The 72,089-nt window shown below is 38.0% G+C and overlaps 1 protein-coding gene across 3 annotated transcripts; it reads right to left on the bottom strand.

Annotated features, from left to right (window-relative positions):
* Positions 1-13,058: 13,058 nt before the first annotated feature.
* On the bottom strand, positions 13,059-59,037 carry CTSC (cathepsin C). 3 transcript variants are annotated; one of them, XM_027848212.1, is made up of 8 exons: positions 55,041-55,130; positions 50,447-50,530; positions 43,149-43,192; positions 40,418-40,584; positions 31,019-31,174; positions 22,725-22,840; positions 18,726-18,857; positions 13,059-14,838 (listed from the first exon to the last, which is right to left on the bottom strand). In XM_027848212.1, exons 2-8 carry the CDS (start codon positions 50,448-50,450, stop codon positions 14,339-14,341), a joined length of 1,119 nt encoding a protein of 372 aa, XP_027704013.1. In that variant the 5' UTR covers positions 50,451-50,530; positions 55,041-55,130; the 3' UTR covers positions 13,059-14,338. The 3 variants fall into 3 exon arrangements, with proteins under 3 accessions (XP_027704013.1, XP_027704014.1, XP_027704012.1); XM_027848213.1 differs by lacking the exons at positions 43,149-43,192; positions 50,447-50,530 and adding an exon at positions 58,770-59,037 and having other exon boundaries at positions 55,041-55,186; XM_027848211.1 differs by lacking the exons at positions 50,447-50,530; positions 55,041-55,130 and adding an exon at positions 43,352-43,406.
* Positions 59,038-72,089: the final 13,052 nt, after the last annotated feature.

Here is a 72,089-nt window from a genome sequence, read left to right as displayed (position 1 = left end):
GGACACCCTATGGATTTCTACTTTTCATGTAACTATAGAGAGAAGTGTATGACTACCAAAGACCATTAGGGAGAGGGAGGAAGAAAACATGTAAATCATTGCACATAATCACCCCAAATGACTATGTCTATGCTATGTCTATGGCATTCACACAGCAGACATGATTTCATTCGATGATTTTTAAAAGATTCAGCCTGAGGCACCAGACTGAGGCAAAACTCCTGCCTGTCCTTTGTGTAACTGAGGCCGTCCTTTCTTTCTTGATCTACAGCTCTGATCTCACTGAATGGCAGGAGAAAGAGAATTGATCTAAGGTGCAGGTACCAGGATCAAACAGGCTTCCTCTCATGAAGAAATCAGTCATGTCATTAGCATCCCCAGCACCAGGCAAGGCAGGAGGTGGAGAGTGATAAATGAAGGATCTCAGTGATAAATGGTGGTTGGGCTCTCAAATGCTTCTAAAAGCATAGAGATTCTCTCAGAAGAAGTGTCTGTATTCTACAGTTCTTACATTTTAATAATTGTCTACTGGATGAAATGCTAATCTCCAGGTAATTTTTCATCTCCAAACAAAATCACCTTTACATGTCCATAAGGAAAAAGTACCCATTTCTTCTGTAAGCCTTGTATTCCCATGTGTTAAGACAATAATATCTTCCATGCTTATAGCCCCTTACTCCTCAGATAACATTTTCCTGCACTCTTTCACTGGATCTCCCACAACAACCATATGAAATAGTCAGGGCTCCTATAATCTTCATTTTGCAGAAGGGGAAACTGAGACACCGGACTTGGAGTCAGAAGGCCTAGATTTTTGTTCTTTTTCCATGAGAGGTTAACTCTCCTTGTCTGTAGACAGTCAAAGGTGATTTGGGGTCATATATTAAAAACTGTAAGGGACCACTGGATGAAAAGTTAGAAGTTAGAAGGAAGTTAGAAGTTAGAGCTAGTTAAGTTAGAAGGAAGAGGATACCACTTTCTGCTCTGCTTTTCTTATTACTAGCTCTCCTAGAATCCCTAAGGAAAGTAGCACAAAGTTAGTCAGTTGGTCAACTGCATTTATTAAGCACCTATTATGTGCCAGACACTCTTATAAACATGGAGGATACAAAGAAAGGCAAAAAATCGTGGAGGAGACCAAAACACACACACACACACACACACACACTCACATGCACAAAGAACCCTGGAAACTGTGTACAAACAAGATATAGATACAATAAATTGGGGGAAATCTCAGAACAAAGATTAAAGAGGACTAGGTAAAATCCAAGTCCAATTTCTACAGGTAAAAGATAGGTTATATAAGATGTTGGCTTGCTTCTGTTTAATTTTTAGAACACTTCAAATATTCAGCTTTTTGAAACTAATCCCAAGAATTCAAGGTAAGGTAATGCCTGTGGCACAAAAGATTAAGAGAAGAGCAATGAGTCCCCAAAGTAGGTATCTGTCTACCTCTGAGGTCTCCAACCAGTAGTTAGAGGTACCAGGAGATGTGCCAAGATATAAAGACGTACCAAGGCTCTTAAAGCCTTCAGGGGTAGATCTTTCAGAGGTAATTGGTTGCTGTGCCTTCTTTCTGGCTACCCTCTTCTCCTCAGAAGACCTTAAGAAGACCTTATGAGGCTGAGTATGGTGTTGAATATCTGTAATCCTTGGTACTAGGAAGGCTAAGGTGGGTGGGTCATGGGAACTTGGAAGTCCTGAGCTGCAGTGCTCTAAGCCCATCAGGTGGCCACACTAAGACAAGCACCAATATGGTGAGCAACATTAAGTTCAGCCCCAAGATGGTAAGGGGTGCGGTGGGGCACCAGGCTACCTGAAAAGGAGTAAGGTAGCCCAGGCTATAAACAGAGTGGGTCTATAGTGGGATCAGACCATTCCTTGACTTGCTATGCTTCCAAAGTGAGAGTCTCAAAATAAAATGAAATAAAATAAAATAAAATAAAAAGCCATATGAAATACAGGGTCATTGATTTTTCCATTCAAAAACTTGGCAAATTGTAGTTTTGATCTTTATGAGAGCTTCATATTTGTTTGTTTGTTTTCATATGAAGAGCCTTGGCTTCCCAATCCCTTCATTTTTTTGAGTAAATGGTAGCTAACATTTATATAATGCTTTGCCTAGATGGGTAAATGATAGCTGACATTTATAAAGCACAAGGTTTGCAAAGTACTTTACATATATCATCTCATTTGATCCTCACAACAATCCTGTGAGGTACAGATAAGGAAACTGAGGCTGACAGAAGTTGAATGAGTAGGTCACATAGCTAGTAAGCATCTAAAGTCAAATTTGAACTCAGGTCTTTTGGATACCAAGTTAAGCATTGTATTGAATGGTGCCAAACTCAACTAGAAACGGATCCCTGCTTATGGCACATTGACTTAGAAAACCACAATTTAATGTTATCTATTTTATTTTGTTAAACATTCCCCAACTACATTATAATCTGGTTCTGGCAATACTGGGGATCCCCAAGAATAACTAATATGCCCAAGGTCACTCTACTAGTTAGTGGTAGAATCAAGATTTCCTAGAACTCACATCTCCTATTGCACTGTTATTTTCACTGCATCTTTCAAGTGTCAAATCCTATGTTATAATATACATGGTAAATCCTACAAGAATTCAGAGAATTCCTATAGGACCTATAGATTCTTATAAAACACCCATGTGGATAATGAGATGACAGTACCTCTGGTCTCTGACTTTATCTGACCACATCTGAAGTATTATGTTCATTTCTGAGTATTACGAGGAGGTAGCCATGGCATTGTAGATAGAGGGTTGTCCTTGGAACCTATATAAGCTGGCTTCAAGTTACCCCTCTAGCCTATACTGGCTGTGTAACCCTGGGCAAGTCACTTAACTTCTCACTGCTCCAAGTCACTCTGTAAGATCATAAGTTACAAAGATGATATCACCCTGTATTTGGTATAGTGAGTTTTCTCATCCACAAGTTACCTATACTGAGGAAATGAGGTCCAGTCACTCTTCCTAGCAGGGTTTTATATTTTAGAAAGAACAGAAACAGAGACAGAGAGATGAGAGATAATGTTGGATAGAGATAGAGATAAATAGATAATAGATGAGAGAAGGGAGAGAGAGAGACAGAGAGAGAGAGAGTGTGAGAGAGAGAGACAGAGAGAGAGTTGCTAGTGATAATACGGATGAAGGTGATCACAAGATGGAGATAGTTTTGAAATTATTCCGTATGAACAACACATGAAGGTACTGAGGCCATTTTACCCAGAGAAGACTTAGCTGGGGGTAACATAGAAGCAGATTTCAAATGTTTGGATGGCTGTCATGTGGTTGAGGAATCAGACTTCTCTAGCTTACCATCAAAGAGCAGAATTAGAAGTAATAGACAGGGGTGCAGCTACATTGCACAGTAGATAGAGCTCTGGCCTTGGAGTCAGGAGGACCTGAGCTCAAATCCAACCTTAGACACATGACACTTACTACCTGTGTGACTGTGGGCAAGTTGCTTAACCCCAATTGCCTCACCAAAAAGAAAAAAAAAAGTAATGGGCAGAAGTGACAGAGGTATACATTTAGGTTTGAAGTACAGATTCACTTTTTAATCATTAAAACTACCCAAAAATGAAATGGGCTGCCTCAGTAGGGAATAGAGTCCTTCTTACTGGAGACCTTTAAGCAAAGGCTAGATAATCATTTCCTGAGTATTTGAAGATCCTTTCCCAAGTTTGGGTCGGCCTAGAGAGCCATGTAGCTCCCTTCCAACTCTGAACATTGGTGATTCTTAATCAGGTAAGACATTTTGGACTAGTGTTGGGAAAGGAAGTTGGAGTCTTTAGTTTCCATCAACTTTTTCCATATCTCCATTCAAACTCTTCAAGAGGGTCCATTCTTCATTAAAGTGAAAGAAGAAATAGTGAAAGGTTACATGCTGTCCCAGAATTAAAGTGCCAAGTTACCACTGGCTCTCAAGCCCTCAGGAAAAACAACAAAGTATATTCCCTAACATTACAGGTGAAAGACATGAGCCTAGCAGATGGCCTGTTACAGTCCTGCATGAAGCCTGGCACATTGAGGACTGTCCTTGAATAGTAGCAATGAAGAAGCCGTGGGAGAAGATGTTAAAGCTATATAACTGAAGAATGCTAGATATCTTAATTTTTCAAGGAAAAAAGTGGACCAATTCACCACATGGGTGGTACTAATGTATGGGACCATCAGGAGATATTTACTAATGTATGTGTTTTCATCTAGCAAACCTCATACCTACTTCACAGTAAAAGATTTTATAGAGTAATTCCCTAAGAAATGATCCTAAAAGTAATAGACCTGAGCATGGCATAAATATTTCTCTTTGAGACAATTCACTAAAAATGTAGGATAATTTGCTGCCAGGAATGATTAGAGTAAAGTTTATTAATTCCACTAATACTGTATCAAGTTTCTGAAGATAACTCACGAATCAGTTCTTGTGGCACTTTGGACAAGCCCAGGCTCTGACCAAGGCCTTCCAGGAAGGAATACCACTTCTTCATACCACTATTCCATTACCATTTCATTATCAAAAACAGTTTTCAGGGTCAATGTGGTAGTCAGAGGCTGTCAACTATCAAATACTACAAGCCAAACAATTTGTTTTTGTAAGAAATATCTGGATAATCACAGCCAATATTTTTATAGCACTACAAGGTTCGCGAAGCACTTTCGTGTGTTATCTCATTTGGTCCAGGAGAGTTCTAGATGCTTTCCACATATAGTTATAAAAGTGACATTTTTTTATCAACTGATTTTGAACAGAACTGACAAGATTCCTGAGATCTTTGAAGCATTGATTTAGAACTGGAAGGAATTTTCATGGTCCTCAATTCCTCTTTTTATAGATAAGGAGACTGAGGCTCAGAAAGACCAAGTAAGACTATGTGGCCTGGAGCCATATAGGGAGTAAATGACAGACCCAGAGTCATAGAATCCTTTAAGTTAGAACTCAAAGGGATTGTGCAGGCCATCAAATCCACTCTTTGCTTGATGCTTCAATGTCCTCTACAAATACCCCTGAAAAGTAGCCATTGAGACCATGTTCAAACACCTGAAGAGACAGATCTCTCTCACAAGGCTTAATTGATTTCTGAACAGCCCTAATTTTTAGTGGCACAGTGGATATAATGCTAGGCCTAGAGTCAAGAACACCTAAATTCAAATCTGGCCTCAGGCGCTAGCAGTGTGAACTTGGGACAAGTCAGTTAACCTCCATTTACTCAGTTTCCTCAGCTGTAAAATGGGAATAATAATGGCACCTACCTCCCAAGAGTGTGATTGTTAAATATGTATAGAGCACTTAGCATAGTGCTTGGCACATAGTAGGTGCTATATAAATGTTAGTTATTATTATTATGTCAACTCATTTAGTTTTCTAACTTCCAGTACCATTATATAGCAATCCTTTGTTTTCATGCAAAGAGTCATTAGGATGGTAGAGAGACACTACTTATTTCCTCATTCACAAGCTGCAGAGCAGTTACCTTAAATCTTTAAAGACCACAGGTGAGGCTTCCCTCTGTCTTTGTAAAAGATACATTCCTAATTGAATTATCCATTATCCATCACTTAAAACTCTCCCAAGATCCAAGACATGCATGACAAATGTTGTAGGAGTGTTTTGTTTTTTTTTTATGAGGGAATAAGACACCCTTCTTTGTTCATCATTATTTAGTGGTGAAGTTTCATAATTCAGAGCCAACAAACATTTTTTTTCCTTCTGCCCACATCTGCCTTTATAGTGGGATAAAATACCACAAGTATGATGCTGGGTTCTCTTTTCTCATTCAAAAAAAACCATTCCCTTCTGCTCTCCATGTGGTTCTTAAGAGTTGGCAGTTACAGACCCAGCCTAACACTGGATGGATAAGCTGATCGTATACTCTGATAGCTTTTTAGAATTCACAGCTGAAAGAGATCTAATAGGCCATCTAGTCCACTATTTCCTTTTTTCCCTTTGCCAGATGAGGAAACTGAGGCCCCAAAAGGTGTTGACTTACCCATGGCCACAAATCACACAGCTAGTAAGTAGAAGACCTGGCATTCAAACCAATGTCTCCTGTGTCTCTAAATTCAATGTTTTTTTCTTTTTCCATCAATGGGTCATTCTGATAAGAAAACCAAGACATTGTATTGTCATCTTCCTGAACACAGAGGTCTGGGACAGGGCCTGTTTTTCTATATGAGGCCATAATAATAGATTTTCACAAGCTAATAGCATTTCTGAAGCACTTTGAATAATTACTGCTCACATTTCAATTGCACTCTATAATTTAAAAAGCACTTACTTAACAACAACCCTATGAGGGAGGTAATACAAGGATTGTCATCCTCTCTTTACAGGCAAGAAAGGTGCATGGTGCAGTCAGTGCCTCATGCACAACAACACTTAGGAACAGAGATCTAGAGCTGATAAGGCTCATGTTGTCATTCAGCCTTTTTTCAGTTGTGTTCAGCTCTTCATGACCCCATTTGGGGTTTTATTGGCAGAGATAATGAAATGGTTTGCCATTTCATTCTCAAGCTCGTTTTACACATGAGGAAACTGAGGCAGACAGGGTTAAGTGACTTGCCCAGGGTCACACAGCTAGTAAGTGTCTGAGGCCAGATTGAAACTCAGGAAGATGAGTCTTCCCGATTCCAGGCCAGCACTCTATCCACTGTGCCACCTAGCTCCCTGATATGAACCATGGGAGTCATCTAGCCCAACCTTCTCATTTTGTAGATGAGGAAACTATGGACCAAGAAGGTTAAATAACTTCCTAATAGACATATTGATTATAAATAGCAAATCCAGGATTCAAACCCAGGTCTTCTGGCTCAAAATTTGAGTTCTTCTCCACTATATTATGTACCTTTAACTTGAAGCGACTTGCCTAAGAGATGGAGTTAGAACTTGGCCTTAGATCTTTTGACTCCAAATCTAGCACTCTTTATATAATTGCAAACTTTCATAAATATATATATACATTTGTCATGTTTGTATGACATGAATTTTTTATGTATATATGTATAAATAGATATGCTTATATATATACAAAAACACATATATGTATATATACTTACAGTATGATATATATATGTATATGCATACACATATATTTACAGTATGATATTCATATACCATCCAGTAAAGGACTGAGTGGTTAGATGGATAGAAGGAGCAGTGAAAATGAAGAATTGAAGATAACTTTAAAGTTGTGAACCTGGACAACTAGAAGGATTAAAGCTGAGACTGCTGAGAAATTAGAGAAAAAAGAGATAATCTAGAATAGAATACAGAACTTAAAGTCTAAAGTACCAGATCTTGTAATTTTCTGGAATAGTCTTTGAAAACCCAGGGTTACGAGACTTCCTCAAAAGGACAGAATACATGGGAGCATAACAGTCCATCTTTCTCATACAATTAGACCAGCAAGACAAAAAGATAAGCACTAGACATGATAATAATCAAGAAATCCAAGGAAAATCTACAGTAAGCTAATTTTTCAACACTGAGTCTGCATGAAGAGATAGAAAAAAGCCTGTAGGTACTAAGGAAGGGGTTCTGCCAGAGTAACCTATCCCATGATTGCAGCACATGTAAGCCTTCTAGCAAACAGAATGGGAGCAAGTCAGGAACACTGGGAGCCTTTATCCCAAACCTGGGACCAAAGGTGAAGAGTTAGCTCTAGATCAGACTGAACTGGTACAGCATGCTAGCCTGATGTGCTTGAAAACCCAAAGTACCATGTCCTGAGTAGTTCACAGAAGCAGCAGTGGCAAGACTGCAGATAATTCAGATCAGCACCAAACAAAGCCTCACTGTTCCTTTCAGAAGTATGGAAAACCAGGTTCTCACATGTAACTCCCAATTTGGGAAATAAGGCTGGGGAAATGAGTAAACAAAAGAAAACATCAATGATAAAAAAAAAAATGCCATGAGCAGTACTGCCTCATAAATCAGAAAGAAGAAATGGGAGGTAAAAATCAGTTTACATCTTAAGCTTTTTATTGTGGACCTATTTGGCAGTTTTGTAAAACCCATGTATTCCCTCTCAGAATAATAGTTTTAAATGCATAAGCTATATGGCATTGTAAAGGAAAAAAATATTAAAATATCACTATCAAAGTATCTTAAAATCAAGTTTGTGACCCCAGGTTAATATTTCTGGTTTAAATAAATCTTGGTGATAAACTTAACTAAGCAAAATCAATCTGAGGGCAGTTAAAGATGAGAATAGGAGTACAACAAACAGAAAAATGGAAAAGGTTTGTAGAGATTTTTATAACAAGCTTTTCACCATCAATAATGGCAAGGAGAGAGAGAGAGAGAGAGAGAGAGAGAGAGAGAGAGAGAGAGAGAGAGAGAGAGAGAGAGAGAGCCAAAAGTCCAAGGCACAGCCTTATGTACAGCCATGAGTGAGGTTGGATGATTCAAGTGAGTCAAGGATAGGAGGCCAAACTGAAAGTAAAGATGCATTTGCATGCTAAAGAAACTGCTGAGAGCAGCTTCAGCTTCCTAGAGTACAGATGAGAATTTTCATAACTTTTCTGCCCATTCAGATTACAGTCAATCAGCAGCATTTTGTGGCAACTTAGATTAGTCAGATAAGTAACACTTCTCCCAGTAGAGGGAAAGGTAGAGAAAAGGAGAATCATTCAAGAGAGAAAAAGGGGGGCTTCTGGAAAGAACTTTTGCCATGTGGCTGAGAGAGTTTGTTACAGTTATTGGCATGAGAAGACATTCACTTTCAAGGGTAAGAGAAAAAGGGATGTGACCAAATATTTTTACAACTATGAAAAAAGTCCTTTTAGACAAAACTATAGGATTGAGGTAACCATTTAGACGTGACTGCAGGTATCTCTAATCCAACAACAACAAACAGTTGTTGCAACAGCGGATAAGACTACTCACTTTACATAGTTTGTTGTGTTTTATTTTTCCTTTCTTTCCACTATTAGGCCACCAGGCAGTTGGGGAATTTCTATAGTGTTAGTCCATCAAAATGTCAAGAAATGATTTTGGTTCCTATTTTCCCCCCATAACACTTTGAAAGTAGTCCAAATTTATTTATAGTAGTAGCCCAAATATCAATTTGACTTCAGACTTAAGCAGAACAACAAAATGAACCTAGAAAATACTAGTAAAGATGCTAGGCAGCAGGATGGTATAGTAGATAGAGCTCTGGGCCTGGAATCAGGAAGGCCAGGGTACAAATCCAGTCTCAGACACTTTACTAGCTTTATGACCTAGGGTAAGTCCCTTAACGTGTTTGCCTCAGTTTCTTCAATGGTAAAATGAAGACAGTAGCAGCTATTTACCTTACATAGTTGTCTCAAGGATTGAATGTGGAAATATTTGTAAAGTGCTTAGCATGGTATCTAACTTACAGAAGGCACTATATAAATGCATATTTCCTTCCCATCCACTCCTACCCTCTTTATGTATAAGCTATTAGAGAACATTCCTTTGAAAATTTTAAAACTACTTTAACAATAGGACCTAAGGCTTGTTTATTCAGATTAGCCAAGTGAGTGCTAAATCCCTAAAACTTTTGAATAAACCTAAGTAGAAGAGGAAATAAACTTGTTCTGCATAGCCCAGGACAGAACTGGGAGGTGATTCATGTAAGGAATGATCCATTACAAAGAAGAGCTCTGTAACAATTAGAACTGTCATAGAGAATCATACACTATGACCAGGTAAGATTTATACCAGGAATGCAGGGCTGGTTAAATATTAGGCAAACTATAGGGATAATTCATATCAATAATAAAAACAACAAAAATCCTACGATCATATCAATAGAAGACAAACAGGCTTTTGAAAAAATGTAACACTCATTCCTTTTAAAAATCACCTGAAAGCAAAGGAATAAACGGAACCTTTTCTAAAATGATAAGTAATATGTATCTGAAGATAAGAGGAAGCATTATCTATAATGGGGATAAGCTCGAAGCCTTCCCAATAAAATTAGGAGTGAAGCAAGGATGTCCATTACCATTAATATTATTCAATATTGTACTGAAAATGCTAGCTATAGCAATAAGACAAGAAAAAGAAATTGAAAGAATAAAAATAGGCACAGAAGAAACAAAATTATCACTCTTTGAAAATGATATATTGATATGTATACTTAGAGAACCTTAGATAATCAACTAAAATATAGTCAAAACAATTAATAACTTTAACAAAATTTCAAGATAGATAATAAACTCACATAAATCATTAGCATTTCTATATACTGCCAACAAAGCCCAACAGGAAGAGATAGAAAAAGAAATTCCACTTAAAATAACTGCAGACAATATAAAACATTTGGGCTTCTACCAGCCAAGACAAACCTAGGGACTATATGAACACAATTACAAAACATTTTTCACAGAAATAAAGTCAAATCTAAATAACTGGAAAAATATTAATTGATCATGGGTAGGCCAAGCCAATATACTAAAAATGACAATTCTATAAAATTCAATAAAAATGACAATTTATTCAGTGCCATATCAATCAAACCATCAAAGAATTATTTTATAGAGCTAGAAAAAATAACGAAATTCATCTGGGAAAACAAAAGATCAAGCATATTAAGGGAATCAATTAAAAAAAGTGAAGGAAGGCACTTAGCAATACCATATTCCAAACTATATTACAAAGTAACCATAATCAAAACAATCTGGTACTGGCTGAAAAAGAGCGTAGTGGAGTAGTGCAATAGAGTAGGCACTTTATACAGAGTAATAAATGACCAAAGCAATCTAGTGTTTGATAAACACAAAGAACCAAGCTTTTGGGGCAAGAACTCATCATTTCACAAAAATTGCTGGGAAAAGTGGAAAGCAGTTTAGCAGAAACTAGACAAAGACCAACATCTCACACTGTACCAAGATAAGATCAAAATGGGTAAATGATTTAAAAAGAAAGGGTGATATCATAAGTAATTAGGGGAACATGGAAAAAATGTATCAGTCAGATCTATGGATAAGGGAAGAGTTTATGACCAAACAAAACATAGAGAGGATCATATGAAGCAAAATGGATCATTTTGATTACATGAAATCAAAAAGGTTTTGCACAAACTAAAGTAATGCAGCCAAATTAAAAAGAAAACAGGAAAATGGGGATGGGAGTGGAGGAATGTACAGAGAGTTTCTCTGTTTATTTCTCAAATATATAGGGAACTGAGCTAAATTTATAAAAAATGAGTCATTTCCCAATTGATTAGTGGTCAAAGGATATGAACAGGATATTTTCAGAAGACATCAAATCTATCAATAGTCACATGAAAAATATTCTCAATCACTATTGATTACAGAAATGCAAATTAAAACACCTCTAAGGTACCACCTCACACCTATCAGATTTGGCTAACATGACAGAAAAGTAAAATGACAAATGCTGGAGAGGATGTAGAAATATTGGGACACTAATGCATTGTTGGTGGAGTTGTGAACTGGTTCAACCATTGTGGAGAACAATTTGGAACTCCACTGAAAGGGCTATAAAACTACATACTCCTTAACTTAGCAATGCCAATACTAGGTGTGTACCCCAAAGAGATGAAAGAAAAGGGAAAAAAAGACCTATATATACAAAGATATCTATAACAGCTTTTTATGGTGGCAAAGAATTAGAAATTGAGAGAATACCCATCAATTGAGGAATGGTTGAACAAGTTGTGGTATATAATTATGATTGGATGCTATTGTGCTATAAGAAATAATGAGCAGAATGCTTTCAAGAAAAACCTGGGAAATCTTATGTGAACTGATACAAAGTCAAGTGAGCAGAACCAGGTGAATATTGTACACAGTAACAGCAACTATGCAAGACTTAACTACTCTGGTCAAGACAATGATCAAAGATAATTCTAAAGGACCTATAATGAAAAATGCTCTCCACCTCCAGAAAGACAACTGAACTCTGCATGCAAATTGAGACATACTTTTAAAAAATTTTTCTTTATTTTTCTTGGGTTGGCGAGTGTTTGTTTTCTTTTGCAACTTGGTCAGTATGGAAATATGTTTTGCATGACTTCACAAGTATAATCATTATCATATTGCTTGCCTTCTTGATTGGTGGGGAGAAAATTTCAAAAACAAATGTTAAAAATGTTTTTTAATGTGATTGTGAAATATTTAACAAAATAAATAAAAGTGTTAAAAAAAAAGACAATTAAAGCTGTCCCAAAGTGGAATGAACTGTCTCCAGAACTTCCAATTATTATGCATCTGATATGTGGCAGGAACAGTGCTAAGCACCAAAGATACAAAGAAAGGTGAAAGACAGACCCTGCCTTCAAAGATCTTATAATCTAATGATGGGACAACCAGTTGTAAGAGATGGATGGTGTAGAGACTGGATGCTCTTCTAAGATTCTGTAAATAGTTGCGAATGTAAATTTTGACAATGTGATAATTCACCTTTATTTTTTTCCCTGGAAATGCCCTTGCCCATGTTACCTTCTCCACGTCAAAGGTATTCCTCTCAGTTCTTTCAGGTGTCTATCTTTTATCTACTAGCTGGACTAAAGCCACAATCTAATGAATTCTGCTTAGGGGCAAATTGTTCTTCCCATTGAACAAAACTGAAATGAAGGGACAAATATAAAAAAATGGCACACTAAATTCCCACGTTAAATAAGCATGCTTTACAACAGTACCCTCTCTGTGCAGTGATATCATCATAGAATACTTTACTCCATTTGAGGGACTTCTATATGCTGAATCTTGCCAGGTCACTGTGGGATTTAAACTTTATAGGTATAAACCCTTTTCCAATTACATAATTTATGCAGTCATTCCTTGTACTCTTAAGAAACAAAGCTGTTAGTTCATACTCAGCTGGTACCCGTAACGAAGCAGGGCAGTAATATGTCTTATAAAGTGGTGTGATTGAGAATATTATGCGTGTGGTTGGCTAATGACCTAGAGAACATAATGAACAGATTTATTATTTGTATTTAGATTTCAAATCTACCTACCTATTATATATGTGTATATATATTATTGACCATCAGTGACTATTAACAAATGAAATTGCCATACACAGTTAAAAAATGTCTGAATTTCATATATTTTCTCTTGTACATACCAGGGAGTAAAGATCAGCATGACTTTTCACATAGAAAAATCCAGACAAAAAGATGAGATTAATTATTATTTAAACTTTGGCATGTAATTCAAGTTTCCTAATCACTTACTGAGCATGAAACACTATGCTAAGAGCTGAGGCATAAAGATGAAAGAACACACAAAGCATTAAAAAAAAGCCCAATTCATGAATTTTCTTCTTGTTCTTCCCGGAAAGCCACCAAGGGAGTGAAACTAGTGCTACTAGTCTTTCTACTCTTAGCTGTATCCTTCACCCTGAATGCTTCTATAGAATTTGCTCTGGCAGTGGTGGTAGAGGAGGGGAAGGGAAGGATAGTTTTCACTGCTGCATCCCACCTGGGGTGGGGGAGAGGGGAGACATGCTAATGCTAATATATGGATAGTAGCATCTTCTTTCTGTTACTGATACTTTCAAGTAGTTAGATTTCATTATTTAAAAAAAAATCACGTTGTTTCGGCTCTCCTAGCTTGGCAAATGGTACACCAGATGAGTCTTTAAGACAGCCCCTTCTAAACACTTGGTATACATTACCAAAATTCACCCATACCCCTCTTCCCCATGTCCATACTCCCTCCAACCCTAGCCTCTGGACCCACAAAGAAAGACAATCAGTCTGCAATCACTCCAGGCATTGTTCAATACTATGAAGGAAGGGACAAAGAAGAGGACAGATATCCATCATACAGATTCAGTAAATAACTCAGTGCTTCGATTGTGAAAATGAATTATACAAGAGTCCCTTTGCTTCCAATAATTTTTAAAGTTCCATGTATAAAAATTCTCTGAAATATACAAGCCATAACACGTCTGAGGTTTCACTTGAACATTTGTTAAGCAAAAAAATCCCTTTTAATGAACACAATCACTCCCCTCTTGATTAATACAACAAAATCCATTTTTGTACAATCTGGCGGTTTTGCAAACATAAGGCACAATTTTTTTTTAAACATCTCTTTAAATTACAAATGACCATTAGCATTCATTTCTCCACTGTTCTCTATAACCCTGTAAACATAATTTAACAGTGTTCTTGATAAAAAAAATTCTTTTGATAGAGACTCATACCCAAAGTGGGGTTGGAGCTTAGTGGGCACCCTTGAGTTTTAAGAGGAAATAATTCATCATGCTCTACACAGAAGCTTTCAAAAAAGCTCTAGTGAAATCTTACATTGTTCCTGAGTTAATCTATGGAGATGGACTGAGATGGATGAAGAAATGCCTCACAATTTGGGAATTGGCATAGCAGCCACAGCTATGCTCTCAATGGCACATTCATCAGTGCCTCGGCGGATTCTGAAGTAGCCACTCTCACCCCAACTTGTCCCCCAACTATTTTTAACTATCCAGTAATCCTCACCACTCTTTTCATCAGTGCCATAGCCTACGAGAAGAACAGCATGATTGGTCAATTCAAAGGGATTAAAAATGTCCCTCAGCCCTGTGTGGTGATAGATGCCTGCTTTGTAGTGAATGAAGTCATCATATACTTCAAAAGCAACGGCCATGGGTCCTTTCTGAATCAGCTCATGTTTCATCAGGGCTTCGTTGCAGCCTCCATAGAAGCCTCCCACATAGTGGTACTCCGAGGTGTAATAGCGAGTGCAGTTTTTTGGGGTACATGGAGAATCACTGGCCTCGTACGGAAAGCATTCCTCTTCCACCAGCCCAAAATCTTGGGCATACTTTCCCCCAATGAGATATGGGAAGCCCCCATCACAGCCTAAGGAGGGTAGTAAAAAAAGCACATTAAGTTATGATCATCTACTGAAAAGATGCCTACTTCTCACTATTCTTCCTTCCTTCCTTCCTGCTGCCCATGAATTAATTAATTTCTCTACATTTCTTAGAAACAGAAAAAGTATGTCTGGCAGGTTTTACCATTTTCCCAGAACTGTCTCCCAGCTAAGCTGGAACAAATTCATAGCAGCAGCATGTGAATTGGGGAACTTTTTATGTTGGGCAATATTCCATCATCGTTAAGTCCCCATGGGGATTTGTACTTATAACCTAGGTTTGGCCTGTTCAAAAAGCTAAAAGGAGAATAAAAAGCAAACTTGTGCTTACAAGTCAAAATTTGGGGGAAGACAAATTTTGACATGTCACAGAGACATAGAATTTAGTGCTTTGAAGGAACCTTACAGGTCATTTAATCTGACTCTCTAATTTTACAAATGAGAAAAATGAGACCAGCAAAGTTAAATGGCTTGCTCCAGAGTACACAGCTAACAAGCAAAAAATTAAATTGAATGAGATAGTATAGCAACAACCAACATTTATAAAGTGGTTTAGGTTTACAAATAACTTAATCTGGCCACAAAGCTAATATTGTCAGATCTGAGATTCGAATTCAGTTTCTCCTGACTCCAGGTCAAAAGATCTTTCTATAATATCAGAACATTAGATCCTTGCTTCTGTGACATGAGCAAAATTCCCCAGGGAAGAACACCTGGGGTGGAGAATCATAAGGATGGTCCCAGACCTTGAATACTTTAGTCACCTGCCTTAGATAGCTTATCTGCTCCTATTTACTCTGCTTATACTCACTGCCCAATCCTCAGCAAACTCCCATAGTCTTACATTCCCAATCCCTGTGATACTGAATCCCTCACTGTCAAAGATCAAACTCCTTCTACCAATGAGGGATGTCCACTTTCTCATCCCCATCAAACTCAACCTTGCCCCCACCATGTTCTATTTCCTACCAGCCAGCTGCTTCCACCATATGCCTTCAGGAACTCCTGCTCTATCATTAATAAATTTTCTTTCATTTTAGACCTTGTCCTTTCACCTTCCTTTCAATTCTTGCTTTCAATGAGGACTAGTTCCTTTCAAATGATGATTCAACCTTGGCTATCCTTTCTCTTACTGGTTGAACCTTACCACGTACTAGTCATGACAGTCAGAATCCTCCTCCCTTTCCATTGTCATTTCCAGACTTCCATTCGACAGCCATTACTTAGCAACCTTCCCTTCTTCCTGCTTCACTCTTTCCAAATTTATCATCCTGGTAACTGATATTTATCGACCCTCAGATATTCTCCCTCCTTTCTCAATGAATTTCTCTTCATGTAGCCTAAAATTGCACTGGCTTTCTTGGCTGTCCCATCCCACTGCTGACCCATAGTCTTACAGTCTTATTATACAAACATACATACAACACCTACATACAGCTTATAGTCCAGTAACCTGGGGTCACAACCCACAATTTAAGAAGTACTGAAGGGGTGGTGAGTGGAAAAGTTTTAGAAGTTCTGCACTAAGGGGCAGCTAGGTGGTGCAGTGGATAGAGCTCCAGCCTTGGAGTCAGGAGGACCTGAGTTCAAATGCGGCCTCAGACACTTGACACGTATTAGCTGTGTGACCCTGGGCAAGTCACTTAACCCTGATTGCCTCACCAAAAAAAACAAAACAAACCAAAAAAAAAAAGAAGTCCTGCACTAAAACACCAAGATTTGTTTTTCAAAGCAATTGTCTATCCATCCATGCCTCTGCCATCTTGTACTTGTGAAAGGGATTTTTGGTCCCCAAATGGAAAACTTTATATTCATCCCTACTGAATTTCATCTTTTTGGATTCAATCCAATGCTCTCACTCTGTCAAGATCCTTTTGGATCCTAACTCTCATCCAGTTGTCCCTTCCTGTTTTGTGTCACCTACAAATCTGATGAGTAAATCATCTATGCCTTTATCCTAATTACTGATGAAAATATCAAATAGCACAGACCCCAGAAATACTCTATTGGAGACCTTTGCCACAATGACATTAAACCATTAATAATAATAACAACAACAATAGCAGAGAACATTTATATAGCACTTACTATGTTCCATCACTGTGTTATGGCACTTTACAACTGTTATCTCACTTGATCCTGACAACTACCCTGGGAAGTGGGTGCTATTACTCCTGACATTTTATAGTTGAAGAAATGGAAGCAAATAGAGGTTAAGTGAATTGCAAATAAGTGCAAGAGGCCGATTCCAGTTAGGTACCTGAGGTCAATTTGAACTCAGGTCTTCCTGACCCCAGGCCTGGTCCTCTATGCAGTGCACCACCTATCTGGCATTAAAAATTACTCTTTGAGTCAGTCTGTCCAATTAGTTCTGAATCCTCTACTATATCATCATCTAATCCATACCTCTTCATCTCTCCATGAGAATAATATGAGAAACTTTATCCAAAACTTTGCTAAAATCTAGGTAGACTATATTCAAAGATGTTCCTTCATCTACCAGTTTAGTATTTCTGTCAAAAAAGAAAATAAATAGATATGACCTATTTCTGAAGAAGCCGTGCTGGGTCTTTGTAATCACCGCTTGCTTTTCTAGAATTTTCCCAGAAATCAAAGTAAATCCCACTGACCTACAGTTTGCAGACTCTTCTATTCCATTTTTTGAAAATCTGGACAAAATTTGCCCTTCTCCAACTTTGTGGTGCCCTCTCTCATTTTCCATGAACTATTGCAACAACTTATTATTCAGTCTCCCCTCCTTGAATCTCTCTCCACCCCATTCTATCCTCCACATAGCTGCCAAAGAGCTAAGGCATATTTCTGAACATGTCACCCCACTGCTCAATGATCTTCAATGTTTCCTCCATTTTAAGGCTAGAATCAATTATGAAGTCTTCCATTTGGTATTTAAAGTCTTGTGCAAACTGACCCTTCTTATCTTTGCTACTTATAAAATCCATTCCTCTATGCATATACTCTATGGTTCTTCCAAATTCAGTTACTCTCCCTTCCTCATACATTATACTTCATTTTTTTTCCTACCATGTCATTCCATTGACTGTTCTCCAACCCTGGAATGTGCTCCTTCCTGACCTGTACCTCCTGCAAGTCAGAGTTTCCTTCAAATTTCAATTCAATTACCATTTTCAGCATAAAGTCTATCCTGACACCCCCCCCCCCACAAGCAGTTGGAGCACTCCCTCTCCAAACTACACTGTGTTCACTTTTAAAAAAATATTATAGATATAGTTATATCTGTATATGCTGCACCCCTTTTCCTTGCTAGGATATAAGTTCCTGGGATGCAGGAATTGTTTTCCCTTTTGTGTCTATATGCCTAGCATTTAGCACAGGGCTTGGTATATACTAGTTGCTTAATAATTGCTTGCTGATTTACTCATCTGTAAAATGAAGAGTTTGGACCAGATAACCTCTAGAGTCCTTTCTAGATCTAAATCTATTCTTCTATCCTCCCCTGACTGATTAATTCACCATGTTGTCTCTTAGTGGTTATGTAAAGTGCTTTGCAAATCAAAGAGCATACAAATATGAGTTATCATTTTGTTTTTATTAAGTATCATATTCAAGTTCTAAAGTCAGTCATTGTTCCACTACACCATGCCTGTAGCTTTCAGGCAAAGCTTAATGGGCCTCATGGGAATATTTCTGGTTCATCTCATGGATGCCCACAGAAAAGGAAAGGGCCCCTTTCCTATGTGGCTCATGCAGTATTCAACAAATCTTAGTGATCAATTATAATGGGCCCTTTATCACATTACATTTTCTTAGCTGCAATTTAGCCAGAGGCATTTAACATGCTACATAAATGTTATTAATAATTATTAATTGTCATTAATAATTTTTTTATTATTACCTTGAGAATATTCGCTGCAAGACACGATCAGCTGGGGACTTAACACTGGCGACTGGGAATTATTGGTTAGGATACGAATTCTTGACTCCAGCATACCCATGGAAGCAAAAGCATAGCAGCTGCCACACTTTCCTGGAGAAACAGAAAGGGACAGACAAGATATGTGAATCCTTCCAAGTGTCATCCTTCCATGCAGTCACACAGAATCACAACTACATGGCCAAGCAGTATGTAAAACTCATTATCCTGTTAATGTCTTTTTAAAGGCTTAGCACCATACAGAAGACGCAACTGGGACTTCATAATTTTCCTTTAGATTTTCTTTTAATCTTTTCTTCTTTCTCTCAGGAAGTTCAAACTCAAACAAATGTCAGGCAAAAAAGCTTCAGGAGGTACAGAGAGTGTGTTTAGTATCGGGCTACATGGGCTTATGACCAGTCATGAGGGGATGGTTTGGGAGGAGGTGACCCCTTTAAGAGAGCTTGCCGGTGTGTTTGTGAGAGATGGAAAAGGAGAGAATCAGAAAATGAGTATGGAATAAGATTGGTTGGTTGTTGTCTTTCATTCTCAAAGAGGATCAAAATGATATCATATGTAGAGGTCAAAGTACAGTGTGTCCAACTGTGACTCATCAGACCAATATGAGCTCGGAAGGCTCTGCCACAGGTGAGACACAAATGTCCATACGAGCATTTGGAGCAGAGATGTGGTTAGAGATTCAGGGTCGAAAAGGAGTGTGAAATATGGTTAGAGATTCATAACTGGAAGACCTTAGGGACCATCTAGTACAAGCATCTCATTTTATAGATGAAGAAACTGAAGCCCAAAGAGGTTAGAGGCTTTGTCCAAGGTCACCCAGGTAGCAAGTGGCAATATTGGGACTTGAACCAAGGTCACTTGACTCCAAATTTAACATCTTCTTCAATGCACCACCCTGCTTATTTTGCCAGGGCAGATAGGGTTAAATCATAACCAGTTACTCACCAGTAGCAGGAGAAGAAGACAACTAGTAAATACTCCCCTCAACCCTCATCCAATTGCTTCATATCCCTATCAATTTTCAAATGAGTTTCTCCTCTATTCCTCAAAGGGAGATATATTGGGCTCTTAGATCTTTAAATTTACCTCCAATCCTGTGGGAAGACTTTATCTGTCTTTATTGGATAGCTACAAGGTACAGTGATAGAGCACTAGACCTCAGGGAGAACTGAGTTCAAATCTGGCCTCAGACACTTACTAGCTGAGTGACCCTGGGTAAATCACTTAACCTTTGTATTCCTTGGTTTCCTCATTTGTAAAATGGGGATAATAGAATCTACCTCCCAAAGTTATTGTGAAGATAAACTGAGCTACTTGTAAAGCACTTTACAAACTTTGAAGTGCTAAGTAAATACTGGCTATTATCACTGAGCTATAGCCACAGCAGCTGACTGTTCATCCTATCAGGAGATCAGTACTCTAGTCCAAGGGTGGCGAACCTGAGGCCTCGAGGCCACGTGTGGACCTCTTGGTCCTCAAAGGGGCTGCACTTGAGGACCTAGAGGGCTTCACATGTGGCCTCGAGGCCACAGGTTCCCCACCCCTGCTAATCTTTGCTTTAACAGTAACATATTATATTAATTTAAAATTAACATAACAACTTTACATAACTGAGTCACATTTTCCTTATCTGTAAAAAGACCACGTAAGGTTAGATGCTCTCTCACGTCCCTTCCAGCTTTCTAACTATGTAATTCTTAAGAAAAAGCATTCAGAATCAGGACTTCAATGGGACAGAGGAGCTTTCTGCCTATCTCTCCAAAAAATCCCTGGAAGAAAACAAATAGACTGGCCTCTTAGAACTGACTCTATATGGCAAGAACCAACCAAGCAACCAACCTTATTCCATACTCACTTTCTGATGCTCTCCTTGTCTGTCTCTCATAAACACACAGGCAAGCTCTCTTACAGGAGTCTCCTCCCCCTCCCCAACCATCCCCTCCTTCAAGCTGAACAGAGTTCCTAGAGTAAACGTAACATATTAGGAGATAAAGATGTCCATTGCTTTTGCTACTGGTTACTTTTCTTTAATAAATGTAGAATCTCAAAGATGATAACATGAATAGCATACACAAATTATTCCTAGGCTGGGAGAAGCAGAGACTATATTAGCTCCTTTTGATCCGGGGAACTTACCTTTTTTCCTCTTAAATATAGAAAGAACTGAGCTTCAAATGGGTTCAAATGCATGCTGTTCTGATTTAGGGAGAGCCTTTTCTGCCCAACATGAAAAAAAGACTGGGCTGCCTCCACCGTGGGAAAGGGCCCTGCTGTTCTCTGGAAGGAGAAGCTGTGGATTTCCTTGCGCTATGGTTGATTCTACGAATTCTGCTGATTCCTGGGGTTGATAGAATGCTGACATCTTTACAGTTAGCACAAATTTCCAAGTTGCCCAGATGAAGGAAGAGAAAATCAAAAGAATTAGTCCCTGTTTTCCCCCTCTTTAAAACACTAAAAATCAAGAGGAAGTCAAAAGGAGAAGTTGTGGAAGCTCTGTTTTTCCAAGTATCTGTTGGTGTAGGTTATGGGTGAGTCCAGAGTCACATTGTGTCTTTTCTGCAATAAAGGAATGTCCAAAATACCAAAATGAGAATAATGAGGTGACTGGAACAATGCTAACCCGGGCCAGAAGGAAATCATACCAAAGGGCTAGCTTTAGGAGCTTCCTTCTAGTTTTTTGCCTCTTAAATGAGTGCCTCTAGTAACAAGGAATCTCTTCTTTTGTCACTTATATCTCCAGCTAAATCACTCCTATCTCTTTCAGTCCTCCCTCATCTTTATTTCTATCATCCCATAGAGGCCCATTCCCAAAGAAGGTACGGCAGGGAGCACTGAAACTATACAGACTTTCTGACTTGATATAACTGGTATTTACATAATGCTTTCAGGTTTGCAAAGTGTTTTACAAATACTGTCTCATTTTATCCTCACAACAAGTAGGTGATATTGGTGATACGATCGTCCTCATTTTACAGATGATAAAATGGAGGCAGACAGAGATTAAGTGACTTGCCCAAGGTCACACAAGAATTAAGTGTTTGGGCTTGGATCCGAACTTTCTGACTTGAGGTCCAGTGCTCTAACCATGGTACCTCCTAGCTACCTCTAAATGGCAGGGAGGGTTGGCCTTTAGGAAAAGCAGTAAGATAAAGTCTCTGACATTAAAGTTGAAGTCATTGGCCTACAGATCCAGAACCTGGAGGGACCTCAGAATCCACCACGTCCAACCCCTTCATTTTATAATTGAGGAAATTAAGGAACGGGGAAATAGTGATTGCATAAGATCAAGACACTCACTGGGACTCGGGAAGGTGATAAATCTAATTAAATTGGGTATACAATACTAGATATTTAACTATTTGTCCAAGAAAGGTGAAGAACAATTGGCCATATATGTGGAGAATTTATGGGACCCCCAAAAGACATTTACTAAATGTGCTGGTTTTCAGATGACAAACTCCACACCTATTTCATAGTAAAAGATCAGTCACGTGTAGAGTGATTAGCTCCAAAATGATCCTAAAAGTAATAAACCTGAGCATACCATAAATAATTGGTCAAATGACTACTGACTAAAAATAGAGGATAATTTGCTGCCAGAACTGATTGGGGGGAAAATTATTAAGGTCACACCTCTTCTACCAAATTTATACAAATAACTTGTGAAAGTCCAGTTGCTTTGGAGAAGCATGGCTCCAATCAAAGTCCTCCATTTGGAAAGTCAGGTTACAGTTAACTTAGCAATGTGACCTTTAAGTTGGCAAAGCCCCATTGCATGCTCGAATTCTTAAATATTAGCTAAGCGCTCCGGGACAGTGGGTAGATCAGAGATCCAATGACACTCTCCAATATAACAAAACCAGGTTACCTATTTGCAAAGGGAAAAGCAAGTCCTTTTAATCCTAAACTGTCAGCAATCATTCCTTCCCAGATTCAGATCCAAAGGGACATTTTTTTTACCTTGGTTTCGAACAGGGCTAACATAGTTGACACCATTAACATTTCTCCAGTCCCAAGACTTTGGCAGAGTTACAGTTTTTTGAAGTACTTCATGGGTCAATGGTGCAGGTTTTGGTCTGAAAAAGAAATATACATAGATCAGCGTTTAGTCAAGCTTCAGTTATTCATTTTGTAGATTATGCATATCCTCCATCTTTATTACCACAGCTACTCCAATAGCTTGGATCCTAGGCCAACCACAAGGAAGGTGGATGAGTAAATATGTATGTGTGTGTGTGTGTGTGTGTGTGTGAATGAGACTGACCATGTATTTCTAATTACATTATAATAAGAAGTAATTTGGAGATCAGTCATCGTTTTTTGTTTTCTCAGACTTTGTTTTCTTGCATTAATATAGAGAATGGAAAGCTGACACTGTGGTTTGCCATGTGATAAGTCAAAAAACATTCAATTCAACAAACATTTATTTAGTACCGATTACCTAGCACCTGGGTAATCGACATCTTTGACACACCTTTACATCTTACGTTTTCTCACTTTCCTCTAACAAGTTTTAACAAGGGAATGGGGCAGGTAAGATGGCCAATAGCCATGATAGAGAGAGAAGGAAAGATGAATAGTTGGAGACACCCTAATACATTTATATTAAGGCATGACTAAACTGTAGTTAGACTAATCGGGCAAGATATACATGAAAATCAGGGTCATAACTTTAGTCACGGCTCATGTAACATAGCTTAGAGACAGCAGGTCTGTGGACAGACAAATGACTGAACTTGCTGTGTATAATTAAGGAGGTTAGGGGAGGAGAAAGGAAAAAAAAACCCAACCCTAAACAAATATATTAGCAGCTCAGTTGATCCACAGATTGATTTAGACCAGTCGCCAATTCATGCTTTTGACAAGATTTCTACAGGCTAAGGGTTCTTAAGCTGGGGTGCATGAACTTTAAAAAATGTTTTTTGGGGAGCTATATTTCAAAATAATTGATTTCCTTTTAATCTAATGCATTTTTATAAATTTTAAACATTACTCTGTGAAGGGGTCCAATAGGCTTCAAAAGACTGCCACAGAGGTCCATGGCACAAAAAAGGATAAGAAGCATTGCTGTAAGCCTTTATCATCCCCTCTAACCACCCCCCCTTTCTTCCATATACTTCTTTTTGTAAGAGAAATGTGCCAATTTCTAAACAGAAAGGAAGAAAGAAATGAAACACCACAAGATGAATATCATAATATACTTAGAAATTTCCAAAAAATGGTCAACATCACCTATGCAGCTACCCATACAGGAATGCTATTTCCAATGCAAACGCCTTTGTGGTTCATATTTGGATGTGGCCCTTGGGAAGACTAGTGATACTTTCACCATGAACTATATGCTAGTGTTTCCATTTGATACAATTGAATTTGGTACGTTTTACTGCTGCATTGTGCTTGGTGCTGTGAACAATAAAAAGATAACTAAGACATAGTCCCTGTTCTTGTACTAAAATCTAACATGTAAAGTATATAAGCAAAACTGACATGCGAGGGGGTATGGTTGTTGGTAGTTATATATGATTATCTTCCGAGCTTTATAGAATAGGGTTGAATTGCTAAAGAGTTAAACATTAAAATTTCAATGGACGTGATTTTTTTGATGTGGAATTCCTTTCAGTAATGAAAACTACTCATCCACGCTTTCTCATTCTGTTCATATTCTTCCATACATATTCTATCGAGGATCTACCTACCGCGCATCAAGCCCATGGTTTGGGACTTCTTATGTGTCACGGATACCAACAGAGCACATAGGCTACCTCTTATCCATCCTTTGCTCACACCTCCTTTTCCAATCATACATTTCTCTAATAATATCCCCTTTACATCCATTCTGACTATAGCTTATCACTGGATATATGCTACAGCCTACTTCTACCTACCATGTATCTGTTTCTCCATTGCTTTCTGGGTAACCTGCAATTTTAGCTTCTCAAAGACTGTGATGTTTCAAAGTTCACAACCACAGAGAGGAGAAATGGTCATCACTGGGAAAATATTTGTGTTAAAAGGGTAGACATTATACTGGGGAACAGTTTATGACTAGTACAAAGCATTACATAGTGTCTGAAATGCAATCCAACCCACTTTCTTCATTTGTTTCAATTCTGGCCCAATTTATTGCCCACCTGAGGAATCTGTCCCAAACTTATGTACACATATACTGATTCATTTATCTTTTCCTTTACTATCAGGCCAATCACTTTATTATTCATTGTATCGGGTAAGTCTCTTAACATCTCTAAGCCTCAGTTTCTTTGTCTGTAAAATAGGAGGATCAAATTTAATAACATGTAATGCACTTTGCAAACCTTAGAGTACTACATAAACATTAGTTATTATTATCATCTAATTGAGGAAGTCTTATGAAGTTCTGGATCATGATACAATCAATATCATGTCATTAGCAAATAAAATCATCTAGAGAACATCATTATTTACAGGATGCTCTTCTTTAATCAATCAGCAAGTATTTATTAAGTGCCTACTATGTGTCAAGCACTGGCCTAAGTTCTAGAGATTCCATCATTGGGAGACATTCTCCATGGCAATGACAAACTCTTATGGCAAGCGTATGTCTCCCAATTTAAAGCCTCAACTAATATAAATAACCATATGGTTATTGAACAAATTATTTTGTGGCTGAATTTGTCAAGGATTCTTACACGATCTTAATCTATGCATACTAATGCCCTTGAAGCCCTGCCTTTAAAATCAATTTACTCTACAAGGTCAATAGCTTTTTTAAATAAAGAATAAACATAGTAGAATCTTATATTCTTTGCACCTTTCAGTCAAGTGTGTGACTATACAGATTTAATGTACTATAGGATATGTGAAAAACTATATGTCATATATAGACTTGACCTGTTTCATCAGTTTCATAAGAGATCACTTAATCAACAATTATTTAGTGATTACCTATGGTAGAAGTTAGGCAACACACTGGATAGAGCACTACATTGGGAGTCAGGAAGATGTTAGTTCAAATTCAGCCTCAGATTAGTTGTAAATTGTTGGACAAATCACTTAACATCTGCTTAGCTCAATTTCCTCAAGGATAATACTAGCATTTATCTCTCAGAGTTGTTGTGAGGACAAAGTGAGATAATATTTGTAAAGTACTTAGAATAGTGCCTGACACATAGTAGGCGTTATGTAAGTGCTTGCTGTTGCTGCTGCTGTTGTTATTATTTACAGCACTATGCTAGGTACTAGAGAGAGGAGGAGAGGGCAACATGGTCCTGGCCATCAAAGAGTTTACAATCTGTCTTAAAAAGAGAAAGAGGTCACCAAAACACTGGGCATATTTCTGCAGAAGGATTTGGGGTAGAGGAGGGACATGATTGAGTCACACAGGATAAGAATAGGGTAGCTTGCATTATAAAATGATGTAAGAATACCTCAATAAGCAAGTTTTATGTTAGGTTCCATGAACTTTTTTTTTTAATGTTTTGTTAACTGCATTTCAGTGTAAGTGGTTTCCTTTGTAATTCAATGTATTTTATGAGTTCAAAAAGTTTATTCTGAGAAGGGTCCACAAGCTTCACTAGACTGCCAAAGGAGCCCATGTTTAAAAAAAAAAAAAGGCAAAACCCAACAAAACAAAACAAAACAAAACAACAACAACAAAAAATTAAGAACTACTGCCTTAGACTGATGAGATATCATAAGTAAACCAAATAAAATGTCATGTATTTTGCAAACCTTAAAGTGCTATCACCATTATTATCATAATCTCCTGTCTCCATGCCTCTGCACTGACTGTACCCCTTGCCTGAAATGCACTCCTTCCTCAATTCTGTCTCTTTAAATCACTAATTCCCTTCAAAGCTCAGCTCTATCTCCATCCACTATGAGGTTATTCCTTATCCTCCCTATTTCTCCAATCCCTCTGAAATAACTGCATATATTGTGTATATCTTTTATACATCACATATGTATATATTGGTTCCCCAACAAAATAAAAAGCCCCTCAAGGACAGAACTTGTTGCATTTTCATCATCACGACCACAATACCTAGCACAGTGCCTGAGGTTTAATAAATGCTTTTTGATTGATTGATAAAGATCATTGATCCACCAAAAAAAATCAAAGCACATTTTATCTTGACTAATGTTTTTGCTGATTTAGGTTTTTTTTTCCCCCCAAAAAACACTATCAAATCATCCTTAAATAGAGATACAGTCTAATTGGGGGAGAGATGATAATTAGAGCACAATTATATTCTTACTGCCAATATAGTCATGGGCTTCAGAAAGAGAGTACTGAGAGTCATAAATATCCTATTTATTCCACAAGGAATTGGGAATGTCAATATTAAAATTAATTAGGAGTTAATTAGGAATTAAAATTGCAGGATGGAAATTGGGTGTTTCTTTAAGGGGTTAAAATACTAACAGCAATAATAAATTTACACCTTTCAAAGTGTTTTTACATCCATGATCTTATCTGCTCCTTGCAACCAACATGTTTTATCTCTAAAAGCAGCTAAAAGTCAACACAACCATTTCCACCTCAATAATTTTCTCTTTGTTCAACATCTCCCAAGCTCAGTCCTTCTATTTAGCCTCATAAGTGTATATTCTGAGTACAGACCGCCCCTCAAAAGAAAAAAAAATGGAGCAAACACAAGAGGCCAAGGGAAGATTTTTCTTCCTCAGAATCACTTTGGTTTGCAATTCTTAACAAAACAGATCTTTCCGTCTATGTGTCTGTGTTTTGTTAGGCCAGGAACATCTGTCTCCTCTCACTGTGTGCACCTAGATATCCAGACACTAATGAGAATACATAAGAAGACAGTTCTATAGGACTAACTTTAGATGGTATTCTTATCTGTCCCTTTGTCTACCACACTTAAATAATAATTAAAGAAATCATTCTTTTTAATTAAGACTGCAAAAAAAGAGGGAAAAAGAGTGTAGAAGTATTACTGTCGTTGTTAAAAGTGATATTTAAGTTCAGAGAATCCAAGGACTTTATCTGAGAGGCAGAAGAAGAAAGCAGGAAGGTAGAGGCCAATTAAAAAAGAAAAGAAAAGAAATGCTACAGGCAGGTTCAGAACAGATTCCCCAACTAAAATAGGTCATAAAGTACCATTTCAGGGAAGCTAGGTAACTGTAGTGGCTCACGCCCTGGATTGTAAGTAAGGAAGACCTGAGTTCAAATCTTGTACCCAACACGAGCTGAATGATCCTGGGGAAGTCACCTTTTTGTTCCTCAAGTTTCCCCACCTATAAAATGAGGATAACAATACCCCCTACCTCACAAGGTTGTTGTGAGGATCAAATAAGATAATCCATATAAAAAGCACTTTTCAAGCCTTCAAGTTCTATATAAAAGTTAGCTATTATTCTAAATAATAATGAGACATTTCTATTTGCTCTGAGGTTTATGAAGTGCTTTTCAAACCACCATCCTGCAAGGTAGGCTGTGCAAAGATTATTCTTCCCACTTTTCAGATGAAGAAACCCAAGCTTTAGGGACAGGAAGTGATTTGCCTATCACCATACAGTTGGTATGTATTAGAGGTGGACTTACAACCCATACTTCCAAGCTCTAGGCCCCATGCTGATTCCAAACTTAATACATGCTCCTCAGCCTTGCCTTGAAATATTCTTCAAGACTTTGTGCAAATCCTTTCTCCTCCAGCTCCCAGGCCATTTCAGACTTTGGGAAAGAGCAATAGATTTGGAATCAGAAGACCTGGGTTCAAAGTAAGCCTCCATTACCTTCATGGCCACAGGCAAGCCACAGTCTCTCTGTATTTCAGATTCCTTACCTATAAAATGAAGTAGTTAAAGTAGATAGACTCTTCAGGCCCTTCCAGCTCAAAAATCTATGAATTCTATAAATTCTATTCCTCATTTTCCAGAGTTTTCAATAGCAGCTAATCACTTACTGTTTTGGGACACCTCTTGTATTTCCATCATCATTGATATTTAGCTTTTCATGAATGTGTGCATTGCTCTCTGTTTGATGTCCTCAACCATTCTAATTTGGTGAGATCTACCAAAGTTTAAGCTCTATTGATATTGCCTTTAAAAATCCATGGCTAATTCTGAACCTTGATTAGACAGCAGAATACTACAGGAGAAGACAATAGTAACTCCTTTGTATGACGATAACCACTGGAAAGGGGTAAAAACAATATTATACATTATAATAGAAAACATACTGGTTTTTGAAACAGAAGACTTGGAATTGAATCTCATCTCTTCCACTCATTCTCTGACTTTTGAGTAAGAGGACTTGAGTATATTTCTGATCTGGGTCAAATTACTTACCCTGTTTTGGCCCAAGTTACTTACTTCACTTGTAAAATGAGAGGGTTGGACTGTTGAAATATTTTTAAAAATGCACAGAAGGGAATAGAAGAAAGTTCAGAAAGAAGAACAGACTATTTGTTTGTTTTGACAAATAGGGCAGTTTTGAAAGTAAAGTATGAAATTTATTATATTCTTTATTTTTAAAGCAAGCAGAATGAAAGGGATATTCATAGTGTCACATGCTATTTTTCTTTTTCTTTTTGTATTCTGTGTGTTTGGAAATGTTCTTTATTGTATGTTTAAATTCAGAATAAAAATAATGAAAAGTAAATAAAAATGAGGGAGTTGGGCTGGGTGACCTCTAAGGTCTTTTCTGTTTCCAAATCCCTGATCTTTTGATCCTAATGTGTTCTGAGGTCTCCAAGGGGACCTTATGTAATAAAGTATTCATGGAGAAGATGGTATTGAAGTTGGATTTCTAGGGATTGGTAGAATCTAAATAGCTTGAAATGTGGGAGAAGGTTTTCATTGAACATAGAGCAGCATTAGGAATGGAAAGGGAACTACAGCATTAATTGTTCAGGGGATGGAAGTAATCCACTTTGGATGAAGACAGAGGAGGAGTGTGAGGTAAGGAAAGTCAGTGATGAGGGCAGAGCAAGACTGTATAATCATGAATACAAGTATTTGAACAGTCAGTACAGTCATAAGGAGTACTTACCTCTAAATTACAATCTTATCTTTGGGTGGGAATGGAGAGAAATTAACAGGCAAAACCAAGTGATTAAAGGACAAGAAGGATTCTGATAACCAGAAATTTGCAGGGGCAGAATGGGGGAGGGAGTGAAGGATGAAAGGAAGGCATTGTGGGAAATGGGCATTTTTAAAGAACTGGCAAGTATTCCAGCCTGCATGAAAGCAGGGTTTGTTTAGATGATTAAACTGTGAGGGCAAGGACTCTCTTTTTTCCACCTCTTTTTGTATCCCCAGCACTTAGCACAGTACCTGGAACATAGTACCTGCTATTGTTTGATTTTTGAAGTGAGAGAAGATCTGTTTGGAACATATTATAGAAGGCCTTGACCACCAAGCTGAGGAGTTGGGATATTACCATTACTATTATTTTTAAACAATGGTAAGAATAATGACTAACATTTTATATAGTGCTTTATAGTTTGCAAAGCACTTTATAAGCCTTTTCTCATTTAATCCTTATAACAACCTTGGCAGGTAGGTGTTATTGTTATCTTCATTTTTCAGATGAAGAAACTGAGGCTGGCAATGGTTAAGTGACTTGTCCAGGGTCACTCAGCTCATAAGTTTTGAGGCTGAATTTGAATTCAGGTCTTCCTGACTACAAGTCCAAGAGTCCTCTATCTACTGCTCCATTAAGCCAATTTTACTCTTTTAGGTAATAGGGAAGTCATTGAAGATTGTTTGTATTATAGGAGATTAACTTGGTGCCTCTGTACCTGATACAAGATAAAAAGCAAGGAGATCATATGTGACTGTTCAGTTGTCCAGGTGAGAAATAATAAGGGTCTTAACTAGGGTGGTAGTAGTGTGGTGGAGAAAATGAGATGGATTCATCAATCAATTAATCAATTAATTAATCAAGAAACACTTATTAAGATACTATTAAGTACTAAGATGTAGAAGTTGGGAATGCAAAGACAAAAATAAAACAGTCGCTTCCTTAAGAAGTTTATATTCTGTGGAGGATGGGGGTGGGGAAAGGAGACAAAATGACATATATAAGTATATACAAAATATACGTAAGAAGCGAGAGATACTCCAAAAGATCTAGTAAGACTTGACTAATGTTTGGGTGGAAGATAGGAGAGCATGTGATTTTCAAGATAAGGTGACTAAGGGAATGGCATCTAGTGCCATTAATAGAAACAAGCACGTGGGGAAAAGGAGCAAACAAGATATCCAATGGTTTTGAGCTCTTAAAGAAGATAGAATTGAGAGGGTATTACCTGGGGAATGGATAACTGTGGCCACCACTTCTCTTAATTATTTGATCCAGATTAAATTTTTCATATTCCTCATACACGGTAGCAGTCCAGGAGTTCTGAGCAGTGTTGATGGCATTCACAAAGTCATAATTGTATTTGTAACGTTCCTGTAAATACCTGCAAATGAATTAGAACTTTCAGTTTATAATCTTTACTACTTTCAGAACCAAAGCCCCAAAATCTTTCATAACAAATTTCTTAGTGTATTGCTCAGACCTTTTCTCTGCACTACAAGTTGGTGGATGGTACAGTTGACAGCATGCTAGGGGAGTCAGGAAAACAAATTCAAATTCTGCCTCAGATACCTAGCCAAGGTATCAGCCAAGGTTTCCTAATCTGTAAAACAAGGGGATTGGATTCACTGGCCTTCAAAGTCATTTCCAACTCTAAACCTGGGATTCTATTTAGATCTCTCTCCCTGAAATCAAAGTTATTGTTCTAATTCTCCTTCTCCCATTAGACTGTAAGTTCTTTGAGAGCAGGAACCATGTTTTATGTGTCTTGGGATGCTGAAAGTCCAGCACATAGCCTTATCTATTGTAGGTGCTGAATAAATGTTGAATTGGAATGACGTGCCTGCCAGAGCACATGGCACTAAAAACCTGTGGCATGAGTGATGACAAGATGATGACAATGATAAACATTTGTATAACATTTTAAAGTTTGCAGAGCATTTTACAAATATTATTTCATTTGTTCCTCACAACAGCCCTGAAGGTGGGTGACATCATTATCCCCAATTTACTGAGCCAACCAAGTTAAGCAATTTGCCCAGGAGTACACAGCTGAAGTTCTGGATTTGAACTTCCTTTCAAGTGCAAGACAATTCTGCATGATGTAAAACCAATAAAGACTATATATTTACAAAGCAGATTAGATGAGGAAGGGAATGGTCATCAGCACAGCATTCCTCAAACTGAAGGAGATCATCCTGGGCATTAAAAATGGAATTTGATTTTCCAAGATTCAATTCACATGACTTTTCAAGATACACATATTGCATGTTATGTGGCTTGTCTGCATTTTTACACATCTAAATGGTGTTATTTTTAATTCTTTTTTTTTCTATATTTTGACATTGTGTACATGCCACTAAAAGCCCTGATGTTATCTTCTGAATTGTGTATTGGAAAACACATTGAACTTGGGGTCAGAAGGCCTGAGTTTGTTACTCTTTGACAGTGAGCAGTTACCATGTGCAAAGAGCATTGTTCTAAGGTTCTATGGATACAAAGATAAAATCAAAAGTATTCCCTGTCCTAGGAAATGTACACTTTACTATCAAAAATAAAGACTGATCAGTTACCACAGAAGTGGAAACAATAACACTAAACAACACTTCCTTCACAGAGACTTAGTTTTCTCATCCAACACATGAGAGAATAATGAAACTTATGGGACAGTTAGGTGGCACAATGGATAGCATGCCAGGTCTGGAGTCAGCTTCCTGAGTTTAAATCTGGTTTCAAACTTACTAGCTGTGTGATCCTGGGCAAACCTTGTTTGCCTCAGTTTCCTCATCTGTAAAATAAGCTGAAGAAGAAAACTGCAAACCAGTATCTTTGCTACAAAAACCCCAAATGGGGTCATGAGAAGTCAGACACAACTGAAATGACTGAACAACAAAAACAAATTCAACTTACACTACTGACCTCACAGGGTTGTTGGGAAGAATGCATTTTGTAAAAATCAAAACAAAACAAATTTTAAAAAAAACTATGTAAATGTGAACAATCTTTTCTTCTCCCTGCCCCCCCAATCCCTAACACCCACAAATACCCAGAAATTGGATGAGTTAATCATACGGTAGAATTACTAGTCTTGGAAAAAGAAGATCTGGCTCACCCCCTTATTACCTGCGGGACTCTGGGCAAGTTAATTGTGCTCTCTAAGGCTAGGTTTCCTTTTTAGTAAAAATAGAATATTTTTACATTCACAAGACTACAAATGATCACCCTCTGGGTTTACCAGCTTTGTAAACATGTTTTCTTCTTTCTTTTTTCTTTCTTTCACCATCCTGGGTTTACTCTAAGTGGTACAACCTGTATCCAAATGATGAGTGTTATGTAAATAAACTTTAAACCTTTGTAAACCTCAAAAGTGCCAGAAAATGAGAGTATCATCATTATCACCACCATCATCAAAAGTATTGTCTTCATAAAGGATTGTTTTAGGATGGGGAAGTGAGCTCAGCAAAATTTCAGCTCAGTATCAATCCCATAACACAAGTGCCTCTAGAGAGAATCTTAATATAAATAACTCCATGGCTAAGCTATTTTAGACAATCTCTTTTACCACACCCAGAACAGGAATTGCTGTTAAGAGCACAGAATCTGAAGCCAATGACTTAATAAACTACTGAGTGCATCTTGAACCAATACTTTGCTTCATTATCAGGAAAGGAAACAGCATGGCTTTAAATAAGCACTTTGCTAAAGGACAACACTAGGGAATGTAATTTGTTTTTAGTGAGAATATGTAATAGCTATTAGACTTCTAAGTCAGAAAGACCATTCCAGAAACCAGGAATCCAGGCTATTTTTTTTTAGGGGTGAGAAAAAATATCATTTTACTATTATATTAGTAACAAATTGTTAAATTGGGATCCAGGCTTTTCTCCTTTGTTTCTTCATTGAGACCCAGCTCTGGTGGAAGGTCAGCCTCTGAAGGACATGACTGATTGAGATTACCTCTATCCCTCAGGGTACAAACTGTTTGATCCCGCGCCTGACCCCACCCAATTAAAAGACTTTACTTCTGTTTAGGGTATAAAGAGAATTCAGTGTAGGCAAATTCTTACCCCAAGGAAAAGAGCCTTTTACCTTTCCATTAGAGTTTAGGGTGATCCAACTCAAGAAGGAGAAAACCGACCAGAGTGGTCTGGATGGAAATGGGATTCCCCTGTCCAGATTGCTGGAGATGGCCAAATCTCAAAAGCCAGCCAGTTCTCAACAGGAGGGACTGAAAACTTGTAACCTATCTCCTCATTAAATGTCCACCAATCAGGGGTCAATTTTCAGTTGTCAATTCCCTTTTAAGGATTATTTAAAGCTTTTCAGACTTTCCACGTCTTTGCTTGCTGAGAGAAACCACTGTTCATCGATTTATCGATTACTGGCTTGTCTAATTGATAAATTGATTATTAATTACCAGAAACTCTGTCTCTCAGATTTTTTCATTCATCACAGAGGGGTGAGGTGGTGGATGGAAGGTAATATAGAATGATGAATGACTCTTAAAGGTGAGGAATGTATAAAAGGACTTGATGCAAAATCAGCTTTCATTAATAAAAGGCAGTTTTCAGCTAGTAAATAGGTTGGGTTTCAAAAAACTTAGCTGGGTGTTTTTCAGCTAGAAAATATAAATGTTCCAGGTCAATCCACAAAAGCCTATTTCATCTACAGTATGGCTGAAATACTGTTCATTCACATGGAAAAATAATAGATATTCCTTATAGCTCAGTAAAATTCCATTAAGCAGAATATAAAGGCTACAGAGAAGCATGGAAAGATATAAACTGATGCAAAGTGAAATAAGCAGAACCAAGAAAAAAATATATGCCGTGACTACAACAATGTCAATGGAAACAACAAAGACAATCAAAAACTTATGTTGCAAAATTACAAAGAATAGGCATGGATCTAAAGAAGAGATATGAGGGGCAGCTAGGTGGCGCAGGGGATAGAGCACCGGCCCTGGAGTCAGGAAGACCTGAATTCAAAGCTGGCCTCAGACCTAACATTTGACACTTACTAGCTGTGTGACCCTGGGCAAGTCACTTAACCCCAAATGCCTAAAAATAAAAGATAAAATAAAGAAGAGATATGAGAAGTCACCACCCATAATCCTTTGCAGAGGTGGGGATCCATAGGTATGGAACATTTCATGTACTGTCAGATTCTTAAAAAACACATTATTCAGTTTTGCTGAATTTTTTCCCCCTTCCTCCTCCTTTTCTTCAAATAAATTTTTTGTTATATGAGACGACTTTCTGGGAGGAAGAAGGGCGAAAGACACAGAACAATTTAAAAATAAAATTTATTTTTAAAAAAATAATTGACATAATCATTTAGAATCATTAGATTTCAGAGTTTGAAGGGGCTTTGAGATAATGCTTCCCTGTATTCAACTGGGAATTTTAATTGGGGCCTAAGTGACTTGTCTAAGGTTACCTAGCTGGTAAATGGCAAGACTAAGACTAGAAGCCAGTGTCTTGACTTCCGGACAACAATTATTCCCACTCTAAACTACACTAATTACACATTAGAGATATGAAACATTTTTGAAAAATTAAACAAGATCCAGAAAGAGTTTAATTTCATCTAAATAAGAATGTTTAAAGAAAAAGCACATTTTCTGAGGGGAGGATAAAGAAAGAAAATGGATGGTGAATTTTGTAGTGATTTTAAAGTCTTAACAGAAACTTCTAGGCATCTAGGTGGTAAAGACAGAATGCTAGATTCAGAGTTAGGAAGATCTGAGTTAAAATCCTACCTCTTTTCCTAGCTGTGTGACCCTAGGCAAGTCACTTAATGTTTTTCTTCCTCAGGTTACTCATTTATTAAAAGGGTTTAACACCTGAGTTCAAATCCAGCCTCAGACTAGCTGTGTGACCCTGGGCAAGTCACTTAGCCCTGATTGCCTTGACAAAAAAAAAAAGGGGGTATTAACAATAGCACCTATCTCACAGGGTTGTGTGGTAAGGATTAAATGAAATAATATAGATGGAGTACTTTTCAAATCTTAAAGCACTTCATAAATGCTAGCTATTATTTTCACATTTTCAAGAGTAATAATGATGTAATGACCTTTTATATTGTCAATTTCCCCTCAAAGCATGTGTCTTTACTTTCCATGGATACACATGTATCATTAACACTACTATTAGGCTCATAAATTATAATGAGGTTCATATTTTTTGATTTATATGTTGGAGAGATGGGAGGGGGCAGAGAGAAACAGAAAGAGACAAAAAGAGAGACAGAGAGGGAGCAAAGTGTCTACTAGAAATAACTAGGACTTAGGCCTGGGTTCTAGTTTCAGCTCTGTTACTAACTAGCCACCTAATACCTTGAGCAAGTCACATTAACTCTCCATTCATCATTTTCTTTGTCTTACAAATGAGAGGGTTAGATAGAGTACGTGAGATTTGCAGGACCTTATAGATCTTATTCCTGATACCATGAAATGGAGAGAGGGTGATATATTTTCCTAGGTTACGTTGAAAAGAGTTCAAAGCAAAAACGGGAAAGAAGAAGGGAATTAAAGTGGTCTCACTGTATAGGAGAGAGAGAGGGAGAAAGAGAGAATAGGGGAAGATAGAAGAGAGAGGAGAGAGGAAAAAGGAGAGAGGGGAGAAAGAGGAGTGGGGGAGAGACAGAGATCTTGGCTGTGTTGTTTGGATAATTTGTGTATGTCTTACTTTTGCAAATTTCATATTTCATAACTCAGAGAATGTCTCTGTGCAGTTTATGTAAGGTTGAGATAAAAGTATGTTCATACAGAATCACACAATCTCAGCAGTAACTTCACAGGATAACTGCTCCAATCCATAACTAAACATAAATTCTCTCTCTTGACAAGTCATCATCCATTATCTACCTGAAGAGCTCCAATAATGAGGAATTCACCACATTCTGAGGCATTCACCATATTCTGAGGCATCTCATTCTAATTCTAAATAATTGTTAGTAAGGTGTTGGGCTTGTTTCCTCTTTAGATTAACCTAAATTTGCTTCTTTGAAAATTCTACTGATGGCTCCTGCAGCACCCGGTGTCACAGTGGATAGAATGCTGGACCTAATTAGAGTCAGGAAGTTCTGAGTTCAAAGGCCACCACAGTAAATAACTAGTGGTACAACCTTGGGCAAATTAAGAAATCTCTCTTAGCCTCAGTTTCCTTAATAGCAAAATGGAGACAACTATAGCACCTACCTCATAGAATTGCTATGAGTTTCAAATGAGATAATGCATATAAAGTGCTTAGCAAATCTTAAAGGGCTAGAGAAATGCTGAGTATTATAATTATTCCCAGTTCTGCCCTCTGGAGTCAAACATTCACATACTTGAAGACTATCTCATCCCTCTTCAGCCTTCTCTTCTCCAGGCTAAATACTCTGACTTGGTTCAAGAGCTTCTTCTACAGCATGGCCTCAACTACCCCTAATTATCCTTTCTTCTCTCCTTTAGGTTTATTCCAGTTTGTCAATGTCCTTTCTAAAAAATCCAGTGTCCAGAAATAAATACAGTACTCTTGCTGTGTCCTGACCAGGATGACAACAAGCTTGTTAACCTCCCTCACTCTAAATTAGATGTTTCTGTTATGATGGCCAAGACATACATCTCACACTAAGACTACAGTCAACTGAGAATGGTATCCTATTTCAGATACTAAGGCACTAGTGCTAAATAGTGTAGCCACCCAGGATGTCCTTTCAAGGACAAAATTGAGAGGCAATGTGGTAGAGTGAATAAAGCATTATCTCTGTCCAAATCCTGCTGTTGACCCCTATTAGCTTCGTGATCCTGGGTAAGTCACAACTTTCCTAGTCTGTTTCCACACCTTAGCAAGTGAGCTTCTTGAGGACAGCAAATGTTTTAGCATTTTCTGTATATCCTCCATGCTTAGCACATAGTAAGTACCTAATAAATGCTTATTGATGGATGAACTGCTTACTTATCTATAAAAATATAGGGGCTAGATTCGATGGCCTTTAACATTTTTTCTAGCTCTAATTCTATCATAGTGTGATCTTAGGAACACTGGCCTAGGATGTCTCCTGTTACAATGAAGTCCTGTCTCAATTTTGAAGACTGGGTGTTAAGTCTTTGTTCCACTGAAAGTATTACTGCAGAGTAACAAGCTGCCAACTTAGAAACAATAGGTACTCTCTGGGGCACTGGGCCAGGGGTAAGAGTCCTGAGTTATAGCAGCATTAATATGTTGGTACTGGAGAATTAACCGAAAGGAAAATATGCTCGGATTTTAGTTCCACAGAAGCCAAAAAAGAAACAGTAAGAAAGTAAGGGGATTTAATAGTAAAAGCATTCGTTTTCTCACATTCATCTTAAGCTACATTAAAAACTAACTTAATATATGAAAAGGCCCAACAAGCACATTGTGGAGAGAAATGAGCTGATTGATGAATTTAATGTACAAAATTGACTTCACAACATTTCCTTCCACGTTCACAAGACAGGCCACTGTTAATTTCCTTTTTATGGTGTCGGCTAGGAGTCGGGGAGATTGTGAAGGAGGGTGGTATACAGAATGATATTGGATTTGGAGTCAAAGTTTGTGGGTTCAAATCCCAGCCCTTCTACTTATCTATGTGATTTTGGGCAAATTACTTAATGTCTGTGGGCCTCCCTTGGCTTATCGTAAAATGAGGAAGTTGGTTTAGATGACTTCTAAACTCTTTTCAAGACCTAGCCCTGTATAGCAGAAAGACCACTGGATTTTGGACTCAGATGATCCAAGTTCAAATCCCAGTTCTTTTTCTTATTACATATATGGCCTTCATCAAATCACCTAATCTCTCTGGGCTTCAGTTTCATAATTTATAAAATAAGGAGGTTGGACTAAAAGACCCCCTAAAATGTCTTCCACCTCCAAGCTTATGAACTAAGGCTTTAAAGGGTCAAGATACTAGGCCTAGATACATGTAAGAGTTCTGAATTCCAGGCTAAACAAGAGTTTGGGTTTTACTTGGTAAACAACTGAAAGTTTTTGATCAGATGAACAGTATGATCCAAGATGTGGGAAATTATTCTGGAAATGAAGTGAAGGCTAGATCTCACAGGAAGGAGAAACAAATACTATTAGGCAAATATTAAAATAGTCCAGGTGAGAAGTAAGTGGGGTATAAAATGGAGTGGCAGCAGTGGGAATAGAATGGAGCAGGCAGAAATGAGATTTTACACATGTATAATCAACGGGACTTGTAGACTTATTAGATGTAGTGGGGTAAAAACAAGGAAGAGTCCATAATGATTCTGAGATATTGAGTCTATATGATTAGCAGGACATCTAGAGAATGAGGACCAAAATACAGTTTTAAATGCATATGGTTTGGGGAGAAAAGTAGATGTGTGTGTCATTGACATAGAAACAAAAGTGGATGCCACAAGAGGGGAAAAAAATAGAGAGGGGTTTTTAACCTCTTTAGTGTCATAGACCCCTTTGGCAATCTGGTGAAGCTATGAACCCCTTTTCAGAACCCTGTTTTTTAAATGCATAAACCACAATGAAAATCAATTCTATTGAAAATCAATGACTTCACCTTTCAAATTACCTTCATCTACTACTCTCTATATCTTGTACGTGCCTCATTATTTACATGTTGCCTCCCCCATTACAACTACACTCTGACAGCAGGCGTTGTTTTTTCTTTTTTCTTTTCTTGACAAATAAAAAACAATAAATAAATGCTTGTTAACCCTCTATAATCTCTCCAAATTAAATTGTGAGCGCCTTGAGGAACTATCTCAATCTTTCTATTTGTATCTCCAAAAATTCTATTTGTATCTCCAAAAATTAGTGATGCTTGACATACAGAAAGTAGCTAATAAAAGTATTTTCACTCATTCATTCTCAGGCCTCTTATTTCCTAAACTACAAGTAGTTTAAAAGCAAGGACTTTAGAGAGCCTCTAAGAACAATATCTAACAAAAAAAAATGCTTTGAACAATGAAGGAATCATTTTAGGCAATCTAGGGATTTTGTATTATGATGGTAGACTTGTACAAGTAATGATAATAGCTGTCTTTCACATAGTTGTTTTTGTTTTTTAGGTAATTGGGGTTAAGTGACTTACCCAGGGTCACTCAACTAGTAAGTGTCAAGTGTTTGGTCTGAGGCTGGATTTGAACTCAGGTCCTCCTGACTTTAGGTCTGGTGCTGTATCCACTGTGCCACCTAGCGACCCTTCACGTAGGTTTTTAAGCTAGTTTCTTTTCTTTTCTTTTTTTCTTTTAAAGGCAATTGGGGTTCAGTGACTTGCCCAGGGTCACACAGCTAGTAAGTGTCAAGTGTTTGGTCTGAGGTCAGATTTCAACTCAGGTCCTCCTGACTTCAGGGCCGGTGCTCTATCCACTGCGCCATCGAGCTGCCCCTTAAGCTAGTTTCTTCAAGACAACTCTGTGAAATAGGCAGCATACAATATTATTGGCCCCATTGTACAGATGAAGAAACTAAGGATCAGAAACATGAAGAGACTTGCCCACAGTTACACAGCTAGTGGTCACAGAGCAGAGATTCAAAGTCAGAACTGACTGTGCTGGTATAACACATTAGCCATAATAACAAGAAAATTGATTTACAAGTATGAACAAACTCAGTCCTCAGCCAGGCCAACTCACCTTTCCTTGTGGTGCCTGGGGGGTAGCTCATTCACCCGTACATTTTCGGGAGTGCTTATAAGCTTCTTTGCAGTGAAACATGCCCAGTTCTTGCCCAAAACATCATGTACCCATCCAGGAAATGTCTCATGACAGTAACTCGTCACATTGTGGGCTTCCTTCTTATACTGCAAATAAAAGCAAGCAAAAGTTTGGTCATTTTCCTGCCCAGCTCCTGTATATAGTCACTTAAGACTTTTAACCTGGTCCATTTTCTTTTTAAATAAGATTTCTGCAACTCTGCCAAAATAAGCTATTTATATAGCACTTTAAGGTTTAAAAGTACTTTCTCCATAATGACCCTCTGAGATAACAAATGTATTATTGTTCACATTTCTTTTTTATAGATGAAAAAACCAAGGCACAGAGAGTTTAAGTGACTAGCCAAAGGTCACACTGTCACTTAAGTATCAAGATGAGATTTGATCTCCTATCTCCAAGTCCTGCCTGACCTCCTGACCTTTGTTTTTTTTTAAACCTTATGTCACTAAATGCTACAGAGAGAAGGTATGTTCTTAGAGTAGTTGTGTTAGAGGAGAGGGAGAAAGGGATGGGGGAAGAGAGGGAAGAAAGAGGAAGAGAATGAAGAGAGAGAGATGGATCTGATAAAGTGAAATGGAAAACAGTAATTTTCCATTTAGGAAATAGGCTTGGCTTAGTTGAAGTATAGTGCATATGCACTGAACCTGGAATAAGACACATTTTTCAACACACACACACATTTGTCCTTTGAACAAAGTCAAATTTTCTGGAAGTAGATGATCATTAATGAACTTGATAGGGAGGAAGAATAAAATTGCCTAGAAAGATTCTCTCTCTTTCTCTCTCTCTCTCTCTCACATACACACACACACACACACACACACACACACACACACACACACACACAATATTCATTCCAGGTCATACTCATGCTCAAAGAAACCTGAAAGAAGGAGGAGGAGCAGATGGTATAGTCTATATTAAGATCAATAAGGTTGGTGACCCTCACCCAAATGGGTTGTTTCATTTTTGCAGATTCACATAGGTGTGTTCTTGGTCTTAGCTCCACTATGTGGTCATAGGAAAGTCACTTATTACCTGTCAACCTAAAGATTCCACTACTTGCCATCTATTCCAAGGAAGTCATTGATAAGAAATCCCCTTGGGGCAGCTAGGTGGCGCAGTGGGTAGAGCACCGGCCCTGAAGTCAGGAGGATCTGAGTTCAAATCTGGCCTCAGACCAATCACTTGACACTTACTAGCTGTGTGACCCTGGGCAAGTCACTTAACCCCAACTGCCTAAAAAAAATAAAATAAAATAAAATAAAATATTAAAAAAAAAGAAATCCCCATATACACCAAAACATTTATAGCAGCACTTACTGTGATAATAATAATAAAGAAAAAACAAAAACTGAAAACAAATAGCTGCCAGTAACTGGAGAAAGGCTAAACAAAGGTGGTACATGAATGTAATGGAATGTTACTGTGCTGTAAGAAATGACTAAAAGAGTTACAGAGAAGCATGGAAACTTACATGAACTGATACAAAATGAAGAAAGCAGAGCCAAGGAAACAATATACCCATTAATTACAACAATGAAAGCAAAGGAAAATTAATGTCATAGAATTACAAAAAAGAAGCATGGTACTAAGGAACAGATATGAGAAAACAGCTCCCATTCCTTTGCAGTATTGAGTTAGTCAATAAGTATTATTAAATGCTGACTTAAATGTGCCAAGCACTGTGAAGATTTAGGGATACAAAGAAAGAAAAGAAGACAGTCCCTGCTTTCCAGGACCTTGACATCTAATGGGTAGTTAGCATTTACATATTGCTTTAAAGTATGCAAAACATTTTATCAATATGATATCATTTGATCCTCAATACATCCCTGGAAGGTAACCGCTCTTATTATAAGCCCCTATACAGATGTGGAAACTGAAGTTGACGGAAGTCTTATGACTTGCCCAAGTCACATAGAAGTGACTGAGGCAAACTTAGGTCTTTCTGAATCCAAGTGCAGCACTCTCTCCACTGAGCTCCCTCCCTGCCTCTATTGATTGGTTTTGTTATTATTTCCCCCTCTTCTTGCACTGCAGGTGAAGATTGAGGCCCACATTTTCAGACATGGACATTATGTTGATTTGTTTTTCTTGACTCAACTTATTTGACACACAAGAGAGCTCTATTATAAGGCAGAGGGTTAAGTGGGAAGTGAGTGTTATAAAACAAAGAATCAATAAAACATTTTAAAAAAGCAAAGAAAATCGTTGATTTTTCTGAGCCTATTTCTTTATCTATAAAATGAGGTGGAGAGGTACCTATCTTATATGACTTAAGGGGTATTGTGAAGGAAATGCTTTGCAAACTTTAAAGTGCTATATTAATGTGGATTATTATTACTACTATCTCACTCACTCATTTGTACACTGACTTTCATACAGGAAGACCTAAACTTATATACTACCTATGAAAAACCTTTCCTGATCAACCTTAATGCTAGTCTTTCCCTTTTGTTGATTATTTCTATTTTATCCAGTAAACACTTTATTTGTACCTATGGCTCCCTCATTAGACTTGGAGTTCCCTGAGGGAAGGGACTGTCTTTTCTCTTTCTTTGTATTGCCAGCACTTGGCACAGTGTCTGGTACATAGAAAGTTCTTAAATAAATACATACTGACTGACTGACTACTGCTAATACTTACTAGCTGTGTGACTGTGGGCACAGGGGACATCACATACCTGTTGACTGAATTAAAGAAAAGGATTAAGGATAAAAGTCAAGTAACACTTCATACGTAATTTCAAGTTTTAATATCTATGTTGTAAACTGATGACCTTTATTTTCTCTTTGGATGCTTGCAGACCTCCATTTGTCTATTTTATTTGGGGGTGCAAGGGGACTTACAGAGTGGCATCACTGACGTGTTCCAGCCTGTGCTCATCATCGTTCTAAATCACTATGTTGGTCCTATGTTGTGAAAAGCCTGGAATGGGAGTGAAAAATCATGGAAAATGCTAAAGCAAAGGTTACCTAAGTTGAAATTTTGTTAATTCCCTGCCAAGATGACTGCATAGTTCTCCAGGAAAAGCTTGCTTTTCTTGTCTGGATTCTAATGAAGAATCTTGGTTTTTAGTACACTGACTAAAACATTTAGGATGTATTCTAAAGAATTATGAGTCACCCCCCAAATATTGCTGTGATCACACTAAAGTACTATTTCAATGTTTCAAAAGACTAATAGCAATGAGTGGGGGGGCTCCCTACATAAATGCTGCCAATCCCACCATCTACACCCACAGTGGTCCAGGAGAGAGGTCAACTAGGCCAAATTGCAGATGCAAATTCATTGCCAGGTCATTTTTTGAAACCTTTCAAGATTGGTAAGTGCTCCAGAGTTTATGCTTCATTGGTGAAGTGTTTAGGTATAGTGGATATTCACGCCACACTGAGGCATCAGGGACATGCTTAGACAGGTGTCAAATATTCAGCCTGCAACACTCCTGAGCATGGTAGAACCATATTAAAATGTAATTGGGAAATATTTAACAAAATAAACAAAAACACAATAAAACAGATATTACATTTTAACAGCCCACAGAGAACCTTGTGTATGGAATAGTGACCTCAGTTTCTATTTGAATTTGACACCATTGGTTTGAGGAAGCTGGAAGAAGTTGCATTATTTCCTGACCATTATTAATAATGGCCACGTGGTTAACTCAAGTTAGTTGTTCCAGGGTAGTTGATAAAATGGCATCTACTATTTAACAAAGAAGCTGAAGTCCTTTGCCTCCCAACTTATGAAAACAGCATCAGAAAAACTCAGAATTAGAAAGAAGCATGAAGAAGAGAAAGCAGATGTAAAGGGTTGGGGGTTTAATAGGGAGTACAGATTTACCCCACGCTGTTATAAAACTTATAGTTGTGTGCTATTCTAGTTACATTGTAGTTTGTCGCTACAAAGTATTGCTATATACAAACATGGTCTAGAGCAGGGGTTCTTAACTTGAGATACATGAAGGCAGGTTTTTTTCTTTTATTATTATTTTTTAATTAATTTATTTTAGTTTTCAACATTCACTTCCATAAGCTTTTGAGTTTTACATTTTCTCCCCCTCCTTCCCTGCCTCCCTCCCCAAGACGACATACAATCTGACATAGATTCTATATATACATTCGTATTAAACATATTTTCACATTAGTCATGTTGTAAAGAAGAATTATAACCAATAGGAGGAACCACAAGAAAGAAGAAACAAAACAAAACTGAAAGAAAAAGAGCAAATAGTATGCTTTAATCTGCATTCAGACTCCGTAATTCTTTCTCTGGATGCAGATAGTATTTTCCATCATGAGACTTTTGGAGACATCTTAGATCCTTGCATTGCTGAGAAGAGTTAAGTCTATCAAAGTTAGTCATCACACTATGTGTTACTGTGTACAGTGTTCTCCTGGTTCAGCTCACTTCACTCAGCATCAGTCCATACAAGTCTTTCCAGGTTTTTTTGAAGTCTGTCTGCTCATCATTTCTTATAGCACAACAGTATTCCATTACATTCATATACCACAATTTGTTCAGCCATTCCCCAAGTGATGGGCATCCCCTCAATTTCCAAGTCTTTGCCACCACAGACAGAGTTGCTATAAATATTTTTGTACATGTGGGTCCTTTTCTAATTTTTATGATCTCTTTGGGATACAGCCAGAAGTGGGTATTGCTGGGTCAAAGGGTATGAACATTTTTATAGCCCTTTGGACATAGTTCCAAATTGCTCTCCAGAATGGTTGGATCAGTTCACAACTCTAACAATGCATTAGTTTTCCACTTTTCTCACATCCCCTCTAACATTCATCACTTTCCTTTTCTCTCATTTTAGCCAATCTGATAGATGTGAGGTGTTACCTCAGAATCATTTTGATTTGCATTTCTCTAATCAATAGTGATTTAGAGTATTTTTTCATATGACTATAGATAGCTTTAATTTCTTCATCTGAAAACTGCCTGTTCATATCCTTTGACCCAGCAATATCAATTGGGGAATGGCTTATATTCTTATAAATTTGACTTAGTTCTCTATATATTTTAGAAATGAGGCCCTTATCAGAGACATTGGTTGTAAAAATTCTTTCCCAGTTTTCTGCTTCCCTCCTAATCTTGCTTACATTGACTTTGTTTGTGCAAAACCTTTTCAATTTAATGTAATCAAAATTATCCATTTTGCATTTCATAATGTTCTCTATCTCTTGTTTGGTCATAAATTCTTCTGTTCTCCATAAATCTGACAGGCAAACTATTCCTTGCTCTCCCAGTTTGCTTATAGTATCAGGCTTTATATCTAAATTGTATACCCATTTTGACTTTATTTTGTTATGTGGTATAAGACTTTGGTCTATACCTCATTTCTGTCATATTCTTTTCCAATTTTCCCAGTTGATTTTGTCAAATAGTGAGTTTTTATACCAGAAGCTGGGTTTATCAAACAGTAGATGACTATACTCACTGACTACTGTGTCTTGTGTACCTAACCTATTCCACTGATCCACCACTCTATTTCTTAACTAGTACCAAATAGTTTTGATGATTGCTGCTTTATAATACAATTTAAGATCTGCTATGGCTAGGTTACCTTCCCTAGTATTTCTTTTCATTAGTTCCCTTGTTTTTCCAGATAAATCTTGTTATTATTTTTTCTAGCTCTATAAAATAATATTTTGGTAGTTCAATTGATATTGTCATTTTTGGTAGGTAGAATTGTCATTTTTATCATATTAGCTTGGCCTACCCATGAGCAACTGATATTTTTTCTAAATATTTAGATCTGACTTTATTTGTGTGAAAAGTGTTTTGTAATTGTGTTCATATAGTTCCTGGGTTTGTTTCAGCAGGTAGGCTCCTAAGTATTTTATAATGTCTACAGTAACTTTAAATGGAATTTCTCTTTCTATCTCTTGCTGTTGGGCTTTGTTAGTAGTACATAGAAATGCCAATGATTTATGTGGGTTTATTTTATATCCTGCAACTTTGCTAAAGTTGTTTATTATTTCAAGTAGTTTTCTACTTGATTCTCTATGATTCTCTAAGTATACCATCATATCATCTGCAAAGAGTGATAACTTTGTTTCTTCTTTGCCTATTCTAATACCTTCAATTTCTTTTTCTTCTCTTATTGCTAAAGCTAACGTTTCTTGTACCATATTGAATAACAGTGATGATAACGGACATGCTTGTTTCACCCCTGATCTTATTGGAAATGCTTCTAGTTTATTCCCATGACATACAATGCTTGCTGAAGGTTTTAGGTAGATACTACTTATCATTTTAAAGTAGACTCCATTTATTCCTATGTTCTCTACTGTTTTTAATAGGAATGAGTGTTGTATTTTGTCAAACGCTTTTTCTGCATCTATTGAGATAATCATGTGGTCTCTGTTAGTTTTGTTGTTGATATGAACAAGTATGCTGATAGTTTTCCTAATACTGAACCAGCCCTGCATTCCTGGTATAAATCCTACCTGGTAGAGGCTGCTAGGTGGCGCAATGGATAGAGTACCGGCACTGGATTCAGGAGGACCTGAGTTCAAATGTGACCTCAGACACATAATACTTACTAGCTGCATGACCCTTGGCAAGTCACTCAACCCCATTGCTTAGCCAAAAAAAAAAAAAATCCTACCTGGTCATAGTGTATTATTCTCATGATAAATTGCTATAATCTTTTTGCTAATATTTTATTTAAAATTTTTACATCTATATTCATTAGGGAAATTGGTCTATAATTTTCTTTCTCTGTTTTGACTCTTCCTGGTTTAGGTATCAGCATACTTAACTGATTATGTTATTCCCTCTTTGAGCCAAATCCGATGAGAGTAAGGTTTATTTTATGATAAAGCAAACACTGCCAATAATTACATTATAGTTACCTAAGACAAATGAAGGAATAATCAATATATCACAGTTTACAAATAAAACTAGGTCATACTCTCCCACCAATATGAAATGTCTATAAGGGAGAGTAGACACAAATAGAAACCTAGCAGTGAGGCATGAGTGAGGAAAACCCATTTGCTTGAAGCAACTCTTGACTGCAAGTACTGATATCCTTGGTACCTTCAAGAAAAATCTCTCCCACAGGAGGCCACTTCTGTGCTAGCTGCTTACCTTCCTCACTGACTCCCATCAGAGAACTGCAAAGATTTATTGGGTTGTCACTCTGAGCAATACAGACAAGACCAGTAAGACCTTCACCCAGGACAATTTTAGGTTATCTAAATCAGTCGTCATTAGCTAAGTAGAGCTCTCAAGGCAGTGCAAACAAGCAGTTAACTCTTTCCACAACAGGAATCTGTTATTTAATCAACTTCTTGTTTAAAGCCCAGTAGAACCCTTAACAAATCCTGTCTTTCCCCGTTTGTTTGTTCTACACAAACCAGAGAGGGGAGAAGAGAGCAGGTAGGTATTTTTGAGAGGTTTCACCTCTCTTACACTTAGATGTTGCTGAAAGGCAATAGATAAAATTGCAGTAGAGGTTAGATCTCTAAGGCTTTCACCTTCAGCCAATTTACAAGGTGCTTTCTCTATTAATGTTCAGGCTTCCAACTACAATATGTGAACCCTTCCTGTCAGTTCCCTTCTCCTGCTAGTAGCACCTTCTCACTCAATTCCTACTGCATTAAAGAGTTCTGTTAACTTCTGTCCCGCCGGATTCCTCACTGCTCAGATCTGAGCCTCCTAGGAGTCAGTGACTCATTTTTTCCCTCATGAGGTAGAACTCAGGAAATCCAACTTTCTGTCAGTTATGAAACCATTAATCTTCATTTAGCCTGTCTCTAAACAGCTTTTGATTTACAAAGATTACAAGATGTAATCATATGCAAAAAAGCTGAGGGGCCGTAATACCATGTGACTTTAATCATTTCTCTGCTCTCAAATATGTCCCCTCAGCTGCATAATAGGTCCTCTTCATTATCTGTGTCTGTCCCCACATTTTAACAGAAAAAAAAACCTGTTTCTTCACGCGAGGAATATATCAATATTTCATGCACAAATGTTCTTTTTTCTTTCCTTTTTAGGACTGTGCACATATAAGAGCTAATATTTTACATCTTTCTTAAAGTTGATTTAATTCTTTTTCTTTACACAATAGCTTATTTTTGGTCTCAAAAGTTTGGCTTCTTTTCAGCAACCAAATTGCTCACATACATATAAGGTTGAAACTTACACATGACAGGTTCTACAACAGTTAAGGAAAAGAACAGGATAAAACTCAATTGCAGTAAGACCACCAAACACCTATCAGGAAATCAGACTAAAAAAAGTAAAATCTCTGTGGCCAGCAACAGACCTGTGAAATCATTTCAACTAGAAAAAAAGTTCACTGTTTCAGGAGAGTGTAGCTTTTCGAACTCTAGCTGCCTGTGTAGACAGCTGTCCTTCATATTCAAAGAAGACACTAATGTTGTTCCTGCTTCATTCCACATTGCAGAGGAGTAGTTGAAGAGATGGATGGGTGACCAGAATTCCCTTTCCCAAAGCCTGTGTGTATAGAATGTTCTTTGGTTTGTGGCCGCAACTGCTTAGCAGGAGACTTTTGACTCTTGGCCTCATTATTCCCAGTGCCTCAGCTTAAAAAGAACCACCCTATTTTTGATGGTTCCATGCTAGACTGGTTTTTCTATTTATTAACTATAAAAACAATAAAAACTAGGGTTACTTCCTTTTGGCAAACAAGGCCCTTTCTCAAACACTATGTGTGTTAATGTGTGCCCGGCCCAGTGTTCTTTATGCTTATCTAGTAAAAATACTAGTAAAGAGATTAGTGCATTTTTCGTTGTGTGATCTGACATTCCACCCAAATGAGGCATTAGTAATTTCATGCATGCAGCATATCATATCCAGTGAGCACATGCGTAAGCACAGCTGGTTAGCAGGTATGATGTTAATCTGACCTAATGCTGAATGTTAATTGGAACACTACTTCCCACTTTAATCTATAAACTCTATCCTATGAACTTAGCACTGGCTAGTTAGGTACTCCTCCCTTTAAGCAAGCCTAGGGTCTTCCTCTTCCATGTGAGGTAAGTTTCTTTAGTTAGTAGGCAAGAGGAAACTAATTGGTCATTGCTTTACAGCAGGAAAGTGAGGCTAACAGGAGGCATTAGCATCTGGCCTCTCAGCTTCCCTTGAATTTCTTTTCTGTTACCCTCTTCTCATATTTATGAATGCTACGTGAGAAATGAGAGGGAAGTGATGAGACAGTGATATTTACAAATGCATGGCTAGGTAGGCAGAGGAAGCTTCTATTTTTTCTTCTCCATTCTACTAGTCCAGAGTGGTTTCATGTTTAACCTAACCCCTCAGTAAAGTTAAAGGATCATTGATTTAGAGCTAAAATGATCCCGAGAAACTGCCTAATTTGGCCAAGGTCATAGAGGTTCTAAGTGGAAGTTTTTAGACTTGACTCCAGTGGGAAGTTTAATGGTAAAAAAAAATGCTGCTTCCTCACAGCCCTTCCCAGTTTTTTCAATAGGATGGGCCAATGTCACAGAGATATACAACATGACTAAGGAGAGAAGAGTGGGTCTCTGGAAGTGTAAGGAAATATAATATCTGGTATAATTCTAGGATAATGAGTTGGCAATTCTAGCTTGTCTCAAAGGCTCTCTCTATTGAAGAAGCTAAGGGCCTTCTCAGACAACTGAGGCCATTACTTCTCTTGCCTTAAGAGCTTCCTATATATTCAGTTACTCTGAGAATCACATCTGAATAATTGAATTCTTGAGTACACATAGTCAGCATGCACAACCTACCCTGCTTGAAGCTCTCTATGGCTTAGCAGAAGAGCAATAAAGCAGGTCATGGATGGGTAAGGACAAGCAGGCTTAAACAGAAAGCTGTTGAGATGCATCCCTCTTCTTCCACTCCCTTTGAGGATTAAGGTGCAAAGCACACAAGCATTGTGTTATTTGGTAAGAAAGGGAAAATACGTCAATAGTGCTCACCCATGTTGTTCCTCAGATGTTCAAATCATACTTCCCCACAGTCCCCACGTGCAAGAAAAACTGACTCATAAAATCAGTGACATCCTAAGAAAATTTTACAAAGGGTCAAATGTGGTATGAAATTCAGATTAAGAAAAAGCATGATTAAAGCATGGTAAGGCATTATAAAATTGTCATTTAGACAAACAATGAAAGGCAAATTTTGACCTTTTCCAGCATTTGAATTATGCTAAGTCTTTACAAGTTCAAAGTTAAGAACTGGAACTAACATTGGCTATAGGTTATGTTGGGTTAAGATTGCGTACTCCTGGAATCATTCCTATTTATAAAATGGTTAAAGTATCATCCTTTGCTGCTGAGCCAAGAAAGTCAGTCAAAATTTAAACTCTAGACCCACATAGATCTATAACCAAAGAAACACATGAGACTGACACCTCTAGTGTTGATCAAAAATATTAAGTAAAGCATAAAGTAATATCTAACTTTAAGGGTATAGGATTCCCAGAGAAAGGAGCTTCATAGTGGGATTCATAACCCACTATAATAAGAGTAGCAACATAAACATAGGTACATGTACAGGCACACTCTAAAAAGAAGATCCAAATTGATACTTTTAAAAAGAATCTCACCCCACACAAAGTCTTGATTAGAAAAAAATAATCTTTGGCAAGGGCTGACCAAAAAATATTTTGAATATAGCTTCCTCTCTTTCCAAGCCTCATCTCATGACTGAAAATTAAAATGGTGAGTTCCTTCTTTTCTAAAATTCTCTTGTTGAATCCTTTTCCTTCACCCCCATGGCACAGAGGAAGTGACATCTGCTTGAATACTTCTAGGGATGAGTAGCTCCTTACTTCATTAGATAGTGGTTCTTTTTGAATGGCACTTAGGTACTAACGTTCAGAAATTTCTTCATTATAATTGCTAAAAAGTGATTCCTTCTATTGAACTGAAATCTGTCTACCTGTAACTTACACACACTTGTCCCAGTTGTGCCCACTGTGTCCAAGTAGATTGTCTACTCCCTATTCCATAAGAATGTTCACCAAATACTTTAAAATAATGACCATCTCTCTCACCCCTTGTCTTCTCCAGTCCCTTCAAATGATTTTCGTATGATATAATTTCAATAATTATTTTTAGTCTAGACACATGATTTCATGGGTAGAGAGAAGTAACATAGACAGCTGCTTTGCAGTTTATAGACTTATTGAGATAACAGAGATAGTATCTCAATCAATCAACAAGTATTTACTAAGCACCCACTAAGTGCCAGGTTCTGTGCTAACAGATGGGGGATACAAAGACTAAAGTGAAACAGTCCCTGTCCTCCAGGAAACAACATGGACATACACTATATAAGTATGTAGGAAATACACACACATGCTTATATGCATGTAAGTGTGTGTGTGTGTAGATATATGTGTACACATAAATAGTTTGTGTGTGCATACATATACATACATGTGAATGTATTATGTATATGTGTGCATATATATATATATACACACACACACACACACAGAAACACATACATACACACACACATAAATTTGGGGAAAGGGATTAGTAGCAGGATGGTTTGGGAAAGACCTCATGTTTAAGGGGATGCTTTAGCTGGATCTTGAAGGAAACTAAGGATTTTTAGAAGCAGAAATGAGGAAGGAGGCATTCTAGGCATGGTGGTCAGGAAGGTGTCCTGAGAGGAGCGCAAACCTCATCTTCTTGACTAAAGGTGGTATCATCTCTGCTAAAGTGCTTCCTTTTTCTTAAGAATAATAATCATGATTGATAGATGACTTAACTAGCTTAACTATCCATACCTTATCTCATTTAATCCTTACCACAACCCTCAAAGAGGTATGACTATTATCTCCACTTTATATATGAATAATCTTAAAAGTTAAGTGACTTGTCCAATGACTTGGTTATTAAGTCCCCTCCCTATAATGGCTGTTTTCTCCTCTGGTGGAAGTCTAGTGTCTCTCTTAAAATGTGGCTCATATGTACTGTTAGTTATCTTTTTCTACATATTTATAAATATATATATGTATATATATATATATACACACACACATGTATTTTATATTATGTGTGTGTATATATAGAGACAAATCTTCTTTTGTATCCCCAACAATGCCTAACACAGTTATTTTGCAAGTAAAAGACACTCTAAATATACCTGTTTTATTAACACTATAAATGAGAACTTGAAAGCAAAACTCTCAGTAGATAGAATTGTGATTGTCTTCTCCGTATATTCTTTTCCTAATAAGCCAACCTTCTAACCATCTCTTACCATTAAGACTGGGAGAAAAGGTTCTTTTTTTTAATTTCCAAACAATTTTCCAATTTAGAATTATTTCAAAGAAAAAAAAACTTCTTCCGTAGAAATAGCTAGTATCATTTCTATATTCTCACATTACTCTAGGTATTTAAGTAAGTTTTTCTCATTCACTGATGTGGCTATTAACAAAACAAAACAAAACAAAACAAAATTTCACCAGCATATATCAGTTATTTAGATAACTCCTCTTTTGCCATGAAGTAGGTCATAGAAAATATTATATAAAGAGATGACTGCTAGATGGCTATATTACAGCCAAATTCTTTCCATATTATTACTGGTACAATACAATTAAAAACTATTCATCTGTATTTCATGATGATTATTTAGAGTTTCACCATATAAATTTAAATTATCATAATTAGATTATTTAACTGTGCAAAAAAAATCTTTTTTAACATCTGTAAAATCTGATCTGATTGAATGGATTTTAATCAAGAATTGGCACACATCCTAAAGACCATGGTACTACAGAAAATTTAGGAATCTTGGGGGAATGAAGTCAATCTCTTTTTACTGGTGTGGCCTTGGCCTCATTTAAGCTCTCTGAGCATTGGTTTCCTTCTCTGTAAAATTAGGGCATTGATTTTGATGAGTTCAGTGATCCCCTGATCATATGATATTGAGCAAGCCATTTCTAATATGTGAAAGAGGGTCTTTTAAAAATGTCAGTCAACATGATAGAAAATGCAATCCGAATGCAGAGAAAGAACTATGGAGTCTGAATGCAAATCAAAGCATACTATTTTTCCTTCTTTTGGGGGGTGAGTTCTTTCTCATGGCTTTTCCTTTTGGTTCTAATTCTCAACTAACGTGGAAATATTTAACATGATTTTACATGTATGTCTTATATCAGATCGCTCACCATCTTAGGGAGAGGGGAAGGAGGAGAAGGAAATTTAAAACTCAAAGTCTCATAAAAGTGAATGTTGAAAACTAAAAATAAATAAATAAATATTTTAAGATGTTAGTCAACATAGTCATTGGAAAAGCAGAGCTGTTACACTCTTCAAGAACATAAAGTAGGCACTTACATATTATTTGTTGAGTGAAAGTGAGGTGGGGGGGATTGATCATTTTTAACATGATGAAAGCTCAAAGGAAAAGTCCACTTGTTGGATTCCCAAGGAAATTCATCTATCTGGCTTGGACAAATAACCACCAAGGTCTCCTCCAATGCCAGAATTCTATGTTTTCCTATTAGTCTACATTAGCACTCAAGGGGAGGTCATATTCTAAGAATGAACTACAAATATTGAACAGTGAAACTCTTCTGGGTACATATTTGGGCTTCTGTGATCATTGACAGTATCTTTCTCTCATTTTCCCATGCATTCTTTGCTTTTTAAATGCTTTCTGCTTGTATAATCACCAGATGAGCTCAGTGTTTCAATCCTTGTTCCATGAAGAGGACAATATTTCCTCTGTATTATGTGCTGTAAGAAACAGCTATTCTCAGGCTTGTGGATTTAATTTGCTTGGACCATTTAATACTGTATTTGTATAGGCAGCTGTTTCTGAGTTTAAAGAGAACATCTGGATCACAGACTACCATCTGGGTCATAGCCTGCAATCTTCCAGAAACTGTTTTACTTAAGAACTTCTACTGAGGGAAGTAATATGATCTGGTACATTATGGCAAGTAAGATCAATAGTTCAGGCCTGTGTGTGTGAGCAGAAATGATCTAGACTGTGCCAACTTCTTGCCATTGCTGTAATTGATAACACTGATGTAACCCTTGGATTGACAATCTTCTGGATAGAAGACTTTCAGTCCTTTCCACCAAGTTATATTCATGATACATTTCACACATTACTGTGAAAGGGCAATCAGATCAATAAGAGTCTTTCAGAGGCATAACACAAAGGTCTGAGAGGTGAGGTGGAGGCTGTAAATCAGAAATAAACTGATTTTGTTTTTAATCCATAGTTTTGAGGGACCAGATGAGGCAAGTAATTGCCACTACAATTAGAAAGGAAGAGTGTAACCACACATACCAAACTGTGAAGACAAATGTAGTTAACTATGCACAATTAAAAATAAATTGACTTTAATTTGTTTATTTAACTATTTATGAATTCTAATTTTATATAAATAGTGATAAGGTGGCATGACTATTTTAACTCCTCTCAGAAAGAGTGGTGTCCAAAATTGTGGCTTTCATTCTTTTTTGACATTGACAAAGGGAGCAGATATTAAACAGAGGGTTCAATGAAAATAAGAAAATAATCATTAAGGAAACTGACCTTAAAAAAGGCAAACCATTTGTAGTCATTTAACACAATCTCAAAACCTTGATTGTAAATGATCGTGAAGAAACCAGAATTGCCGAATTCATCAGTTGCCACATCTAACTTCTGCAGGTGTACTACCACTTTCTTTCTTGGTGGCCCTGGGGACAAGAAATGGCAAAGAAAAATTAGGCATTGAAGAGACAGTAACAATTCTTCTCATTCATTTTTCTCCATCTTAATCAAGCTGCTTTCTTCTCATGCACCAGATTTTTGCTCTTTTCATCCTCCTCTGTTGAAAATATAAGATGAGCATCATTTTTGGCCAAGTCCTCTGAAATACAATCTTTCAACTGTATGGTTACTTGCCCTGTGGAAAACCCTATGCTCTTAAGAATGAGGGTTAGTGAGAATTTTCTTTAGGAGATCAAGTGACTTGTCTAACATCACAAAGTTAGAAAGTATTTCAGCCAAAACTCGAACATAAGTTTTCTGCCTCTATCCAGTATACCAGCTCAAACAGTGAAGAAAGTGAGAGGTAGAAAAATATGAAGAGACATAGAGGGAAAGACAACAAAGTAGACAACAATGAAGCTAAAAAAGTCAGGCCCTAGAGAGATAACAACAGGAAAGGAAATCGGTGGCACAGTGGCAGGAAGACCTGAGTTCAGATTTGGCCTCAGATGCTTATTACTTGTGTGATATTGGACTTAACTGCTTAAAAGTGCTTATAAAAAGTGCTTATAAGCACTTAACTGCTCTCTGCCTCAGTTTCCTCAACTGTAAAATAGGGATAATAACATCCTCTAACTCACTGGGTTGTTCAGGGGAAAATAAGATTATTTTTAAAGTGTTTAGCACAGGGTCTGGACACACAGTAGGTGCTTAATAAATGTGTGTTCCCTTTCCCCTTCCCTTATGCTCACCTAAATTCATAAAATGGATATTTCTGAAACATTTCTTTTCTGCAGGATTTAACTACACTAATTGTACCAAAACATGGTGAACATTTTCTTCTGCAATATTTCTTTGGGGTCATGATGATGTGTTCTTGGAGGTTTCTTTAGCTATTGAATACTTAAAGCACCACTATTTTTGTTTTGTTACTTTACTTCTAAAGAGTTGTGATTTCCTCCATGAGGGTCCCCTCTATACCCAACCAGCCTCTGCCACCAAACACATGCTGATCATAAATGTTCCATACATTGGTAGACCAGAGGTCATAGACCCAGAACTAGAAGAACCTTCAGCAGCCATCTCATCCAAACTCCCCATTTTACAGATATGAAATTTTGCAGAGATGAGGCTTGGAGAGATTAAATGATTTGCCCAGAGTCAAACAACTAGGGCACACATGAGGCAGGTTGAGAACCCAAACTTTCTTTACTCCAATTCTAGCACTCTACTGCTTCTTGCTAATTTTTATGAGTTGTATTAGCTATGAAAATTTCATCCCCTAGGGATCAGTCTTTTAGTGATAAGCTTCAGAACTTAAGTTGGTCCTCAGACAATAGCTTATCATGAGGTCCCAACTCTCAAGCCTTTCCAGTTTAATAGTATCTGCTAGAATTTAGGCTCCTTGGCAGACAGATCTTTTGAGAATCACAGACATGTCCCTACTCTAATGAAGCATTAGAGGATGACTTAAGCATCTCTAACATAAAAACCTATTTCCATGCATTGCCTTCATAGAGTTTGGGTTGTATCCACATTATGGGGCTTGAGTTCTACTATGTAAGAGATAGGACAAATTTAGTGCTCCTATCCAAAGTTGAAAATCATTTTGGCCAGTTAGCCTCCAGCCTTAACTTTTCACCAGTTACATACTTCCCATAAGTGAAAATGGACCAAAGCTTCTGTAATGCTTCTACAATCTGGAATTCTACACTTAAGTGATTCTAAAGTACGTAAAAAGCCAGTACTTGCTCTCAAGGAACTCACAGTGTAATGGCAGGTTGTATTCATAGATTAAGGAGAGCTGGAAGGACCTATGAGGACATCTAGTCCAATGCTCTCTTTTTTTGGGGGGGGGGGTAAGGGGAAATAGTATTTTTAAAGGTGATTGAGAAGTGAAAAGGTTAAGTGACTTGCCCAAAGTCATAGGTAGTAAAAGGTAGGGTCAGAATTTGAATCCAGGTCTCATAACTCCAAATCCAGTATGCTTTCCACTCTAACAGGCTGCATGGCCTTGTAGAAAACAAGGCATTAGAAAATTCCATTAACAAGTCAGATTGGGTTATGTTATTTTGTACTATAAGGACAGTAAGGGTTTTGTTTTTTTTTAACTTAAAAAGTTTTCCTTACTCTGTCTAAAGAAATAGTCTCTACCAAAAGTTATGCCCTGAAACAGGAGCAGTAGTCCTGCAGTATATTTAAATATATACTTTTTTTGGAAATTCCACAACTGCCAGCTTCCTCATTTTCATCTCCCTCTCTCCCAACATAATATGGAAAAGTTCCCATTGCTGTGTCCTAAAGTATCTTCTAGCTCATTTCTTTTCCCAGGCAAACTCATAACAGACCACACTGCCAAAGGGAAGTAGCCACTAATCTTTAACTTTATGAAACTACCTAAACTAGTATCAAAAAGCCACACTCCAAATTCCCAGGTTCTGTCCCCAAAATCTTAGGTCTCAGTGGAAAATGGAAAAGGGAGAAGGAAAAAAAAATAGCTAGCTCTAGGTGACTGTAATCTGCTAGCCTAAAGAGTGAAATTAATGAAGAACATGCATTTAGATCAGAAGAAGATGCCTTTAGAATTAGATTTACATGATATTACACCAAATACCTAAGTACTGTTCCCCATTAGATTGGAAGCCCCTAGAAGACAAAGATTTTTCTTCGTTGTTGTTGTCGTTGTTGTTTTGAGGTGTTTTTATTTGTGTTTGTTTTTCGAAGTTTCTTTGAATCCACAACTCTCAGCACACAGCCTAGTATATAACAGGCTCTTAATAAATGCTTGTTGACTGACAACAAGTAAGCAATTTCACAGAGGATCTTTCAGGGCCCGAAAGGTCAAAAAACATTTTTAAAAACAAAGTTCATCAGCAATATCATAAGATGATCAGCTGTGAATGACTTAGTAATACAATAATCCAAGACAACTCCGAAGGACTTATGATGAAAAATGCTATCCAACTCCAGAGAAAGAACTGATGGTGTCTGAACAGATTAAAGCCTACTTTTTTTAAAAACTTTTTTCTTGGGTTTTTTTTTGGGGGGGGGTTACGTTTTCTTTCACAACGTGACCATTATGGAAATGTTTTGCATGACTGCACGTGTATAACCTATATCAAATTGCTTGCCTTCTCTGTGAGCGGATGGGGTAGGGAAAGAGGAAGGGAGAGAATTTAGAACTCAAAGTTTTTTAAAACGAATGTTAAAAATTGTTTTTACATGTAACTGGGGGAAAAAATACTAAATAAATTTAAACCAAAAAAAAAAAAATGAAGTTCATAACTGCTGAAGTTTCCCCACTTCGACCTGAGGCATGAGGTCCTCAAGTCAGGGGCACGAGGGGCTCAATCTTGGATTAGTGAGAAGAGGGGACAAGATGGAGGGAGTATCCCAGGGCATTTCAGCGTAAGCTCTAAATAAACTCACCTTAGTTGAACTGAAAGGAAGAAAAATGAAAGAAATAGTGAGGGGGGGGCAAGGGAAGGGAAAGAGCCTCACTACCTGCCAAGAGTGGAAAAAGACATTCTCATATAAAAGAAAAGGAAGGAGGTGGTACAAGACGCTTACCCAACACTGAGCAGTTGATGCGGTTGTCCTGAAACCCCTGCCCCTCGGACACCTGGAAAACCCAGGTACCCTGCAGATCGGAGTAAGTGCAATTGGCGGGAGTGTCGGAGGAGGCAAACCGGACCAGAGAGAGGACGAAGAGGAGACCCGGCAGCCGCGAACAGCCCCACAGCCCCATCCCTACCAGCAGGCAAGCAGCGCGGCGTGCCGGCTGCGGCGGAAGGTGCTCAGAGGGAGCGCAACCCAGCACCCTCCGAATAGGCAGGCGCAAGGCCCCCGGTGTGAGGGATTTAAAGCTCAGCAGTTTTAGGGGGCCGGAAAAGAGGAGGCCCCCGAGGGATCACGCGGTGGGGGCGAGATAGGGGAGGGGGAAAGGGGAACCGTCACGTGAGCACCGCCTCCTCACCCACCCCCATTCCTCCTGTCCTAGGGCCCGCCCCTTTCAAAGTTTGGGGACTAGGGTTGGCTCTGTGACGGGAAGGGCCCGAGTCCGGCCAGTGTGTCGCTCTAGCGCCTCTGCTGTGGGGCTGCCTCTGGACACGAGACGGAGGCGGACGGAACGGGACCCACTGGACCGGGCTCCCTGCGGACCAGCGACAAGAGGGGCTACTGCCTGAGGAAGGGCTTGCAAAAGATCCCACGCTTCGGAGCCAAGGAATTCTGAACACCCGCAGACTCAAGTTTCTAGTGCTCAGTCACAAGGAAGCTGTTGGTGTGACCTTCTGCTGGGTCAGAACCCCGGGATGACGTGTACTGAGAAAGTCAGCTCTCCAGCTGCTTATCCGGACCTAGGCTGGCCTCTGAGTAAGGGGCCTAGGTCGAAAAAACAAAAACAAAAAAAACCAGACAAAACTTTACTTAACAATATCTCAGAAAAGGTACAGGGAATACTATACTGTTCTTGGTCAGAGGTGCTATTCCCCCCATCTTGGTTTCTTTTTTTTTTTCCTTTTTCTAATTTTCGGGACTTTGCCTTTCTAGCGTCTTACTTCATTGTCCAGTTGATTTCTTTGGACTCCTAATTAATTTGCCCTCTCCAGGAAGTCTTTCCCAAAGACTTTCAGCTCCCCGCCCTCTCCGCCGCTCAGTACTTTGCATCTCTTTAATGCACTTAATCTTATACTGTTCTGTATTTTGGTTAATTGTGTCTCAGACGCCTAACACTTACTAGTTGTGTGACCCCGGGCAAGTCACTTAACCCCGATTGCCTCACAAAAAAAAAAAAAAACCAAAAAAGCAAAAAATAATAGTTATAAATGAGCCTTATCTGTCTGCCACACTATAAGCTCCATAAAGGCCAGCGAGTGAATTATTTAGACTGAGTTTTCCCCAGTACCTAGCACACTGCTCTGCACACAAAACCTACTTAATAAATTTTTTTTTATGATTATTTTTGAAGTGCTTTCCCTCTGGATATTCACCTGTATGTGAAAGGGAGAATTTGTATTTCTGATTTCTACCACGCTAAAATACATCTTAAACCTTGGACACCTTGGATGAATAGGTGGTGTTGACCTAGGCTGGATGGCCGCAGTTACAGTGTGGGTTATAGATGGTTGCTGAAGTTACTTCCACCTCTGAGATTCTCTGATTCTTCTGGATAAGCTAATTTCTTTTGTTTGCTTGTTTGTTTGTTTATTTAACCTCCTGGAAGTTAGTCTTTTCTCTTCTCTTTCACTGTCTTCCCTAAATCTGGATATAGAATTTAACTTGGAAATCAATGAGTAGCTGCACTTATATCCTTGAATAAACAAGAGAGGCAAGGGGGTAACCAGGACTTTATTTCAGTTCTTGTTACCTTTCTTAACTTTAGCATACCTGAAATTTGAAGGAGAGGTAAGATACTTAACAATAGTGATACTATATACAAATATAAACTTAAATTGTAGCAGTATCTCCAAGAACCAACGGAAGAATTCTTCGGTTAGTTGATAAGCCTTTGACACATGCTATTCCTGTTTGACAGTTGACTCTCAGGGTTTTACAACAACTTCTTCAATCTAAGCACACTATCAATTATAGAAAATTGGCCTTCAATTTCTTCGTGGTAAAATAAAGGGCACAATTGAAAAGGATCTAGGCTCAAATCTGGTCTCTGATGCTTACTACCTATGTGACTTTGAGCATATTGCCCATGATCCCTAAAATGATTACCTAAGTCCCCTTTGCACTCTAGATCTATGAACCTTAAGAAACCTTCTAGACTTTTATGTTACAAAAGCATGGTAGTGATCTGCTTAAATTGAGGGAATTCCCATACAGAACCTACAAGACTGATTTAGTTGGTCATTTTGCTTTTCAGTAGTGTCTAACTCTTTATAAACCCTATTTAGGGTTTTCTTGGCAAAAATACTGGAGTGGTTTTGCCATTTCCTTCTCTAGCTCATTTTACAGTTGAGGGACTGAGGCAAACAGGGTTAAATGACTTGCCCAGGTTCACACAGCTAGTAAGTGTCTGAGGCCAGTTTGGAACTCAGAAAGATGAGTCTGTTGACTCCAGGCCTGGAACTCTATCCACTGCACTACCCTGCTACCCTACAAGACTAATACTGAAACTAAAAGGGAGAAAATAAACAAACAAAACAAATAACATTTGTGTTGTCTGACGCTTCTAGCAAACAAAGGACAGAGCTAGCTTGAGGTTTGTGAAAGATTATAAAAATTATTATAAAAATGTTTCCCTTAATAACTTTGTTAAGTAGGCAGTAACTATATCATTGACCTCCATTTTATAGATGAGGAGACTAAAGCTACCTGATTTTCATGAACTCATACAGATGAAAAATGCTTGAACTAGAATTCAGACTCAGATCCCCCACTTTATATTCACATATGGATCAGACTTTGTTGTCTTTGAGTTCCCTGCCAGCTCTGATGTTCTGCATTCTGGTACTAAGTTGAGTACTCTTTCTACCATACACTATACTATCTCTGCTATCAGAAACTATTCCTCTCATTGCAAGAAGTTTTCACATATACTAGGGTTTTCAGAGGAAAGAATAAGGAAGCATTTTTCTGCAGTTTACATCTTGAAAAAATAAGCTGCAATGTTCCCTTTTGTCTCAGGGAGTTACTCAACAACTTAGTTCATATTAGCATCAAGGACCTTCCCCATGAGTACCCTTTCAGTGGAAGACAAGTAGCAGCCTTTATCAAGGGAACTAGGACCTCAATTTTCTCTGCACAAAAGCTGGTTTGATAAGCATTAAAAAGTTATTCCCAACCATTCACATAATTTACTGTGAAAACACCTAGAAAAAAATGTGACTAACTTGAATTTCCCCAACACTTTTATTGGCACAGTAGGATCTGGGAATTTAAGTGAGTACACCAAAGGTGCTTTCCCACGAATTATTTTTAACAGATGTTAAGGATTAAGTAAGAATGCTGTATATTTGGCAACTTGATCTGATGTATCATTAAGTATTGAGCAATAGCAGGACCAACCCCCCTTTCATCATCTGTGTAACATTGTTTTTTTTTCTTTATTTCTTTTCATCTTATTTTATATTCCATCTCTTTCCCTTTATATTTTTTTTTATAAAGGGAAAAAAGATGCAAGCATATCATGTCCTCTGTTTTCTAGGCTCCCACCTGTTGACATCTTACTGATTTTCTCATTTAGAAGAGATTTCTCCCTTAACTTATCTTAGAGCATTCTCATTTCCCCGATACATTCATCACATCCTAGTTTCTATTATTTTTATATGTATCCCTTCTTTATTTCTCTGATTAAACTTTGTTTCATGAAGATGGTAACCATATTTGAGCAACTATATTTATACTCAGGACAATTGGCTTCCAATCTCACTTCTGACAATTATTAGTACTGGAAACCTCAAGTAAGTCATTAACTTTTATGGGCCTCACTTTTCTCCTATCTAGCCCAATCTAGTAAATATTAAGCACCTGCTATGTGCCAGACACTGTGCTAAGCCTTGAGGATACAATTAATAAAAAGAAAGACAGTATCCTACCTCAAGGAACTTACAACCTAATGGGGGAGACAAGACACAAAAGAAAAAATGAGTAAAGGGGGGGAGCCAAGATGACAGAGTAAAATCAGTGACTTGCTTGAGCTCTCCCCCAAACCCTTCCATATACCTGTGAAAAATGGTTCTAAACAAATTCTAGAGCAGCAGACCCTACAAAAAGACAAGAATGAAACATGTTTCCAGCCCAAGACAACCTGGATTATTGATGAGAAAGATCTGTTGCTCTGCTGGAAAAGGAGCACAGTTCAGTGTGGGCCACACAGGCAAAGACCAGGCCTCAGTGAACCTGGAGCAGACCTCAGAGGACTGATTCATGGGGAGCTGTGGTGGTTTCCAGACTTCTCAACCCACAAACGCCAAAGACAACTTAGAAGGTCAGTAGAAAGGTCTGTCAGCCTGGGTGAGAGAGGAGTGCAGTCTGGCCCCAGTCCCAGCTCAGCTCTGGGGCAGCTGCTGCTTCCAGAGCTCCTGGTCCACAGATGGTGGGAGTATCAAGTGGCTGATCAGAGGTGGATTGCAGGGATCTCTTTGCTGGTGCTGAGGCAGGATTTTCTTGCTTTGCCCATGCAGGATCTGCACCCAGGTGCAGTCCTGGGTGGTGAACCTGGGGCAAGAAGGAGCACTGGCTTGGCACAGCTTGTGGCAGCGGTAGAGAGAAAATCCTCCTCACAGTTCCAAGGCAGAAAAGAGTGCTTGTGTTCACTCATAGACCATAGCACAGGCCAGGAAAGGAGTAAACACCTCGCCTTTTATCATATCACTTTGGAAGAACCGAAAATTTATAGATCCCTAGAAGTATCTCTGAAAACAGCTGCACAAAACCCCCGAAGCTTGGGACAGCACATCCTCCACACTGGAAACAAACTCCTACCTTAACAAAGAATTTAGTAGTCAAGTAATTGACTGGGAACATGAGCAAATAGCTAAAAAAAAAAAAACAAAAACAAAAAACCTCAGACTATAGAATCTTACTTGGGTGACAAAGAAGATCAAAACATACAACCAGAAGAAGACAACAAAGTCAAAGCTCCTACATCCAAAGCCTCCAAGGAAATTCTGAATCAGTCCCAGGTCATGGAAGAACTCAAAAAGAATTCTGAGAAGCAAGTAAGAGAAGTAGAGGGAAAACTGGGAAAAGAAATGAGAGTGATGCAAGAAAATCATGAAAAATAAGTCAACAGCTTGCTAAAGGAGACCCAAAAAAATACTGAAGAAAATAGCCTAACCCAAATGGCAAAAGAGGTCCAAAAAGCCAATGAGGAGGAAAATGCCTTAAAAAGCAGAATTGGCCAAATGGGAAAGGAAGTCTAAAAGCTCACTGAAGAAAATACTTCCTTAAAACTTAGAATGGAGCAAATGGAAGCTAGTGACTTTATGAGAAATCAAGACATTGTGAAACAAAACCAAAAGAATGAAAAAATAGAAGACAATGTGAAATATCTCATTGGAAAAACAACTGACCTGGAAAATAGATCCAGGAGAGATAATTTAAAAATCATTGGACTACCTGAAAGCCATGATCAAAAAAGAGCCTAGACATCATCTTTCAAGAAATTGTCAAAGATTACTAATGTGAAAATATGTTTAATAGGAATATATATGTATAGCCTATATCAGATTGTGTACCATCTTGGGGAGGGTGGTGGGGAGGAAGGGGGAGAAAATTTTTAAACTCAAAAGCATATGGAAGTGATTGTTGATAAATCAAAATAAATTAAGAAATTATCAAGGAAAACTGCCCTGATATTCTAGAACCAGAGGGTAAAATAGAAATGGAAAGAATCTACCCACCACCTCCTGAAAGAGATCCCCAAAGGAAAACTCCTAGGAATATCATAGCCAAATTCCACAGTTCCCAGGTCAAGGAGAAAATAGTGCAAGCAGCCAGAACGAAACAATTCAAGTATTATGAAAACACAATTAGGATAACACTAGATTTAGTGGCTTCTACAGTAAGGGATCAGAGGGCTTGGAATATGATGTTCCAGAGGTCAAAGGAGCTAGGATTAAAACCAAGAGTCATCTACCCAGACAAACTGAATATAATCCTTCAAGGGAAAAAATAGATATTTAGTGAAACAGAGAACTTTCAAGCTATGCCAGTCGGGTTGTGCACTCTCCTTCTAACAGGAGCAGGCTGCCAGAGTCATACTCACCAGTCCTCGGAGCCCACCCGGATAAACATAGAGACGAGCTGATCGGGAGGAGCAAGCGCTCGAACTTTATTCAGAGACCATCACAGCAAGGCCAAGCAGGAAAGCAAGAGCAGGAGCAAGAGAGCGAGCTCCGATCCCTACCGCCCCTTCTATACCTTCCTAGCCCGTCCTCCTCAGCCCACCTACTAGTGATTGGTTGTAGGATCAGATACCGGAAGGGGAATGTCTAGGGTTAGCGCTGCACCAAGGGAGAGGACGTGACAAAGGAAGCTAGGCCTAGATACCGGAAGGAGGCATCTGGGGTTAGTGCTGCACAAAGGGAGAGGACGTGACAAAGGAAGCTAGGCCCGTATACCGGAAGGAGACATCTGGGGTTAGCGCTGCACCTAGGGAGAGTGCTAGACAAAGGGAGCTCGTTCTCTGCCGTCCCACTCCTACGTGACACAGAAATGCTCCGGCTACTTCCCCATATCCAGTTCCTATCCCAGTTCCACAACTCCACATGGCACAGCCCCCTGCCTCGGGAGTGTAAGCTCTGGTTACTTCCTAATATCTTGTCCCCGCCCTATCTTGCCACAACCCCAACGTGGCACGTAGCCAACATCAGACAATCCCTCACATCAAGCATTCTTGATGAAAAGACCAGAACTGAATAGAAAATTTGGCTTTCAAATACAAGACTCAAGAGAAGCATGAAAAGGTAAATAGGAAAGAGAAATCATAAAGGACTTACTAAAGTTGAACTGTTTACATTACTACATGGAAAGATGACATTTGTAACTCATGAGACCTTTCTCAGTATTAGGGTAATTGGAGGGAAATATATATATATATATATATATATATATATATATATATAATATGTGTGTAGATAGATAGACAGACAGAGGGCACAGGGTGAGTTGAAGATGAAGGGATGATAACTAAAAAATAAAATTAAGGGATGAGAGAGGATTATACTGGCAGAAGGAGAAAGGGAGAGGTAGAATGGGATAAATTATCTCACATAAAACAGACAAGAAAAAGCTTTTACAATGGAGAGGAAATGGGGGAAGGTGAGAGGGAATGAGTGAATCTTACTCTCATCAGATTTAACTTAAGGAGGGAATTACATACACACTCAATTGGGTATGGAAATCTATCTTACCCTACAGAAAAATAGGGGGGAAAGGGATAAGGAGAGGGAATGATAGATGGGAGGACAGATTGGGGAAAGGAGTAATCAGAAGCAAACACTTTTGAGGAGGGACAGGGTCAAAGTAGAGAATAGAATAAACAGAGTGGGATAGGATGAAAAGAAATATAGTTAGTTTTTCACCACATGACTAATATGGAAGTGTTTTGCATGACTACACATGTATAACCTGTATCAAGTTGCTTGTCTTCTCAATGAGGGTGGGTGGGGAAGGACGAAGGAAGAGAATTTGGAATCCAAAGTTTTAAAAACAAATGTTAAAAATTGTTTTCACATGCAACTGGAAAATAAGATATACAGGCAATGAGGTATAGAAATCTATTCTGCCCTACAGAATAGGAAAACAGAATGGGAAGGGTATAAGAGAAGTGGGGGAGGTAGTAGAAGGGAGGGTAAATTAGAGGAAGGGATATTCAGAATGCATTCTGTCTTGGGGTGGGGGAAGGGGAGAAATGAGGAGAAAATTTGGAACTCAAAATCTTGTGGAAGTGAATGTTGAAAACTAAAAATAAATTAATTAAAAAAAAGAAAAAAGAATTAGTAAAAATGAAGAAGTTGGACTTATTAACATCCAGAGACTCTTCCTACTTTACCACTCTATGATTCAAAGTTATATTATCTCTTTGAGCTTCAGTATTCCCATCTCTATAATTGGAATAATAATATATTGGAAAGCAGGAATTACTTAGAGAAAAAGCATGTTAGAACTGAATTTAATTTTTTTTTTGTCAAGTGGAAGTAATAATATTTGTATAATCTTTGACAGATAAAGCAGTTATTAAGTGCTTACTTTGGACCAGACCTGTTAAAAGCAGGGAATACTTAATTAAACAAACAAACAAAAAATAGCTCCTGACCTCAAGAAACTTACATTCTGATGGAGGAAGATGATATATAAAACAGTGAAAGCGGGGATAGGGGAAGAACTAGTTGGAGAACGAGTCTAGGAAGTTGTGAATTGAATTAGGTTTGAGGTGAGCATGGCTAGTCGTGGCACTTCCTTAAATGGAGATTCCAAGGTTGATCAATCAAAGGAGGAGGCAGGAGAGGTAGTCAAGGACAGAGGGAGAAGGGTTCTGGGACATCTGTTAAGAAGTACAGTTATTCCTTCCACATTGCAGGGGCTAGGGACATGATGCCATGTCACCTGGAAAATCTTCATAAAATTTTTTGGCCCTCCCTTTGTACCAGAGAAGAAGTCTGAATTACTATGGTATTAAAAGATAAAATATGTTGATATTATATAATACTATACATATTTTTTATGTATTTCTGAGTTTCTAAACTTATCCAGTGTTGTCTACAGCTTCAGCAAAACTTCCCCCAAATTCCCATTCAATTTCTTATGCTGACCAGCAAGATATTGAAACCACTATGGGGAAAGTCAGTATGTAGAAGGGATAATTGTAGTTGGGGAAGTCATGGGCTGATCTAGGTTTTGAGTGAGCATGGCTGGCATGAGCACTTCCTCAAATGGAGGATCTAAAAGGACCTTGCCATCAGGATTGTTCTGAGGGCAGCACTATACAAATGTGAATTTTTATTATTGTACTGCTCAGTGGAATATTGTGGGCAGAGCAGTGGAATATTGTGGGCAGAGCACTTTGAAAATCATAAAGTGCTATATAAATATCCTTTCATTTCCCCCACCATCATCTAGAACAGTTCATTGCCCATGTTAGTTACTTAGTAGATGCTTATTTCAACATGTTAAAATCGTAACTTTGTATTTCTTCTCAAGCCTGCCCCCCCTCCAAACTTCCCCATTTCTATTGACAGTCTCCAAATTCTTCTAGTAACCTAGGTTTGCAAATTTGGAATCATCCTTGACCCTTGAAGCAATTGCAGACAGCATTTAATCTGATATAGGCTATACAGGTACAATCATATTAAACCTATTTCCACATTAGTCATGTTGTAAAGACGAATTAGAACCAAAGGGGAAAAGCACAAGAAAGAAGACAGAAAGAGCAAAGACTCTGCTTCCATCTGCATTCAGACTCCATAATTCTTTCTCTGAATGTGGATAGCATTTTCCATCATGAGGGTAAAAACGTTCATCTCTCTCAGGAATGGTCATGTGACCGCCATTAACAGAAGCGTGGGAGCATTTAAAACAGTTTCGCCTTCACCAGCAGTTCCAAAGGTCTCTGTATTCCTCAGGAGCAGTGAGTCATAAAAATCTTTTTGCAGTTAATATATTAACTTACATAATCACAGAATCTAAGAATTAAAAGGTACCTCAGAGACTAAATAATCTAACCTTTACCTGACCAAGAATCCCTCCTATCAGAGCCCCAATAAATGGTCATCCAGCCTTCAATTGAAGGCCTCTAGTGAGGTGAAGCTTCCAAGGCAGCCCCTTCCACTTGGGAGGCAATATCAACTCTTAAGAAGTCATCAAGGAGAAATCTCTATTGCTACTTTTGTCCATTGCTTTTATTTCTGCTCTCCAAGGCCAAGGAGAATGAGTATGTTCCCTCTTCCATAAAAGAGTTCTTTAAAGCACTGAAGGTGGTTATTCTGTCCCCCTACATTTCATCGCTAGGCTACATACCCTATTTCCTTCAATTAGTCAGCATGCGGCATGTTCTCAAGACCATTCTGCAAACAGACAACAAATTTGGCTTTCAATATTGAATAGTGGAAGCAGTCTGGATTGCTCCTGGGAAATCATATGGTGCTTATAATAACCCCAAGTGGATATTGTATGACTAAGAATCATGGATTAACATAATGTCCAAAAAAATTGAAGTTGAGCATTATTGAAAGGTCAATAGAAAGGCACAGGATGGATATGGATAGGCTACAGCATATTTATCTATTTTAAAAAACTGCTACCAAAAGGGAATAATGCAGGAGAAATAGAGTAAACTATTTTATTGAGAGATTTATGGTCCCCAAAAGATGTGTGCATATTAATTAGTCATAGTGAAGAGTGATAGTATGCAATAGCCAGACATCTAGATGAAGGTTCTCATCATGTTGGGTGAATACCCAGTATCTGCTCTGCCTACCTTGTAAGGATGTTCTGTGGACTAAATGGGATAATGTATATGAAACTGATTTGTAAAAAAAAAAAAAAAAGGCCTCAAAGATGTAAGTTATCATCATTACTATAATTTGTTTGTTTCTTTTGTAACTGTAGCAAAATCTATACTTGGTATAAAATAAAAAATTTGTTCCTAGGGGGTTTTGAAGTTGTACAGGCAACTTTTTGTGGAGGCTTTATTGGAAGATGCAGGCAAGAACCATGCAGAATGGGAAAGTGTGGATGGGTTGTGAGCTGTACCATTAGAAGAAGTACCTCCACATCAATGAGATCACAAGTCTACTAAGGCTTCAAAAAATGTGCAAGATGCTGAGCTAAGAGCTAAAAGACATATATAGGGATGAGTAGGTCACAGTAATCACCATCAAGGTGATTACAAACTAGTAAAAGAAATAAGAGATGAGCAGGCATGCCCAGCATACACTTCTCCTGACTTATTTTTAAAATAACTTTGTTAATCTGTTATGATAAAAAAATTCACATGAAACATGGTTAGTATATCACACCCAAATCTCACCATCAAATTACAAAACTTTGCTATTACATTAGGCGAACAAACACCCATTTGTAGCAAGACTAACTAATAAACACTTAAGTTAGCATACACACAGAAATACGCACAAAGTAGAGTCAACGTGAGTGCTGAGTACCTCTATAAATTGAAGCAAGTCTCTTAATTAGGTGCTATAGTGAATAGAGTATTGGATTTGGAATCAGGAAGACTTGAGTTCAAATCCCACCTCAGATACTTATTAGCTGTGTGACTGAAGGCAAGTCTATCCTCTATCCATCTTAGTTTCCTCATCTGTAAAATGGGGTAATATTAGCACCTATATCTCAGGGTTGTTGTGAGGGTCAAATGAGATAATATTTGTAAAGTAATTAGCAATGTCCCAGGCACATCATGGGAACTTAATAAATAAATCACTATTTCCTTCCTTCTCTGGACTTAATACCCTCATCTGTTGAGAGAGAGAGAGAGAGAGAGAGAGAGAGAGAGAGAGAGAGAGAGAGAAAGGTTAGACTAGGTAACTTCTAGATCACTTCTAGCTCTAATTCTATGTTCCTATAATCCTATAATCCTATGATTTCACTCAAAGTTGGAGAAAGGAGGATGACCATTCCTGGCTGGGAGATGGACAAAAGTGAGATTAGAGCTGGGCCTGAAATGAGTAATAAAATTTCAGTTAGTAGGTGGTAGGGATGGTATAAGATGTTTGGGCTTTGTTCATAACATCACAGATTCCAAGATTTGTAAGACACATCAGAGGGCATTTAGTCTAACCCATAGCTTACCAAGAAACCCTTTTACAATACCGAAATAGTTAGTAATCCATAACTGCTATTCCAAGCTCTCCTGTGAAGGGAGCTCCTCTAACTTCTGAGATATCCCATTCCACTTTGAGATTGCAGTGATTGTTTGGAAGTTGTACTTTTTGTCAAGCCAATATCAGTTACTCCTCAACTTCACTCATTACTTTTAGTTATACCCTTTGGGCCAAACAGAGAAAGTCCAATTTTTTTTAACCTGATAATCTACTACACAGGTGAAGACAATTGTTATGTTCCCTAAGTATTCTTTTATCTAAGCTAAATACCCCTAGTTATATAAGCCAGTACTTAGGTAGTGTGGGGTTCAGATCCATCACCGTTTTATTCACTTGCTTCTACCTTGTCTTTATACTTTAAAAAATAAATAAAGTGTTTCAGATGTGGTATTTTCTTTTTCTTTAATAAGTCCCTTTTGTCAATTTATATGACACCTCTACTCATAAAAGTTGAGAAAAATTCCTATTATTTGAACTTTTCAGTTACTTGGATTGCAGATAAATGGGATTTTGCTATACTCTGCCATGTTTTGTGGTCTTCATTGGCCTTCCTTGTAAAGAAAGCATTGTGTTTGTTTCCCTTTTGTATATTTATATTATGACATATTTAGTTCTCTGAGTTTATGTTATAACCTCAGACAGATGGCAAAAGTAGACCGTATGCTAAAATTGATGCTAAGAAGATCTGTGTTCAAATTCTGACAGATATTTAATAACTGTATGAACTTGGGGAAGTCATTTAATTTGTCTTAGCCTCAGTTTCCTCATCTGCAAAACAAGAATAAAAATAGCACCTACCTGATAGGACTGTTGTGAGAATCAAATGATATGTCACATGTAAAGTACTTTGCAAACCATAAAATGCTATATAAATGCTGGCAATCATCATCATCATCATCAGCATCAGCATCCAATAAGAGAATCTCAAAACTGAAAGAGCTCAGGGAAAGAGCTTGAAGGAAGTCAGTGACTTTCCCCTCCAGCTATTCTGATGCTGTGAACTTCACCACCATACCTCAGCTACTTTCCCATTCTGGAACTTCTAACAGTACCTGTGACCTTCTCACCATGGACAATTTCACTCCCATGCCAACCCTCTTTTGTCATTGGTGATTTCCTTTTAGGGCCTCCATTTTGAGGACAAGCCCAAATCAGCCTTGTTTCGTTCACCTCCTGGCTGTGCTTCTGCCAGTGACAGAAAAGCTTCTATCTCCTTAGGTAGGCTGTATTACTTTTGGGTAAATTTTAATTGTTGGGGCAGCGAAGTGATACAGTGGATAGAGTGCTGGGCCTGGAGTCAAAAAGACTTCTCTTCCTGAGTTCAAATCTGGCCTCAGACATTTACTAGCTGTGTGACCCTGGGCTAGTCATCTTTATTACATTTTCCAAAGCATTAGTTTTTATTATTGACCTTTTATATACTTCTTTAAAAGAAAGGGGTTAGGTCTAAGAGAAGGAATTTTAGTGGAGGACAAATTTTATATACTTCTTTAAAAGAAAGGGGTTAGGTCTAAGAGAAGGAATTTTAGTGGAGGACAAATTTTGATTAAGTACTGATATACTTTCCTTCTTTCAGGTAAGTTTGAAAGGAATT

The sequence above is a fragment of the Vombatus ursinus genome, unplaced genomic scaffold (genome assembly GCF_900497805.2).
Source record: "Vombatus ursinus unplaced genomic scaffold, bare-nosed wombat genome assembly UNPS02005659.1, whole genome shotgun sequence".
NCBI classification, from domain to species: domain Eukaryota; kingdom Metazoa; phylum Chordata; class Mammalia; order Diprotodontia; family Vombatidae; genus Vombatus; species Vombatus ursinus.
This window is presented reverse-complemented; position numbering and strand designations above follow the sequence as displayed.

What these genes read in the sequence shown, in the direction of transcription:
- CTSC (XM_027848213.1), bottom strand. Translation starts at nt 58,947, where the DNA reads ATGGGGCTGTGGGGCTGTTCGCGGCTGCCGGGTCTCCTCTTCGTCCTC. An exon ending in CATCAACTGCTCAGTGTTGG is followed by an intron (nt 55,187 to 58,769) that starts GTAAGCGTCTTG and finishes TCTTGTCCCCAG; the next exon opens with GGCCACCAAGAAAGAAAGTG. An exon ending in TAGCCCTGTTCGAAACCAAG is followed by an intron (nt 18,858 to 22,724) that starts GTAAAAAAAATG and finishes CTGTTTCTCCAG; the next exon opens with GAAAGTGTGGCAGCTGCTAT.